The following is a 72,089-nucleotide window of genomic DNA, read 5'->3' as shown; positions in this document are numbered from 1 at the left end:
GGCTTGGTCTCTTACCCATCAGGGTGTCACCTGAGACTGCAGTCACCTCAAGACTCAAGAGGAAATGAATCTGCTTCCAATCTCACTCATGTGGCTATTGGCAGGATTCAGTTCCTATTGGGCTGTTGGACAGAGGGCCTCAGTTCCTTGGGGCTGCTGGCTGTAAGACCCTCTGTTCCTTGCCAAGTGGGCCTCTCCATAGGGCAACTCCCAAATTGGCAACTCGCTTCCATCAGAACAAGCAAGCAAGAAGAACCAGAGAGCGAGACTGAACAAGACAGAAGTCACAATCTTTTTAGCCTAATATCAAAAATAACCTATCATCATTTTTGCCACATGTGAATCATTAGAAGTCACTAGGTCCATCCCACACCCAAGGGGAAGGGATTACACAAAGGCATTGTTAAAGACTGAACTGAGTCACCATAAAATCCATATGCTGAAGTCCTAACCACCCAGTATCCTAGCATATGACTGCATTAGGAGACAGGGCCTTTAAAGAGGTAATAAGATTAAATGAGGTCATATGGGTGTGGCCCTAATCCAATATGGCTGGTATCATTATGAGAAGAGGAAAAGATACCAGGGATGCACAGGCAGAGGAAAGGCCCTGTGAAGACACAATAAGAAGACAGCCATCTGCAAGGAATGGAGAAGGCCCTACGAGAGATACCAAACCTGTCAAGACCTTGATCTTGGGCTCCCAGCCTCCAGAACTGTGAAAAAATACATTTCTGTGTTTAAGTTGCCCAGTCTGTGGTATTTTGTTATGGCAGCGCTAGCAAACTAACACAGGCATGAATACCAGAAGGCTGGAAAACACTGAAAGCCATTTTAGAAGCTGCCACAGAAGACCCTGGCCTAGCTTATTGTCAAGGCCCTTTTATGCAACAATCTTTTAAGAGGAACTTCTGTTTTTGGAGAAAAGAATACAGTTGGCACTCTCCACCATGGCAAAGTAGCCTGCCAGCCATTAAGCAATCTTAAATAAATCTGTATCCAGGAAATTTTAAACTCTGTGATTTACACTGTCACCTGCAAAGATGTCAATTGCTAGAATTAACATTTCTAAACCTTCAAAACTTAAGTAATCTCAGATTACAGAACATTAAAGACTTTCAGAATCACCCCGATGTGTCCTAGTTTGTTGTATTTCAAAACCTTGTTTTGAGATTAGACCTATTTCATTTGCCATCATTTTTATATCTATGCATACCCTAGGCATTTTCTGATCTAATCAGAAAAGAAAGCCAATAATATACTTTTTCCAACCAAGTTCTTTAAAAAGGATTGACATATGCCGAATTTCCTACAGCTGCAGCCTTTCAGAGAGGAATCTTGCTCTTTAAGAAAAAGAAAGTAAACTAATAGTTCTATGAAGACCTTTTCAATGTAAAATAACTCGTGGGAGTTTTCTTCAAAGCATTTGAAAATTCTAATAATCTAGCTACCCGCCCACATCAGTACTCTTAATTAGAGCCTCATTTTACTTAAAAGGAAGTATATAAAAAAAAAAAGCAAGAAAAAATAAGATTAAGCCAAGCATATATGCCAACTCCACCTCTCACTGACCACTGTGTCAATTAAAAAAAATAGTCTGGGGGCTTCCCTGGTGGCACAGTGGTTGAGAGTCTGCCTGCTGATGCAGGGGACACGGGTTTGTGCCCCGGTCCGGGAGGATCCCGCATGCCGCGGAGCGGCTGGGCCCATGAGCCATGGCCGCTGGGCCTGCGCGTCCGGAGCCTGTGCTCCGCAATGGGAGAGGCCACAGCAGTGAGAGGCCTGCGTACCGCAAAAAAAAAAAAAAAAAGTCTGGGACTTGCAGTTTCAGCCATGACAAAATAGCTGATATTAGACTTAGCCTTACTGACATATTCTGGGCAAAATACATAAAATAACAATTTGCAGAACTAGACACCAATCAAAACAGAACTATCATACTTGAAAGAAGGAAAACAAAATGAGCTTCACATTTCATCCAGCTTGGGAAGTTGAGTCCAAGAAGAGGTTGCATTTCAAAGGACAAAGGAAACAAACTGGAGTTGGAGGTTGCCATGGTGGCAGGGATTCAGAGGTCAGGGGCTGAAGAGGAGGGAATTGTACAGGTGAGAATTTCAGGAAAATGATCTCATGAAATTTTATAGAAATTCTTCCCATATCCTTGGCCCCAACCTCTTTGAGTACAGGGTGAGACTCCCAGAATCCTAGCAGAGAATAACTGCTGGGATACTGGAGAGCTGGGAAGAAATTTCAGAGGCAGCACAGTGCTGGGAGGATGGTGGAGTTCTAGCCTCTAAGTAGCCAGAATAGAGGGATATTGGATCCTAGACTTTCATATGAGTCACAAAAAAAAGATCATGCTCTAGGTATAAGGACTATACCCTGGGAGAAAGGTCAAAACTGAAATAAACCCACCGTAACAGTCGAAATCCAATCCTCATCAGAATTAAGGTGATTTGCCAGTAAATTAACTGGCAGCTAGAACAAAATTCAACACTTTTTAGAGAAAGATAATACTATCCGAGCTTCTAAAAGTATCATCCACAATATCTAGCTTGTGTTGACCTTAAAAAAAAAACAAGACAGCCAGTTATTTTACCAGGAAAATGAGTTTATTCAGAAATAGCAGAGGAATTGTTGTTCAGGACACGCAAACTACGGCGCGCCACAGGCAAGTCTGAGGACACAAGGGGAAGGTGGGCTTTTATTAGGTTTTTAAGACGTAAGTGGGGAGGGCTGTGGTGGATCTTCATTGGCTGCAGGCGGTGGGCAGCTTGTTGTTGATGGGTCAGAAGGAAATCTTTCCTCCTACTGCTGTAAGCTGTGGTGAGTGATATATGGGTGAGAGCGCCCCCTTCAGGGCTTCCTGATTCCTGAAGTTTCCTTTATTTTCTCACATGAAACAAAGATTTACCAGGTGAGAAGAATCAAGGTAAAGAGACTAATAGCCAAGAGTTAGAATACTGAAATGATCCACATATTGGAGTTAGCAGAAATGACTTCAAAATAACTATAATTAATATATTAAGTAAAACAAGTTGATTGACAGTGAAGATAACAAGAGGGAGTTCATCAACAGAGAATTAGGATGTTATTTTTTTAAAGAAATCAAGTAGATATACAATAATTGCAAAATTCAATATCAGAAATTAAGAATTTATCAGATGGGTTAACAGCACAACAGAAAACACAATTAATGAATTTGAAGACAGGCCAAGAAAATATATCCACACTGAAGCAAGGAAAGAGAAAAAATAATAATAGAAAAAATAAGTCACCTAAAATCCATTTTTGGAAAGATACTCTCTTATTTACCTTTCTTTTTCTTCTCCTTTTTCCCAAACAGGTTACTTTTGAGAGAAGTAGAGTAAGAGTGAGATTTAAAAGAATACGTACCAGGTGAGAAGTATCTACATGATAAAGACAGTCTCTGACTTAACAATGTTTCAACTAAACAATTTTTTGATTTTACAATGGTGTGAAAGCAAGATGCATTCAGTAGAAACCATGTTTAGAATTTAGAATTTTGATCTTTTCTTGGACTAGTGAAATGTGGTATGATAATCTCTCGTGATGCTGGACAGCAGCAGGGAGCTGCTGCTCCCTGTCAGCCACTCCATCATGAAGATAAACAGCTAATACACTTAAAACCATTCTATACCCAAACAACCATTCTATCACTTTCAATACCATATTCAACAAATTAAATGAAATATTCAACACTTTATTATAAAATAGGCTTTGTGTTAGATGATTTTTGCCCAACTGTAGGCTAGGCTAAGCTATGATGTTCGGTAGGTTAGGTGTATTAAATGCATTTTTTACTTATTTTCAACTTACGATGGGTTTATTAGGGTGTGGAAGACAGTCTATAATTAAGAATTAGGCTTGGCCACAAAAATTAAGCAGAAAGAATGCCTGGACAATTCAAATCTCCCCCTTTCAAAGCCCACACCCTCTCTACATCCAGAGTCCAGAAGCCAAACCATTGCACTCTTCTTCAACAAGTTCAGGACCTCTATTGGACTGCCCACTCTTCCAAAATTTGGTCTCAGACCCTACATTCTTTTTTATCTTAATGATTTTTTTAACATCTTTATTGGAGTATAATTGCTTTACAATGGTGTGTTAGTTTCTGCTTTATAATAAAGTGAATCAGCTATACATATTTCCTCCCTGTATTTCCTCCCTCTTGTGTCTCCCTCCCACCCTCCCTATCCCACTCCTCTAGGTGGTCACAAAGCACTGAGCTGATCTTCCTGTGCTATGCGGCTGCTTCCCACTAGCTATCTATTTTACATTTGGTAGTATATACATGTCCATGCCACTCTCTCACTTTGTTCCAGCTTATGCATCTCTCCCAAGTCCTCAAGTCCATTCTCTACATCTGCATCTTTATTCCTGACCTGCTCCTAGGTTCTTCAGAACCTTTTTTATTTTTAGATTCCATATATATGTGTTAGCATGTGGTATTTGTTTTTCTCTTTCTGACTTACTTCACTCTGTATGACAGCCTCTAGGTCCATCCACCTCACTAGAAATAACTCAATTTCGTTTCTTTTTATGGCTGAGTAATATTCCATTGTATATATGTGCCACATATTCTTTATCCATTCATCTGTCGATGGACACTTAGGTTGCTTCCATGTCCTGGCTATTGTAAATAGTGCTGCAATGAACATTGTGGTACATGACTCTTTTTGAGTTATGGTTTTCTCAGGGTATATGTCCAGTAGTGGGATTGCTGGGGCATATGGTAGTTGTATTTTTAGTTTTCTAAGGAACCTCCATACTGTTCTCCATAGTAGCTGTATCAATTTACATTCCCACCAACAGTGCAAGAGGGTTCCCTTTTCTCCACACCCTCCCCAGCATTTATTGTTTGTAGATTTTTTGATGATGGCCATTCTGACCGGTGTGAGGTGATACCTCATCATAGTTTTGATTTGCATTTCTCTAATGACTAGTGATGTTGAGCATGCTTTCATGTGTTTCTTGGCAATCTGTATATCTTCTTTGGAGAAATGTCTGTGTAGGTCTTCTGCCCATTTTTGGATTGGGTTGTTATTTTTGATATTGAGCTGCATGAGCTGCTTGTAAATTATGGAGATTAATCCTTTGTCAGTTGCTTCATTTGCAAATATTTTCTCCCATTCTGAGGGTTGTCTTTTCGCCTTGTTTACGGTTTCCTTTGCTGTGCAAAAGCATTTAAGTTTCATTAGGTCCCAATTGTTTATTTTTGTTTTTATTTCCATTTCTGTAGGAGGTGGGTCAAAAAGGATCTTGCTGTGATTTATGTCATAGAGGGTTCTGCCTATGTTTTCCACTAAGAGTTTTATAGTGTCTGACCTTACATTTAGGTCTTTAATCCATTTTGAGTTTATTTTTGTGTATGATGTTAGGCAGTGTTCTAATTTCATTCTTTCACATGTAGCTGTCCAGTTTTCCCAGCACCACTTATTGAAGAGGCTGTCTTTTCTCCATTGTATGTTCTTGCCTCCTTTGTCATAAATTAGGTGCCCATATGTGTGTGGGTTTATCTCTGGGCATTCTGTCCTGTACCATTGATCTACATTTCTGTTTTTGTACCAGTACCATACTGTCTTAATTACTGTAGCTTTGTAGTATAGTCTGAAGTCTGGGAGCCTGATTCCTCCAGCTCTGTTTTTCTTTCTCAAGATTGCTTTGGCTATTCGGGGTCTTTTGTGTTTCCATACAAATTGTGAAATTTTTTGTTCTAGTTCTGTGAAAAATGCCATTGGTAGTTTGAAAGGGATTGTACTGAACCTGTAGATTGCTTTGGGTAGCATAGTCATTTTCACAATGTTGATTCTTCCAATCCAAGAACATGGTATATCTCTCCATCTGTTTGTATCACCTTTACAGACCCTATATTGAAAAGGTGCTCACCCTGTGTCTCACTCCCTCAAGCTCTGGATAGTGAGCAAATTGATATGCTAATTAACATAATGCAATTCATTTGTTAGCCCTTATAAATTACCATTCAACATAATAATCCTGTAAATACAATACATAATGCAGAGAAGTAAATCACTGAGGTTGGAATTTGGTACTCTAAGACATGCAAGTTAAGTATGGCAGTACTTTAGAATAGAGACACTTTATTTTAAATAACAGTAATGAGGAGGAAGAGAAGGATGATAACAAAAATGACAATACCTCTACTATTTGCTCTAATTGCATATAAACTCTTGATCCACATGGCATTTAAATAACTCATCAATATCAGAAATAATGTAAATGCATAATCTTAGGTATTTTACTTACCTCCCTTCAATCTATTACTTAGAAGACCCAAAAAGTAAAAGAAAAAAATTAAATTGTGAAGAATGATCCTGTTAAAAGATATTCAGTATTAAATATATCACAGAGGAGGGAGTTCTTCAAGACAGTAAATACATAATGTTACAGAACTTATAATCATACACTTGTTGAACAAAGCATTTCATAAACTGTTTTATTTTAGTTCTTAAAATGCACTTGTAGCTCTTCTATAAAATTTAGTTTTCAACTAAATAATAATAGCTCTCCATTGTCTATCAGAAGACATCTGAGCTCTTTCTTCTAACATTCTAGACTCGCTATTATCTGCTTCTATCAAACTTATCCACCACATCTCTCTAACTACAGCCCCCATATACAGTTCTCCTCACATCAGAGCAGTGCCTGTTTCTTGCATATACCTCCCATTAAAAATGCATCCAGTGATGAACCTTTACAGAAACTCTTCCCAGATCTTTGGTCCTGAGCTGTATGAGCACAGGGTGAGTGAGACTCCAGGAAACCCAGCAGAGAACAGTTACTGGGAGACCGGAGAACTGAGCCGAGCAGAAAGTCAGAGGTTGCACAAAAATTTACTTTTGGTAGGCAACTAACATTCTATGCCATTTCTACTTCTTTGCTTACCAAATATTGAGACCCCACTATGTGCCATGTACTATTCTAGGTGTTAGGGATATAGCAGCAAACAAATCAACTAGGTCCTTGCCCTTATGGTAAGCCAGGAAAATGGGGAGGGTTGAGAGAGGGAGCAGGAATAGTGAGGGAGAATTAATTGGCATTTGTTGAGGTCCAAAGGCAAGAGAGGTTATGACTCTAAGAAACTAATGTGATCCTTTTGGAATTTATTTCTAAAACCTCTTCTCATTTCACGTCACCTTCTCTAGTTGATCCTATCTATTCTAGATAAGATCTATTTGATTTTATCTCCTCCCTGGAACCTGAAGTCAGGGTAGTAAATAAGATAATTAATAGAAGTTGTGGTGAAGTGAAATGAGAAACTGTATTAGTTATAAATTACAAATGGAACAAAATATAAAACTGTAAACCAAAATATACCAAAAGATAAAGAAGATGTGGTATATATACATATAAACATAGACACACACACATACACACATACACACACACACACACAATGGAATACTACTTGGCCATAAAAAAGAATGAAATTTTGCCATGTGCAGCAACATGAATAGACTTGGAGGGCATTATTCTAAGTCAAATAAGTCAGACAGAAAAAGACAAATACTATACGATATCACTTATAGGTGCAATCTAAAAAAATACAACAAAATAGTGAATATAACAAAAAAGCAGCAGACTCACAGATATAGAGAACAAACTAGGGGTTGCCAGTTGAGGGGAGGGGTAACATAGGGATGGGGGAGTGGGAAGTACAAATTATTGAGTATAAGATAGGCTACAAGGATGTATTGTACAACACAGGGAATATAGCCAATATTTTATAATAACTGTAAATGCAGTGTAACCTTAAAACTGTATAAAAATATTAATGTTTTTAAATTAAAAAATAAAAACTATGTTTTCTAACAAATAAATAAATAAGAATAAAAAAAACATATACCAAAGGAAACCTTAGGAAAATATTTTTTTCCAATCTCAAAACAGAAAAAGACTTTGTTAAGTATGAAATAAAACTCAAAAGGCATTTTTAAAAGTCAATGATTTGCTTAATAAAATTCAAAACTTCTGCATGGCAAGGATGCTCATAAGCAAAGTCAAAAGACAAATAAAAACTTAGGGGAAAATATCTACAACTAATATCACAGATAAAATTTCCCTAAAATATAAAGTGCCTATAAATCAATGTGGAAAAGATCAATACTCCAACAGAAAAATGGGCTAAGGGAAACACAAATGGTTATTTAAAATATGAGAAGATGCTTTACCACACTCATAAGAAAAATGCTAATTTAAAGAACAATACACCATATTTAAAGGACAATACACCATTATCTGTTTGGAAAGACGGAAAATTTGATAACACACAAGCCAGTGAAGCTGGGAGCAAACTGGGGCTTAGTCTTCAGAGACCTACTAGACTCCTAACAGCACACCACTCAACCATTCCTAGGGCATGGCCTTTATCTTCATGGTCCATAACAGCTGTGATCCAGTTATTTCAGATCCAAGAAACATATCGATACTTTCCTTTTAGGGAGACTTCCCAGAAGTACCACACAACACTTCTACTTACATCTCAAATATCAAATTATTAGTCATAGAGCCACACCTAACTGCCAAGGAGTCTGGGAGCCTTTTAGCTTGATTGTAATAGGAGCAGCTAAATATCACAATTTGAGAAACAGAAAATGGATTTTTGATAGGCAACTAACATTCTCTGACATGTCTACTTTTTGCTGACCAAATATTCATACACACTAATTCTCAAGTCTCATCTAGATATTGCATCCAGGTCATAGTTCGGGAATTCTGGGAAATGTGCACCTCCCATTTGGACTGGATAGCTCTCCAGGATCCAGCAATCTAAGAATTTAAAGACAAGTTAACCGCTCCCAATTTACCCAATATACAAAGGTAAAATAGGAGCAAGATAACCACATTAAAACTGCCATTCAGAAAAGGGGAGAGAGGAAAACCTGCAGTGGTCACTGGTCTATAGCAATACAGAATTATATGGGGCAGAAACAGAGACTTCCTTTCCTGGCAGTATCCGGGGCTTTCAGTTCTGCTTTCATGGAAATTCCTTCTGGGCCGTCTAATTTTGCTCTCTAGGAGTTTCTTTCCTGCCCATGGCCTCATCCTCAGTAGGCATTAGGGAACACCAGGGACCTATTGACACTTCTTAGCTCTCTTCCTGTTAGTGGCACAGTTTTCTTCAGAAAAAAATGTATTTCTCCCTCTCTGTCTCCATGCCCTTTTCCTTACTTCCTCTTCTGGACTGTCCTTGATGTAAGAGGAAAGAAAATGCTGCAGTACCTTTTTTTCATTATTCCGGTTATTATTATTTAACTTTTAATATCTTTGCTTCTTACAGGAAAGAGAACATCAACTCAAACTTCCCAATACAGTTTCTGTCAACCTCAAAAAAGTTTTTTACATTTAATTCAAAAGCATTTGTTGAACACCTACCATGTATGATGCACTAAGGATCCCAGGTTCGAGGAGATCCTGGTCCCTATCTTGACATGGTGGTTACAAGGTATAAACAATTGGCAGCACTCATCAAACTGTATGCTTAAGATTTGCTCATTTTACTGTATATAAAATATACCTCGATAGAAACATAGGCTATTCAAGGAAAGATTTTTAAAAATGTTTAGTTTACTATAGCTGGCATAATAATTTCAAGCAAGTTAAATTTATGATGTGAATTTGACTACTCTATGTGCTATTGTGTATAGAGCCCTGGATACTGGATAAAGTAAATGGGCCCTCTCTATGGAACTTGAAATGTTAATATTTTGTAGTGTTGCAAACATCTATTATACCATTTCATTCATTGGATAAATTACTTTTAAATGTGGCATGCATCAGTAATAACATCATATGCTTTTAGTTAGCAGACATGGGTTCAAATCCAAGTTTTCTCTGTGATCTGGAGAAAATGACCCAAGCCTCTGTTTCATCTGTAAAATGGAGATACTGTCCTACTTCACAGCATTGTTGTGGTAACTAAATGAAAAAAGTGCCAAGTCAGAGCAAACATTCCCTTTCTCACATCATCTCCCCCCAACATCTTTTGATGTCATCTTTCAGCCAGGATTCATTTCCCAATTATTACTCACACAGAAAAATACTGGCCCTTTATAATGACTCATGTTATAAAAGTTTACAGTTCTCAAAGCATTTTACACTTAACACATATAATTGTATAACTCACCCATTCATTCTTATTGAACATCTACTATGTCAGTACCTGTGCTAGCCTCTAAAAATACAGTCCTGTGTTTATGGAGCTTGCATTCTAAAGGTGAGATAAAATTATTTATATACATATAGAAAACCAGGTGGGTAAAAGTTTTTTGAAGAAAAGTAAGACAAGGTTAAAGGAGAGAATGGGCTGAAGAAGACATACAGATGGCCAACAGGCACATGAAAAGATACTCAACATCACTAATCATCAGGAAATGCAAATCAAAACTACAAAGAGGTATCACCTCACACCAGTCAGAATGGCTATCATCAAAAAGTCTATGAATAATAAATGCTGGAGAGGGTATGATGAAAAGGGAAGCCTCCTACGCTGTTGATGGGAATGTAAATTGGTGCAGCTACTATGGAGAACAGTATGGATATTCCTTAAAAAATAAAAATAGAGCTACCATATGATCCAGCACTCTCACTCCCGAGCATATATCTGGAAAAGACAAAAACTCTAATTCAAAAAGATATATGCACCCCAATGTTCACAGCAACACTATTTACATTAGCCAAGACATGGAAGCAACCTAAATGTCCATTGACAGATGAATGGATAAAGCAGATGCAGTATATATATACAATGGAATATTACTCAGCCATAAAAAAAAATGAAATTTTGCCATTTGCAGCAACATGGATAGACCTAGAGATTATCATACTTAGTGAAGTAAGTCAGACAGAGAAAGACAACTATCATATGATATCACTTACATGGGGAGTCTAAAAAGATGATACAAATGAACTTATTTACAAAACAGAAAAGGACTCACAGACTTTCAAAGCAAATTTACCGTTGCCAAAGGGGAAAGGTGGTGGGATGAGGGATAAATTAAGAGTTTGGGATTAACAGATACACACTGCTATATATAAAATAGATAAACAAGGACCTACTGTATAGCACAGAGAAACTATATTCAATATCTTGTTATAACCTATAATGGAAAAGAATTCAAAAAATATATATATGTATACTGAATCACTTTGCTGTATACCTGAAACTAACACAATATTGTAATCAACTATACTTCAATTTTTAAAAAATAAAATTAAAAAAGAATGGAGAGATAAGACTGGTGTAGGGTTTGCTGTTTTACATAAGGATCAGAGAAGCCATCTCTATCAAGATGGCATTTGGGCAGAGAATAGAATAAAGCCATGCATATGGATATCTGGGAAAAAGAGTTCCAGGAGAGAAAACAACTAACTCAGACTCCAAAGTGAGAACATGCCTGGCCTTTTTGAAGGACAAGAGATCAAAACAGCAAGAGTGCAAATGAACATGGATGAAGAATCCTAGGCGAGGAAGAGATCAAAGGCACATAAAACCAGATTACAGTTTTGTAGGTCATAGAAAGGATTTGGGCATTTACCTCAGTGAAATAGGAAACCACTGGAAAGTTTTGATTAGGGTGTGAGGAGATCTTGCTTTTAAAAGGATGTGGAAAAGACTTTAATGCATATGGGAAAGCAAGAGGGCTACTGCAAGTCTAGGACAGTATTCTCAAATCTGAGTTGTATCCGTCACCTACAGGACTTTCTAAAAGAGATTGATCACACAAAAAGAAGTTCACGAGTGTTCACAGCAGCTTTATTCATAACAGCTAAAAACTGGGAACAACTCACATGTCCTCTAAGTACATCCATACCATGGATTACTCAGCAATAAAAAGGAATAAACTGGATAAATAAACACAACCTCAATTGATCTACAGAGAATTATGGTGAGTTAAAAAAGCCAATCCCAAAAGGTTACTTCCTGTATGATTCCATTTATATAACTTTTTTGAAGTTAATTTATTTATTTTTGGCTGTGTTGGGTCTTCCCTGCTGCGCACCGGCCCTCTCTAGTTGCGGTGAGCGGGGTCCACTCCTTGTTGCGGCGCGCAGATCTCATTGCAGTGGCCTCTCCTGTTGCGGAGCATGGGCCCCAGGCACGCGGACTTCAGCAGTCGTGGCTCCTGGCCTCCAAGAGCGCAGGCTCAGCAGCTGTGGCACATGGGCCCAGCTTTTCCGCGGCACGCAGGATCCTCCCAGACCAGGGATCGAACCCGTGTCCCCTACATTGGCAGGCAGATTATCAACCGCTGCGCCACGAGGGAAGCCCTATATAACTTTCTTGAAATGAGAAAATCATAGGTGGAAAACAGATTACTAGTTGCCAGGGGTTAGGGACAGGGATGGGGTGTGAGGGAGGAAGGTTGGCTATTAAAAGGGCAACCTGAGGGATCCTTGAGGTGATGGAAAATTTCTGACTGTATCAAGGTCAATATCCTGATATTGTATAAAGACTTACAAGATGCTACCATTGGAGGAGACTAGGTAAAGTTTACAGGGATCTTTCTGTATGGGTTCTTACAGTGCATTCAACTCTACAACTAACTCAAAACAACAAGTTTAATTCAAAACAATGGCTGAAGTAATTAAATCACACACACAGACCATTGGGGCTCATCCCCAGTTTCTGATTCAAGAAGACCTCAACACATGCATTGCTAACAAGCTTCTAGGTGATGCTAGTCTGGGATCAGCTATGACAGCCACTGGTTTAGCGAGTAACACATTGGGGCAAATATTATTCCTATTTTGTGGAAGAAACTCAAGTCTATAGAGTAAGTGACTTCTCTACCAAGGGTAGTAGGAACTAAGCGGCAGGGCCAGGATTCAAATCAGGTCCTATCAGCTCAGAGTTTGCCTAAGCAAAATCAAGGTCAGAAATAATCTTATTTGTAAGGACTCTCTAGTACCTAGCACAGAAGAGAGACCAATGCTTGCTAAACTGGACTGTACTGCCCTGAAACCTAAAATTCAATACAGTGTAGGAGCTTAGTTATAAACATTTCACAAACCTTCAGAGATACAGACATTAAAATGGTACTAGTCTCAGCTCTTATCCTATGCCTTGAACAAATGCTTAAACTCTGCTCCTTAGCTTCCTCAGATGTGAGAACAAGGAACTGGTCCCTTTCTACTTAATTCTAGCTTGCTTTCTTTAAAATCTTCTGGGGTCTTATAAACAGCTACAAGTTAGCTCCCGAAAGAAAAAAAAAAGTTACATTTCCTATCCATGTTAGTATTTTATCAAAGTGGACACTTGCCATAGCTTTATTTCAACTTCTGGAAACTCTTAAGTGAAAAAGAAAAATGTGCACTAAAATACTAACTAAACAGAAATTCACTGACAACACGTTTAGTAGAAAGGATGAGGGCGTGGGGGGAAAAAGGCCACAACCTTAAGCAATTCTATGGGGATTTAAAAGCTGCTCAGAGCTTTTAGTAAAATCATACGTGCCCCGATTCACGGAAATGTTAAAGCAATTACATTAAGTGCATACCAAAAATGGTTTCCCTGCAGTTAGCTCTCCGGAATTCCACTTTAAAAGCCCCTTATGCAATAAGCCTCCACAATAGTCTTGTCTCCTTGTCTCCTAGGCAAAGGTAACAAAACTTGAGGAAAGTCTTAAATAGCTAGGACGGTTTTACATTAGAAATAAGATATTTCTGGTAATGACAGCTCCAGTTACCGGAGATTACATTCATGATCATTCTCTAACACTGGATGTTAGAAACACTCAATCCAATGGGCACCTCCCAAACCCTGTCATGCCTTGTTTCAGGCCTACTTTCCTATAATTAATTACAATTCCCAAAACTAAGTAAATATATCTATTTTGTTAGAATTACAAAAAAAGCTAAGTTTAAAGAGGGGTGGGGGCTTCAAATACAGATAAAGGTCCCAGGAAACCAGGATGCAGAACTGAAAACTAATTCCATTAAATGCCTTTTCTTCTATCAGAAAATAGGAAGTGTTACTATTCTGTGTAGCTCACTATGGGCTCTTGCCCAGCCACCTCTAGCTTTCTAACAGTACTGAGGGAAATCTTAGACTCATGTTTAACTCACAAATCATACACACAACTCGCCAATGCCACTCCCATTCCCTACCAACACAGCCAAAGAACCCTATTTCTTTTCATGAGAATGTTACTCCGATACAGTACAGGAAGTAAGGACTCAGTTTGTCACAGAGAGCTGTCTCTACTTTTACTACTTCAGAACATCTCAGAAGGAGTTATTAATTCACTGCAAAGGGAAACTGGAATCCATTTGTTAAGCGAATGGACAGGAATTAACTTGGAAATTTTCTTATTTTTTTAAAGTAGCATCTAGGCACATACATAGATTCCCTGTTTTCAAAAAGTACCAAAAGGCTAAATTTTTACCTAACAGTCCTATCATGTTCAATTCAAGAAGGACTCAAGACATAACATTGTTAAAAAACTTTTATTTTAATACAGTCTATCATAAATAAGTCAGTAGAGGTTCCACTCTGCCACAGACGCATCTGAGAAGTAAGAGCCCTGTGCCATCCAACTGGTGAACGTCTGAACGATGTCCCATCTCTTATCCCAGCCAGAGTGCACACCTTCCATGTTGTTCCTCTGCATTGATTGCTTCCAAAACCAGATGACCAAATAGTCCTTTATCCCCAAAGTAAGCTAAAATGTTTGTGAAGAGGAAAAATAAATTAAACCCCAAAGTAAAAACTTCTTAAACATAGCTTAAGAATTAGAAGATTTTATACATTTATGTTTGTGTTTACTCATCTATCAAATTCAGTTAACAGAGGGATCAATCTCATTGGGCAAAAAAACAAACAAACATAGAGACCTATTAAAAGAAATATAGTTTTATTACTTTTTATTGTAGTTACCTATTATAAGCAAAAAGGAAAACATAAATTGAGGTCAATCAAAATATTGATATGAAGGATTGATGAACCCAGAAAATAAAGTTGTATCATTATTAGATCCAGAAAAGAGACAAGAGGTGTTTTACTTCTAAGTCCTGTTGATTAAAAATGTAGTTTCTAATAGTATGCCAACTTAAATAAAATTGCATTACAAAATGACAATCTGAGCATTCTGTTGATTTTTAGAAATTATTTTCCCTCTACATATAAAGCAAACCAACATGCATCTATTCCCAGTTTTCAAAAGTGTATTAAAATCTCACAATGAACCCCAAGTATTTTTGCATACAGTTAAGATATGAAAACAAATTATTCATTTGTCGAAGTCTCTTCCTCATTGGTAATGAGCATCTAAGATAAAGAGAAAAGAAAATCTTCCTTGGCTTTATAAAGATAATGGGAACAATCATTCTCTCAGTTACTTAGTATTCATATATTTTGCCTAAATAATGTCTTACTAAGATATTGCCCCTTATTCATTAAATTCTGCATTTTAAATAAGGCATTCATATCAACCAACCATGTACAATGCACCATCCTGAGTGAAAGAGGAGGACACTAAGACAAATGGGGACCTAATCCCAAGGAATCTAACAACTTAACAAGGGAAACAGACCAGTAAATCATGAACCATATTATCGCCACAAGTGTTATATAAATAAGTTTATATATAAACAATAAACTTTATATTGCTAAATAAGTTTTATATTAATAAAACATTTACATTACTGAAAAGCCTGGCAGATACAAGTCTACTCCTTTCAGGGTACAGACCAGGTAACCCAGGAAGACCTCTCAGTCAAGTCTCCCCAGTGCAAGCAGCACAGTATATGAAATTCTGTAACAGGATAACTCTTATCAGCACTCCTCAATTCCTTCCTGAATCACAAATATCCCTGGAAAGAAATCAGAAAATGTCCCTAATGACAGAAAAGAATGATCATCAGCACCAGCAATGACAGGAGCACTGAGATGACAATAAGGTGAAGAAATAAAAAGCAGGGGGGTGGCTGCTTCATCCAGTCTGCAACTTTGAAGGGTCAACTCTTGGTGGGATAACTGAAGCCAGTACAACAAAAGGGTACATCTAGCACCACCCCTGGATCCTGGATCACCTGGGGCTCAAAAAACACTATTTCTCAGGATGCAGGTCTAGTCTAAAAACTGTACAGGAGGAAATGCTGTATCAGTTCCTGTTCCAAGATCACCAAGAGGTTAGGATCATTTAATTAAGTTAATTCAACATTTAAAAAGTGTTGCCAAAGTAGTTGGCAGCTACTTTAGGTACTTGCAGGACAACACATAGAATGCAAATAAGCAACAAGCATAATACAAAGCAAAGAATGACAGACACAAGAGAATACTACAGGAACACAAAAAATGGTGCAATTTCAGTTAGGAGAAGGGGGAAAAGATTTAGGGAAGAGGTGACATTTGAGATTGGGCTTTTCTAGACAAGTGAAAACTGAAAGGAAGAAGCATTCCAGGCTGCGGGAGAATAAGCATACAAAGGCATGAAAAAATACAGCTTATTCTGGGATTAGCATGCAGTGTCATTGTAGCTAGAGCTAGTTCTCACAGGAGAAAGAAGTGGGGTAAATGAGGTGACATCGAAAAGATTAAAAATTATTATTAATAGTTTACTGCTCAAACATTACTTGTCAAGCACTGTAATACTTTACACACAATATTCTTATTCAATCCCCATTGCAATCTTATAAAGTAGATAGTATGCCCAACTTATAAAAGAGAAAACTTATCTTAGAAAGGTTAATGGCCTCTTGGGAAGAAGTATTTGATGGTAACTTTCGGGGCTTGGAAAATGTTCACACAGCTTGACCAGGTAGTCTCATCTCTGATAATGTTTCCTAAGGTACTGTTTCCCTAAGGAAATAACTCGTCTGAGGTCAATCGGCTACTCAGTAGCAGATACATTGCCTGAAACCCCATTTCACAAAAAAGAAAACTGATAGTTCAAAGAGTAAAGGCTAAAAAAAAGGAGCTTGGTGGGGACCTTTGAAAGCAGTTTTAAGAAGCTGCACCATAAAAGCTTAAAGAAAGAGAAAAGTGAAGAAAGGAAGCAGTAAGTGAAGACCATTTACTGAAGAATTTTATCAGGGAAAAGAGAGTAACAGCACAAATGGACACAAAGAGGGCACACATGGCAATAACCCTTAAGAGGGAAAAACCCTTGCTTTGAGAAAGGAGAGACTGGCAAGTCAGAGAAGATGGAGGAAATTCATATCAGATGGCACTGTGCTAAGTAACAGGTCATATTACCTAGGGAGGCCACATGACCCAGCGGAAAGTGCGTAAGCCTTGGAGACAGACATACTCTACCACCTACCGACTGTGTGATCAGCTCTGAAGGACTGAAGTGACAATTAGAGATACTGCACATAAAGCACTTAAAACAGTGGCTGACACACTGTAAATGACTGTTAGTAACATGACTATTATTATTTCTGCTCATTCTAGAAAAGAGTGGTTTAGATTAGAAGTCTGAAGAAGCTGAAGACCTAGAATAGCCAGTGAAAAGTCTGTTAGGACAATCAAGAAATGTCTTAAGACAGAGGGTAAAGCTGAAATCCCACAGCACCTGTGAAGGGGTCCTAGTCATCATAGTGCCAGTCCTTTCTACAGAGCAATGCTGCCTGTTCCAGATTCTGCCTTCACACATACACATATACACACACACACGCATACATATGGTTTTCACAAGTATATACATACACACACACATATGTCTGAGTATATGAATATATATACTCTGTGTATCTGTGTGCGTTGTGTGTGTGGAAGTTTTCACAAGTGCTTATTCAACAACTACAAGGTTGTTTCAGAGAAAGGAATTTGACGATGCATTTTCAGAGTCACAAATGTTCATACACTTTGACAAGGAAATAAATCAAAACCTATGCACATAAAAATGTTTGTTATATTGTTATTTGAAATACTAAAAAACTGAAAAACCTAAGTGATCAACAACTAGAAAATATATGGGCTATCAACTCTAACATTGGGTGAAAAAAACAAAATTCTCTGTACTCTTGTTAGAATGACATAAAAGGCCGTATTTATATGAATAAGGATAAGACAGGAATACAGGTATTAAAAACAGTTCAGCTTTTAAAGTGGTAGGATAAGTTAGTTCTTTTCCTTTTAAAATATGCTTCATTATGGTTATAACGCCAAGGCAGTATATACTAAGCTGGCCAAAAAGTTCGTCTGGCTTTATCCATTCTTACGAAAAACCCGAACGAACTTTTTGGCCAACCCAATAAAAATTAGAAGGGGGAGAGAAAGTAGCTATCTGATAACGTAAGTTAGACTGGTCTGCAAACTGCTGCAGTTTTCCAACAGCCCACAACTACACTTGACTGATAAAGCTGTTACAATACCTACCACTATTTCTCTTTTGCTTGCCATGACTTAGTACTAATGTATGAATGTTTGCCCTGCAATGCTTATTTGTAAGAGCGGTACCTCAAAACAGTTGGTTCAGGCATTCCAGGATCTGCACCCCTCTTAAATCCTGAGGGAGATGGGGAGGGAAGAAAGAGAAAGAGAATAAAAACTAATTAAAACCCTAGCAGACAAAAAATTTACATCAAGACTTTTTCTTTTTAAATCAATCTAGGGTAGCTAGAATGATATCCAGATCTACCAGAATTACCTAGATTTACCTGCGCAACAGAACAGTCTTGAATCTTCACTAGAGTATGTGATTATGTGCAGAACTGATCAGTAGGGAAGACAAACTACCTTATTCCTATAATACACACAATTAGCATAGCAGCCCTTAGCACACACTCTTTCATTATTAGTCATTACCCACAAAAAAGATATCACAACAACCAAATCACACTGGATGAACTACAGAGAGCACAAAGATTTTTTTTTAAACTATACTTTTTTAAAGAAACAATTGAAGGGCTTCCCTGGTGGCGCAGTGGTTGGGAGTCCGCCTGCCGATGCAGGGGACATGGGTTCGTGCCCCGGTCCGGGAGGATCCTGCATGCCGCGGAGCGGCTGGGCCCGTGAGCCATGGCCGCTGAGCCTGCGCGTCCGGAGCCTGTGCTCCGCAGCGGGAGAGGCCACAACAGTGAGAGGCCCGCGTACCGCAAAAAAAAAAAAAAAAAGAAAAAGAAACAATTGAAGATATCTTATTTTTTCCCCTATGAACCACTCTTTTTATAAAGCAGCCAAAGACTGGTGATAGAAAGAGGGAAAAAAAATTCAAGTTATTTTTAATAAAATCAACACTCATTACAAATACGATTAAATAAAACTTTTACCTTTTAAAATATATCAATTAACTAGACAACATATATACTAATTTGCTGAAATAACTGATTAAAATTAGACTTGGCATTAAGAACTGTGGAGTATGAAATTTTACCCCATTTTCAAGACAACAAACTGGCCCACCAGTTTCACAGATGCTGGTAGAAGATACAAGATTCCAAGTCAGAAACAAGGACAGGATTTCCCTGGTGGCGCAGTGGTTAGGAATCTGCCTGCCAATGCAGGGGACACGGTTTCGATCCCTGGTCCGCGAAGATGCCACATGCCGCGACATGCCGGGGAGCAACTAAGCCCATGCACCACAACAAGAGAAGCCACGGCAATGAGAAGCCTGCGCACCGCAACAAAGAGTGTAGCCCCCGCTTGCCGCAACTAGAGAAAGCCCGCACGCAACAACGAAGACTCAACACAGCCAAAAGTAACTAAATAAATAAAGTTTTTTTTAAAAAATGTTAAGGGAGAAAGTTTAGTTATTAAGAAAAAAAAGAGAGAAAAGAAACAAGGACATTTTATTACTCCCAGCAACAGCTATAGTCAGAGTATTACCATTTAGGAGACGAACCCTGAGATTGGGGAACCAGAATCTTTCATAATGGGCAGTGAGCATGTCTCCCCTTTGCCCTGGAACTATTTTCCAAGGCTGTTCACCCTACAAACATCATTAAAGATATGGAACAAAGGGTGGTCACTGCCTCTGCTCACCAGATTTGTAGAAATTCAAGATACTATGGAAAATTGTCTTCCAACAGGTAACTCACGAAAATCCTTTTGTTGGTAACTGTCCAAACACATGCTTTATCATCATGTCACTATCTGTCCGATTTTATAGCACTATATTCCCACTATACTCCCTGAAGCCCTAAAAGGTATGTTTGAACCTAAATTACACAAGAAATTCAATCTGCAGTTGCAGCTTTTAGTGAGAGCTAAGGTGGAGAAGTAAAGCATGGGAACTAGGTTAGACATGAAATTAAGTTTAGATACAGTGTAAGGAAAAAGACAATGATTAACAAGGAAGAAGCGCAAAAAGATAGCCTTAACATCAATCTCCACCTGAGCTGGACACTAGGGTACCAAAAATCACCATAATGGTAGTCCTAGTAAAGAGAATATAGCTGGTGTGCACAAAAAAGAAAATGAGGTGGAAAAGGAAAGCATTATCTACTCTTCCGACCAAAACCTCTGATACACAGAGTATAACAACCAGCTACAGCTTTCTGGCAGTAGAAAAGGAATTTCAAAAAGGGGAGGAGGGAAAGGTATATGAAGACTTACAGAGCAACAAAGAAACCACAGGGTCTAAGGAAGCAAGAGCAGACTAAAACAGAACCCATATACACAACAATGGAAAAAGGAGATGGCACAAAGAGGGGGAAGCATCAAAGCCCCCATACCTTCCTTAGCTAAAAGAAGAGCTCCTCCCAGTGCTTGACTAGCCAAACTGGGCCGTTCTACCATTAAGTGAAAGCTGAAGTGGGGATGAGTCTGGAAGAAAGAGGGGAATAACAGCCTGTAAGAGCAGGGTGTCCCAATTACTTGCCCTAACCGTTGATACCTATACAAAGTCACTAAAATCTGGCAAAGTAATGCTTCTTTTAAAAATGCGTTCAAAATCAGGGAGGAGGGACTCCCCCGGCAGTCCACCCTACAATGCAGGGGACGCAGGTTCAATCCCTGGTCAGGGAACTAAGATCCCACATGCCGCAGGGCAACTAAGCCCGCGTGCCACAACTACTGAGCTCGCTGGCCTCAAATTACAGAGCCCACACGCTCTGGAACCCACGCGCCACAACTACAGAGCCCACGTCCCCTGGGAGCCTGCGCACCACAACTAGAGAAGAGAAAACCTGCACACCACAACTAGAGAGAAGCCCGCGCACTGCAACAAAAGATCCCACATGCCGCAACTATGACCCAACGCAGCCAAAAATAAATAAAATTAATAAAATAAATAATAAATCTTTTTTATAAAAGATTTATTAAAATTCTCCAATTGGAGAATATTAGGGAAAAAATAAGGGCGGACAAGGATCTGTTTAAGTCCTGCATACTGAAGTATTTCCAAGTTATCAGTTGGCTTGCAACTCATGGGGAAATGGGAGCCAAAGCTACCTAGAGAATGTCCAGCACAGTCAAACACTCTGTCAAGACTGAGTGAATGTACTTTATCTTACACCAAAAAAAAAAAAAAAAAAAAAAAAGGCAAAAAAACAAGCAGCAGCACCTAGTTAAAATCATAGGATTCTGAAATATGAACCTGAGTTTTAGAAAATGTCAAACTGACAGAGCTGAGACTCTTTCCTTTCCACAATACTGCCTGAATAGGGCAGATTAAAATTAAAAGACTATCCAAGGCTAGAAACAGGATAATAAAGTCCCAATGTGCAGCCCTAGGTGAAAATATTTGCCTGAGCACTTACAAATCTTTGCACTACAGCATAGTGGTGAAGAGTATGGGCCTTGATGCCCCAATGCTCGACTTCATAACTCCCCCACGTGACAGCTGTGTGGCCTTCAGCAAGGAACAGAACTTTTCTATGCCTCGGTTTCCTCACCAGTAAACCCGCTACTCCTGGTGAGAACGCAGAGGCAACCAACAACTATTGTCTTAATCATGCCTCAAAGCAATGGCATACCCACGAGGTTCACCGGTCTCTTTCCACTTAGGCCCACCTGGAAATGTGAGGATAAACGCCCTGAAAACCTACGTAGTGCCAAAGAGTGAATTAGTTGTTTTCACATACGTCAGGTTGTCCTAACTCTCTCAGAAAAGTAGGTCACCTCTAGTTTACAGATGTAAAAACAGGACGGGAGACATTACGTGACTCGTTAAAGACCCCCCCACCAACCCGAAAAAAAAAAAGTAAAGGGCAGAACAAGAACTCGAACTCAGCTTAGACCGACCCCACTCGACAAGACAGCCTCAAAGGGCATGCGCGGCGTGCTCGCGTTTCTCTCTCCCGCCCCAAACCAAAAATGGAGTCTCAGCCTCCGCACCCCCTTCCCTCCCGACTCCTCCCAGGTTCTTCTCTCACTGACCCAGGTAAATCACGAGAGGAATAAAGCCCCAACGGATGGCAAACTGGCCTCCCTTGAAAAGCTGCTGCAGCCTCTGCTTGGCCTCTTTGCTCAGCTTCACCATGGCGACGGCCCGGGCACCACAGGGAAACTGCGGCAACCGCGTCGGGAATCCGAAAAAAAGGAAGGAGATGCGCATGCGCCACACAGCCTTTACGGCAGGAGACGTGAGCGTCGCCAGCGGAGGTCGTAATTCGTCACCCTTCCACCTGCCTCTCCGCGGCCCCGCCTGTGGAAGGCGCATGCGTGGTTGAGCCTCCTCGTTCAAAGGCCCAAGTTCACTTTCGTCTATTTAGGAATCGCCCAGTTTCGCTGATTGCGGGATATCTGGGGGCACTGGTCTTGGGATTCCTTCTGCCCGGAACGCCATCTCTCTGCCCACAGCCTTACCCATTTTTTAAAGTGTATCTCCAAGTGTTCTTTACCTAACATAGAAGGGACATTAACTAAATTCAAAAGGACCAGGTTTTAGTCCCAACTCAGTTATTCTGACTTGCCGTTTAATCTTGGCCAAGTTATTTAACTTATCTCTGTATCCGTTTGCTTCTTCAAGCTGAAGGTTGAACTGCAAGGAAGGTTACAAACTGACGCCCAACAGAGCCCCTATCCATGTTTTCTTTGACTCCCAGGGTGTTTGGTTGTTTTATTTATTTATTTATTTTTTACGTTTTAAATTACTTGCCAACATTTTAAAGTTTGGGAAAGTTCCCATGAAAGTCTGGACTTTTTCAGAGAAGTTGGCGAATCTCATTGCAATCAACACCCATCTTGCCCTCGTTGGTTTAGAATTGCAGTGGTTCTCACCCCTGGCTGCACAACAGAATCAGTGAGGCATTGTAAAGGCTTACTCCTTGCTGGACCTACTGCTGCTGGGTACCAACTCCTACAAATTATCATTAGTTTGGGGGTGGGGCCTGGGCTTTGGTTTACCTTTGAAGTTCCCAACTTCTGATTCAGTAACTGCCTGGCCGCAGTTGGTGTTTGAGTTTTTGACCCCAGGTCGAGGACTTCTTTATTTCTAAGGCTGTAAGAGATTTCTAAGGCTTTGACCTTGATGCCTTTCCTGGCTCACTCTCAAGATACATCATATTTTCTTTTAAATTCTTTTTTTTTTTTTTTAGTTTATTTGAGCAAAAATTTGTTTAAATCGAGCAGTTCCAAACCAGAAATGCTCCGTCTTTTAAATTCTGAAGGTGCCCAATGGTACATAAAAATTTTCCCTAGCTTTCTGGATATTCCTGTGCTTAGCTCATCATCATGATAATAACAACCTGTCTACTCTGCCTCTGTTAAGTGTTTCAATACAAAAGTTAGTTTTAATCTTTAAAAGAATTTAAGCTTACATTGCATTAAAGCTTATTTTACTAATTCTTGTAAGGGGTAAACTATATATACTATAGGCCTCATTTTACAGATAAGGAAACTCTTTCTCAACTTTTTATCCAAACAGTAAGGATGCATTTCTGTCAGTGGAGCTGAACAATGCCAATGTTATTTGCCTTTATCTAACATTCATGGAGCTACATGCTAGGCATTAGAGATATAAGATTTTTTTTTAAGGCACTACCTTTAAGAATTTCATGTTTGGGAGGAAAAGACATGCATAAACAAATGATTCCAATATATTGTGACTGTGCTAAGTCCCACGATAAAGTTATACACAAAATACAATGGGAAAGCAAATGGAGGACACCTTACAATGCCTGGAGGTGTCAAGGAACTTCTGAAGAAGCCAATGGTAGTCAAATTGGAAAAGAGGAAATAAATTTGAATCATTAAGGAGGTTAAATCAACAGGACTTGTTGGCCAAATGAATGTGGAGGGCAAATTCGAAAAAGGTGATCAAAGATGACTGCCCAGTTTTGAACTTGGGCAACTAAGTTAGTAGTTTCACTCCTCTGTCTCCGCAAAGTCTAAATTATATAGATTCACCTTCACAGTGATTCCTACACATAGGGTTGGGGATAGGCAACCTTATAATGGCTGGAAGTGCTACAAAACTTCAGTACTAAATTATTTTTTAAGGGTCTTTATTGAATTTGTTACAATATTGCTTCTGTTTTATGTTTTGGTTTTTTGGCCCCAAAGCATGTGGGATCTTAGCTCCCCGACCAGGGATCAAACCCACACCCTCTGTGTTGGAAGGTGAAGTCTTAACCACTGGACCACCAGGGAAGTCCCTATTTTTAAATATATAAAATGCACACGCAAGAGTCTTCTCCTATTATAATAATAATTACCATATATTTGTTATTATGTGCCTAGAAAGAAATGTAGAGAAATATACTTCAAACTCTTTGTAGTAGTAATTATCTCAGGGGATGAGGGAGGAAATTATTGGAAATCTTCACTTTCCATGTATCTCTGTAATATGTTGATTTTTGTTCATATTACTTTTATTTTTTTTAAAAAAAAGGTAGATTTTAAAACAAAATAAAACTCTCTAAGGACTCCCTATTGCCTTTAGGATAAAAGATTAAAGATAAAGATATATTGCACAACCTACACGGTCCTTGAAGTCACCAGATTTTCTCTCATCTCTTCTCTTACCTCTGCCAGAAATGCCTTCCCACACCCCTTTCTTTTTTAAGGTCCATTCAAATATCTACTCCAGGATGTAATCTCCCCGACCTGTCCAGGGCAAGTTGAACACTTCCTCTGTGGTGCCCCGACTCTCAAGTTGATTTATCACTATTTATTAACATGACCATTTCCCCAAGTAGACTACAGGCACAAATCTCATATCCTCAACTACTGTATATTTAACACTTGTGGAATTGTTGAATGAATGTCGTCAGGAACTAACAGTCTTGGTTAATTATGCTACTTAATCAGCCACAGAACAGGTATCTAAAATGCTTATTTGTAAATTTATGATTAGAGATATTCTTGGCAAAAGAACTGACATTCTCCTTCCTAGTGGGCAACTACACTCAGACAACCAATTAGAAATAAGTAATACTTAGTGGGTGCTTACTATATGCATGCACTGTGCTTGCTCACATACCTTAACTCGTTGAATCCTCTCAACTCTGTGAGATGGGGACTGTATTAACAATCTCATTTTGAGAAAACTGAGGCACAGGGAAGTGAAGTAAATTTGCCCAAGTTCATAGAGCTGGTAAATGGTGGAAGTAGTGTCTAAACCCAGACGCTCTTACTCCAGAACTTGAATGTTAACCATGACACTAGACTGCGTTATAGAAGAGAAGTAAACACAGGACCAGAAGAAAAGAAATAGTATATTCTCAAAAAATATTTTCCTCATGCTGTGATAGATAAAAGAATTATTTCCATTGTACTGAAGCAACACATACGACTAGACCAAATGCTGGCCAGTGACCCAAAGGGATGCTGACTGGCTGAACCAACCAGACTCTCCCTAAATGAGATTTGAACTCAAGATAGAAATAACAATTTGACGAAAGCTGGTAAGATAGAGAGAATAGAAGACATGAAGCAGCAGAAGGCACAAGTAGGCAGAAACCGTGAAGTAGAGAATATTGAGTTATAACGATATAAAAGCCCTCAGGTAAAGAATAACATGCTTTCTGAGGTTTTTTGTTTTGTTTGTTTTTGTTTGTTTGTTGGCCTTGCCGTGGGGCTTATGGGATCTTAGTTCCCCGGTCAGGTATCAAACCCATGCCCCCTGCAGTGGAAGCGAGAAGTCCTAACCACTGAACCACCAGGGAAGTCACACATGCTTTCTGGTGATAGCGCAATAAGATAGTCCCACCTGGAGTTTCCTGTAGGCTGAACAACCTTCCATTCCTCAGCTTTATTCCGAAGTTGGTAAGCCTGGCCTTGCCATGGTTCCTGTTCTGTAACGTAGAACAAAGTGGAACTAATCAATTACATTATAACCCCCATGGTGTCAGCTAATTATAAAATAACAGAAGAGAGGTGAAGGCATGAAGGTGAGAAACTCAGGGGAAAAAATCAACTGTCAGGATTTCACCAGCAACATCCAGAGAAAAGATAATACTAACTCTGTCTTCTTAGGAAAAAAATACCTCTAGAGAGGGTTAGATGGTTGAACCCTTTAAGTTGTTAAGAGGAAAGAAACCTACAGAAATATGGGTGGTAGACATTTCTGACAGCACAGCCAGGCTTCACAGAAAAACAGGAACCACTCCTTTAAACGTCTATTTCCACATCTGTAAAATGGAAAGGGAATAACTACTTGTTATGGACTGAATTCTGTCCCCCTCCCCTCAATTCATATGTTGAAGCCTCAACCCCCTGTGGAGGGATTTGGAGAAAGGGCCTTTAAGGAGGTAATTAAGATCAAATGAAGTCTTAAGAGTGGACCCTAATCTGATAGGGCCTGTTCTTATAAGAAAAGAAAGAGACGCTAGAGCTCTCTGTCCTCGTGCACACAGAGGAAAGGCCATGTGAGGACACAGTGAGAAGAGAGCACCTTGATCCAGGACTTTGAGCCTCTAGAAGTGTGAGAAAACAAACTTCAGTTGTTTAAGCCACCCAGTCTGTGTTGTTGTGTTATGGCAGTCTGAGCAGACTAATACACCACCTAACAGGGTTGTGTGTAAGGAAAATTAAATCAGATCATGTTAATGTATTAATAAAAGTACCATGTATTGGGCACCTCCCTGTGCCAGGCCCTTCATGGACATCATCTCCAGTCCTCCAAAACTTCATGCTCTTTGCACCCCTCACACTGCTTGGTGTGTAGTTAGTTTGTTGAATTTTGAATCTGAACATCATGGTCTTATTAACACAACATTTATAAGCCATAATTGTTTTTATGCATTCACTCATTCTGGAGTATTGAGTACTGACAATGTCCAGCTCCTTGTGCTATGGATAATTATGTGTGGAGACCCATAAGAAAATGAGGTGCAATCTTCCACTTAGAGACTCTGTGATCCAGTTAGAGAGAGTAAGACAAGTATATTAATAAGTTACTTGTCCATGTGACTAATCTTGGGAAAAACAATAACATCACATCAAGGTTAAACACAGGGACCCAAGGGCAGAAGCTCTGCATTTGAATCCTGGCTCTGTCACTTAGCTATGTGATCATGGTCAAGTTATTTAACCTCTCTGAGTCTCTTTTCTCATCTGCAAAAGAAGATAACAATAATATCCACCTCAATCAGTTACTGTAAAGATGAAGAGATAATATGCTTGAAATATGGGGCCTAACTAAAAGACGTAGGCAAAGGTAAGCTATTTCTATTATTGTTTGTTGTTTGCGTCTTCATTCTTACTGGTTTCTGTTTCAAAGATCAACCTTTTTCAGAAGTTTTTTCTCTAGTTCTAAGGCTACCTATCAACAGCCTTCCAGGAACTGGCTGCACCTACTACATACAGAGCTACAGAGTGCACAAAGGACAGACTACTACAACCTGCGACAGAGTGTAAGCTCCTCAAGGAATAGAGTTTATACTTTGTGTCCATTAAATCTGAATACAATGCTGTGCCATGGAGGGAGACTAACATAAATCCATTGCTATAAAAAAAAGAACATAGAGTTAGAAGTCACGTGGATCTGAGAGCAGACTTGTCAACCTTTGAATCCAACTCTGCCATTTCCCCAAAACAAGAACTGCAAGAACTAGTTGATAATATATCAGAAAAACTAGTTAATTCACCATGGTTACCAGGAAAACAGGGCCTATTTTCCAAAATGCAGCCAAATATATGCACCAAAATGAAAAAGAGGAGAAAAATTTAGCATACTTCTGGTTTTCCAGAAATGGTATATTAAAAATATATCAATACTCAAACACCATGTGCTTTCTTGAGTTTTTAACTCTTACTTTGTCCTCTTTTTTTTCTGCTAGGGTGTTTTGGGTGGATAGATAATTTCTTACTGCCATGATACAGCTTGGGATTCTTAAGCATATCCAGCGAGCATATGCATGGAATACAATTTCTGCAAAGAAGAGTTAGCCAAAAAGTATCACTGGGACATCTACCAAGTGTAGGGTTCTGCCAGGAAAAGGGAGTTTCAGAAAACTGTCCTCAGCTCCTGCGTACAAGGATTTGGGAATCTTATTTGGGGACAGAGTGCCCATACCCTTGAAAGACAAGAGAGTATGGGATAAGAGCCAAATGTATAGGGCAGACAATATACTGTTATAGAAATCTGGATGAGAGACAAGTCACAGAGGGCTGGATTGTTCAGGGGGAACATCACAGAACTGAGCCTGAGCTAGTTTCTGATGGCTGAGGAAGAGGGAGACAAGAATAAAGAAATGCCAGAAGGTGCAGGATTTGAAAAGAGAGAGTAAAACGATTTAGGTGGAACAGAAGCTCCAGGCAGGAAATAATGAGACCAAGTTATAAAAAGAACATAAATGTCATGTTAAGAAATTTGGATTTTAGCCAAAGAGTAGCTAGAAAGCTACTGAATATTTTAGAGGAAAAAAAAATTATAAGGTAAAAGCACTTTATTTTTAGGGTTTAATTTTTTCAGTTTTCTTAATTTTGTTGAAAAGGAAATAAATTCACATCGTGTAAATTTAAAAGGTACAAAAGGTACTCAGTGAAAGGTCTCCCTCTGCTTCTGTCCCCTGCTGCCCATTTTTATCCCTGGAAGCAAATCAATGTTACCAATTTCCTATATATTCTTCCAAAGATATCTATGCATATGTTTTGCAAATGGAATACAGTCAGATTTACTTACCTTAAAAATGTAATTTAAAGATTATTTTATATGAATACATAAAAAGATTTCTCATTACCTTTTTAAAAAATAGATGGATTTGGTACAAAAGAGCATAATTCTATTTCTTTTACACTTTGCTGCTCAGATCTTCTCCTTGGAGGCAACCCAATGTCTCTAGTTTCATATACATCCTTCCAGAGATATTCTACGCATATGGAAACAAATAAACACAAACTCACACATCCTCCTCACCCCTTTAAAAATATACAAATAGGATGCATAATATACACTATCTCACCTTCTTTCTTTATTTTAAAATATTTCTTAGAAACCCAAATAAAGTCTTTACTTAAATTAATGGTATTGTACCAATCTCAACTTTCTGGTTTTAACAATGGATTATGGTTATGTATATCTTATCACTGGGGGAAGCTGGGTGAAGAGAGAGTTCCTGACCCACAGGAACTGCCTGTACAATTTTTGGAACTTCTTGGAAGTCTTAAAATATGTCAAAATAAAAAGTATTAAGAATATTTCTTAGCAATTATTTCAGATCAGTACATAAATAGCTTCCCTTTTTATAGATGCATAGTCATACTTTTCATGAAAAAAATATTTAACTTGTCCCCTATGAAGCCAAGTATCTCACATTTCCTTTAAATTCCTGAAAATGAATAACAGTGTCGAACCGTGTGTACTCAAACTTTGACTCGATGGTTAAGAGTGGGCTAGGTACCAAACTATGTAACCACAATGAAGACTGTAGTGGGAAATCAGGAGCACCCAGTTCTCATCCTGGTCTTCTGCTCACTAATGTTTGACTTGGTGTAGGTCACTTAACCCTCCTGTTTTGGCTCTCTCATCTGCAACATTGGGATTACCTGCCTTGGTTACCTTTCAATTATCTTGAGGGTTAGACAAGATGATAGATGGAACATAACTTACTTAAGTTGAATCCACTATAAAAATAAAAGTTAGGCATGTATGACTATCACCTATATCAGAATCCTCTACCTACAATCAGAAATAGGAGTTATCTCCACAGACATAAAGAACAGATTTGTGGTTGTCAAGGGGAAGTGGGGGTGGGGAAGGGATGGAGTGGGAGTTTGGGGTTAGCAGATGCAAAGTATTATATATAGAACGGATAAACAACAATGTTGTTGTTTATCTATTGAGAACTATACTCAATATTTTGTAATAACCTATATGGGAAAAGAATCTGAAAAAGAATAAATAAATAAATAAATAGATAGATAGATATACACACACACATATATATTATATATATAATACATAATATATATATAAAGCTGAATCTCTTTACTGTACACCTGAAACTAACACATTTTAAATCAACTATACTTCAATAAAAAATAATTTTTTAAAAAGACAAAAGAAAAGAATATAAAAAATGCATATATGTAAAATGAAATCACTTTGCTATAGAGCAGAAATTAACACACATTGTAAATCGACTATACTTCAGTAGAAAAAAAAAAAGAAATAGGAGTTATCTCATGGCAGATTTAGTCTCCCTTTGAGTGCCAAAGAAAGCTGCATCTTACCCCATGTTATTTTTGATTTAAAATAAAATTATTTCCTGAGCGCTTCTGTTTTCTAATCCAGTCACTAATGACTGTCAGAAGGGGTGCCACACAGTAATAATGATAAATAAAACATTTGCATTTAATAGCCATTCTGCCTCACTTCAAAGCACAGTTTAATAACCCATCTAACAGGTTGACTCCTTCGTATTAGTACATTTTGCAGGTAAATCATCCTGCTGGACACATCAAGAAGCAATTTTAGTTAACACCCAGACATTCTAAAGGGGTCTCACTCAAGGGAGATATTCAAAATATTGGCTTCCACCAATCAGAATAGCACCAAAAGACACACCCACACTGGTTCACCTGGGCTGGAAAGCAGAGTGCAGGTTTTATTTTTGTTTCTTGTTTTCCCTGAAAGGGAACTTCATGTTGAATTTCACCAAGAACTAGACAATGTAGCCAACACCTATGTTTAAATTTTTCAAGCTAAACATTTTCTCCTCAGTATTCTATGGAGCAGAACTGGGAAAGATTCAACGCCTTTTCTCTAAGGAGATGTGTGGCTCCTCGTGCAGAGTTGCTTGCTGCCTGCAGCCTGCTCACAGTGGGTGCCTGTTATCCCAGTGGCAACACCAGCTTATTTAAATTTTCATAGGCTGCTGTTCACTGGACCTGAACTGATGATACTAACCAGGTAAATGGTTATGCCCTGGGATCCAGGAGTTCTACTTCTCAGAATTTACCCTAAGGAAAGGATGGACGCTTTAAGGGAGGTATCAGCTCACTACGGATCATCCTAGCTGCACTCCTCACCTATAGGGAGGAGTCCTCAGTAGCCGGCAGCTCTATCCCGTTTGACTCACCACTGGTCCAGCTGATTGGACAAAGCATAGATTCCCAACACAAAAAGAGCCAGTCGGAGTCTTTCTCCCAGAATTTGGAATTGGGACAAAGAGATTCCACTTCAGTCAAAAATAGACTCCTGTGGGGCTTCCCTGGTGGCCCAGTGGTTGAGAGCCCGCCTGCTGATGCAGGGGACACAGGTTCGTGCCCCGATCCGGGAAGATCCCACATGCCGTGGAGCGGCTGGGCCCGTGAGCCATGGCCGCTGGGCCTGCGCATCTGGAGCCTGTGCTCCGCAATGGGAGAGGCCACAACAGTGAGAGGCCCGCATTAAAAAAAAAAAAAAAAAAAAAAAAAGACACTTGTAAGATAGAGATATAATGTTGAAAGAGCGAAGGGACCCATCTTCTCCCACCATGGGGCCTGAGTAACAGAAAAAGCTGGGCAATGGGAGAAAAATGAAGCCCACCCAGAGGGAAGCAGCCAGAAGAGGCCCACCTGGCTACAGGGTCCATTCCTTTCCCTGGGCCCCTCGCCTTTCCTCCCTCTCTGTGACACTCCCTCTATCATCATCAAAAGTCCATCAACTGACTGACAATAGGGAATTCCCTGGCAGTCCAGTGGTTAAGATTCCATGCTTTCACTACTGAGGGCCCGGGTTCAATCCCTGGTCGGGGAACTGCACAAGACACACCGTGCAGTGCGGCCAAGGGGGGAAAAAATGGCTGACGATAACTTGAACTGGTCTCTTGCAACTAAAGAATTTAACTAGAAAATAGCTCACCAAAATACTCATTGCAGCATGATTTGAGACTTGGAAGCAACCTCAATGTTCAGCAGCAGGAGAATCGTTGTCAGTGCTGCCATACACAGGTGTGCAGCCTTTTAAAACACAGATTACACAGACCGTGTAGCAACAGGATTAAAGAGTTGTTAACTGATACAAGGATAAAGCAAAATTTTATGAGCACTTGGGTTACAGCTATATACAAAATATGTCTAAAGATGGACAAAGGCTGGAAGAGAAGAGAAAACAGACCAGAAAAAGTAGATGTGGAAATATGAGGTGATAAATACATAAACTTGAACATGGCACTGGGAATGGAAATGAAAGTAAGGATGTGAATGGCCTATTGAACGAAACATTGACTGGAAAGGTAATCAGCTATGAGATTTCAAGTTTGGATGATGGTATTTGGTGATACTAACACAAATAGCAAAGAAAGGGGAAGGAAGGGAAGGGAGGGAGAAACAAAAGAAAGAGGGAAAAGAGGAATACAACAGTCCTGGAACATGGGCTCTGCTATTGTGGGAGAGTTAACATGCTTTGTTAGACACAGAATCATATCTGAACACAAACCTGAAGATCTTCTGGTTTTCATTCTACAAATGGAAAACCTGAGGTCCCCAGAGGTGAAGGCCATCTAGCTAAGACTTAACAGATCCAGGCTCTTAAAATTCAAGGGCAGTGGACTTCATATATACACCATACTGTCCATTGTTTCATAAAAATATACAAAAACTGGATGAAAGCCAAGATAAAATGGGTTTGATTTGCAGACCTTTCCTCATTGACCTATTGATAAATTAAGTTCTCATTTCATTGTCAGATTCTTCCCTGAGAAACACTGCTATTTAAAAATATTGATTTCAGGCTTCCCTGGTGGCACAGTGGTTGAGAGTCCACCTGCCGGTGCAGGGAACACGGGTTCGTGCCCCGGTCCAGGAGGATCCCCACGTGCCATGGAGCGGCTGGGCCTGTGAGCCATGGCTGCTGGGCCTGCGCGTCCGGAGCCTGTGCTCCGCAGCGGGAGAGGCCACAACAGTGAGAGGCCCGCATATGGCAAAAAAAAAAAAAAAAAGAGTTAGAAATGAGGGCAAGACATATGAATGAAGGTTCCTCCCAGCAGGAGGCACTATAGCACATGGAATCAGACTGCAGGGGCAAACCTTAGCTTTGCAGCTCTCACTAGATACAAACTCTTGGATGAGTCTTAGGTGGTACGTAGTAGATGCTCTATAAATGTCAGCTCTTATTATTAGCCAACTGAAAGGCAGGACTACTTGCCGTGACTGCTGGTTCCAGGTTAAAGCATTAGGGGTGACTTAGTGACCTTTGGGCAAGCATGGAAGAGTCCAGTTAGGCAGACTAAGCCACACCAGGGCCTGGACATACAGGCAGGCAAGTAAACAGATCAGATGAAATCTGAGCAACAGCTCACACTGGGTTTCCTAGAGAATGTTCAAAGTTGGGTTTAAGGGGCAGGATGCCAGGACAGGAAATAATTGGAGAATACTCAACCCTAGAAGAGAACTGAAGCAGGCCAACAATGGTGGTAGTTGGGGAGGGTGGGAAAGGATATAATAGAAAAAAAAAGTGCTCAGCACCATTCAGGACATAGGAAGAAACCTGGTTACCTGGCAACATCAAATGGTAGGTTGGAGTTAGTGGCTTAGAGGTAACACTTGTTAAAAACTGTGCAGGGTCTAAAGTTTTACCCCATTTCCAAGCTTGCAAGTTACTCTTTCATGGACACTGGTAAAAGGCATGAGCCTCTTGGCCAGAGACTGAGGATTTTATTACATGTGGCAAAAGAAGTAGCCAGAGCTTTGTGTTGGTTTGCAGTGGTTCCCCATGTCCCCCGAATCCCACAGTGATGACACAAAGGACCCATCCAGGATGCCTGCACATGCAGAGGGTGGCCATGGGAGAGGAACACTGACCTGGAGGGATTCATTGTTTTTATAGTGAGCAGTAGCAAACCTTTGTCTGGGAGGAGGCATTGCCTCTTCCCTGAAGGTCGCTTGCTGCACACATAACCCTGAATAATGGCCTGGACAAAGAGCCATCGGGGCCTTGCATTCTTGGCATACTCAGAAAGAACAGATGGGGAGGCCCAGCGCCCATGGCAGATTCTCTCTTCCAACAACCCTTTTAAACCAGGATGGAGGGCTTCCCTGGTGGCGCAGTGGTTGAGAATCCGCCTGCCAATGCAGGGGACACGGGTTCGTGCCCCGGTCTGGGAAGATCCCACATGCCGCGGAGCAGCTGGGCCCGTGAGCCATGGCCGCTGAGCCTGCGCGTCCGGAGCCTGTGCTCCGCAACGGGAGAGGCCACAACAGTGAGAGGCCCGCGTACCACACACACACACACACAAAAAGCCAGGATGGAAACTTTAGTCAGGGTGAATTCAAAAATGAGGTGGAATTAAGTCAAAAGAAAAGAGACTGTAGAAGCGCAAAAGTGAGGTGCTGGAGAGAGCAGGTGAGTCGGAGGCTGGCTCTGGAGATAAGGAGAGACCCCAGACAGGGACGTGGGCCTCATCCAGCATAGAAGTCATAAGAAAAGGTAAGATCTGCAAGGGAGAGAAGGCAGAGAGAGAAGGACTCACGTAAAATGCCCAACTGAATTAGCAGATGCAAACTATTATATATAGGAGGGATAAACAACAAGGTCCTACTGTATAGCACAGGGAACTATATTCAATATCCTGTGACAAACCATAATGGAAAAGACTATGAAAAAGAATGTGTATGTATATGTATAAGTGAATCACTTTGCCATAGACCAGAAACTAACACAACATTGTACATCAACTATACTTGAATAAAATAATTCTTTTCAATGCCCAGTTGAGAGGCTAGGACAATGAGACAGAGGCAGCCAGGTGGAGTAGGAAGTTCAGGCAGGGGGAGAACCGGGGCTGTGTGAAATCAGTCAGAGCACGCCTGCGCTCAGAGGTCTAGGGAGACCCTCCCAGCCCAGTCCCCCAGCCGGGCGAGGGGCCCCTTCCATGCACTCCCTCAGCGCCTCCTGTCGGCTCCACTGCCCCATGGCTGGCTGTGACCGCCCTGGGATTATAAATCCTCCTGGAACGGGGGCCCTGTGATTCACCTCCATTCCCAGGGTCTGCAGCAGCGCCTCTCGTGGCTGGCGTTCAATGTACACACTGTGAATTAACAAGTCAACCAGTTAGTCGGTGAGGCAGTTTCTGGAAGCCTTACAGTGTCAGATTCTGCCCGTGAATCATATAAGATGAGGAGTGAGAACAAAGCGGCTGCTCGTGGAAACTGGGAAGTCACAGGTCCCAATTCCAGAAGACGGTTTTGTCAGTGTAAAGGTACACACACCAGCCCTTCAGGCACTAAGGGTGGAGAGTGGGGTGAAAAGCCAAGGTGGCAACTCTTATTTTTTATGTCCACCTCCCACCCCTTGCCTTGTGGGTGTAGAGAGTCACACCGCTTCAAAGAGAAGCATGATTGTTACAGCTGAAACGAAAAGAAATGGCAACAGTCGACTTTAGGTATTTAGAAAAAATTTCCACGAGTGCTTTAGTGAAATCAGGTGTGGGGGGAAGAGGGGGAACAGGGTACAGAGTTAACACCAAAGCAGTGGAGTCTGGGAGAGAGAAGAAGAGGAAGAGGCCCTGCTTCCAGGAGACCCTGGTGAGGTCTGGCGGGTGGGGAAGGAAGTCAGAGATGGGGGCCAGGAACCCTGACTTAGTGGAAAGAGGGCCTGCTCCGGGGCACCGGGTTGCAGGGATCCTATCAGGAGATCACCGTGCTCCTACCTTCCCAGCTCGGGGCCTTCGCACTTCTGTGCCCTCTGCCTGGAATGCTCTTCCCACGGCTCAGCCCCTCATTGCCTTCAGGTCTCTTCAGAAATACTGTCTCTCAGAAGGGCATGCCCTGACCATCTGTCTAACATAGAACCCCCCTCCTCTATCTCTCTTGAGTCCATTTCCCTGATTTTATTTACTTTCCTAACATACACAATACACGTCAGGGGATACATGGCCACCAGAGTTCCTAAAATCCTGTTTTCTGTTTCTAATAAAACTAAGGGAGATGAACAAAAATATAAAAGGTTCTTCAACATCACTAACACATTTCTCTCTCTTCTAATGCATGTCTGCTACAGAGTAACATTTCTACTGGAAGTTCCCTTTTCAGGACCCCAAATGAAGAAAGCAACGTTGAAATTAGATGGCAACACAGTCAGCAGTTTTGGTCTTTAAAAGAGAAGGTTGGGTCACCTCATCCGATGGGAAGCAGTGGCCATGTCACATCCACAGAGCTCCACCACAGAAGACCCTCTGTTTGCCTCTCCTAAGACAGGGAGATGGAGGGGCAGGGATTCTCCACCACTCAGACTTTTGAAACATAAGTGAACTCAGCAGAGAGCTAAGAAGCTGGCATGAGTAACGTCTTATTAAATAACCATTACTCCATCTTCTAATGGAAATCTCTCCCAGTAGCAAGTATGCGCAATCCCCCAGAAGAGAAAAATGTTCTTTTAATGGCAGAAAATTTTATATATCTTTCTCCCAGAGAGAAGCCCTCTCTCAATGCCTTAAAAAGAACCAATTAATTAACAATATAAAACCCTGGCAACGAGAAGAGGGGGGCCTCTCCAGCTCAGGCCACAAGAACCTAAACAGCAGGCCAACATCTGCAAACCAGCCTATGCCCTTGGGAGCACGTGGATGGAAAAGTCGATTTAATCATTCCCTTTTTGCTGTAGGGTGAGGACCTCTGTCAGCAAGGGCTTGCATCATGCCCATGGTTTTTCCAGCAGAAGAAAACCCACTCACGCACCAAGACTTTGCTGAGCCTTTCCAAACTGTCATGTGTGAGCTCACCTTTGGTGCCCCAGGACACCCCTTAACAGAATCGGCACCCTTAATGCCCAAGAAGGTAGAGCCCTAACACTTCGCTAGGGTGGGACCAGATGGTGGTCAAACCCTCCCCTACTATACGTGGGGCTCACTTCCATGCCCTGTGGGCTGATTACAAACTCCTAGTTTAAAAATTAAATAGCCAAGTCATCTTGAACCCAGTCCTGCAAAGGAGTGTGTCTTGCCAAGGCAGAGAGAGGAAAGCCAGCAGAAGAAAGAGTGGTGAGAGTAGAATTCATCACAATTCACATTCAGTTGGATTCTGAGCCTCTTAACCAAAAAGGAAGCTCATTTCCATCAGTGGCAGCTCCCACCGCTAATGGAGTGACCTGGGGCTTACTTGAAATGAAAGCCTCCAGCTACTAATGCAGGACCTAGGGCATCAGGAGAGCTAAGCGGTTAATGCCACAGGACTCTGGGGAGAACCGGCTCCAATTCTCTCTCAAGCCAGACAAGGTAAGGCCAGAAACTAGAAAGGTACCATCGCAGGAGGAAGAAGGAAGGCAGGGTGGGAAAATGGCTGCTTTTAAGCTGTGAGAGCTGCTCATTATCCTCTGCCTTCCCTCACTAACACACACACACACACACACGCACACGCACACGCACACACACACAAGATGTGATAACTCTAAGTACCCCCTACTCCACCTGGAGCAGGAAAGAATAGTGTTAGTATCAATGTGAGGAAGTAGCCAAAACTTTGTGAAGAAAGAGGAGGAACCTCTGAGGATCAAGAGGGGAGACTTTCCCCAGGACCAGGTTACCCAACAAGATCAGAGGCCCTGGGATAAGGTAGTTTGGTGATAGAAAGTTCCATTAAAGACCAAAACCAAGGGAATTCCCTTGTGGCCCAGTGGTTAGGACTCTGCACTCTCACTGCTAAGGGCCTGGGTTTGATCCCTGGTCGGGAGACTAAAATCCCATAATCCACGTGGTACAGCCAAAAAAAAAGCTAAAACCTAGTTCTCAGCTTCCCAGAGGATAGGAGAACCCTAAAGAGGAGGAAGTCACCTTTAGAGGGACATCAACTTTTGCTAGAGGGAGTGTGAAGGGATGGTAACAGTTTTTGAAATAGATTGTGTTGTTCTTTTTTGTTTCTCCATTCATTCATTTATTCATTCTTCCAACAAATAGTTACTAAGTGCCTGCTGTGGGTCAGACATTGCCGAAGGACAAAGAGACATAACAGTAAAAAAGACAGACAAAGTTTCTGCCTTCATGGACTTTATATTCTGCTGGGGAGGCAGAATCAGTAATTTTTAGAAAGCATCAAATACTTAGGTGGTGCTTTCCACGTGTCAGATCCATTTCTAAACCCTTTCCATATAGTAACTCATTTTATTTTTATCACAACCTATATGGTAGGTGCTATTATTATCCCCATTTTACAAATAAGGAAACCAAGGCATAGGCAGGCTAAGTAACTTGTCCAAGTACACACAGCTAATAAGTAACAGAACAAGGATTTGAACCCAGGAAGTTGAATTTTAGAGTCCATATTTTTAATCGACATAGATTGGTACAGGTATGGGTATGGGTTTAGGTTTGGGTGTGGATGGAGAGGGAGATACAGACAGAGATAGAGAAGAGGACAGGAGACCTCTACATAAATCATCTTGAAAGGGACTTAGAAGCCAGCTGAGAGAGAGATAGATGGATAAATAGATACATGCTATCTATTTCTATTATAGATATATCTATTTCTATTTTATAGAAAGCAGTGTTTAAAAAAAAAAATAGGGCTTCTCTGGTGGCGCAGTGGTTGAGAGTCCACCTGCCGATGCAGGGGACACAGGTTCGTGCCCCGGTCCGGGAAGATCCCACGTGCCACGGAGCGGCTGGGCCCGTGAGCCATGGCTGCTGAGCCTGTGCATCTGGAGCCTGTGCTCCGCAACGGGAGAGGCCACAACAGTGAGAGGCCCACGTACAGCAAAAAAAAAAAAAAAAAAAGAAAAGAAAGCAGTGGTGGGAGGGGGCTGGGCTTGGAACAGGGTGGTCAGGTCAGGTGCCATTGGAATTGACCAGGGCAGATTCTCAAGGCCTGCACAAGCCACAAGCAAGTGTGATCATGAGTGACCAGGTCCCAGGTCTTCAACAGCAAACCCCAGAGAAGACCAGGGCTAGAAACAGTCCCATTACAGTGGTCACTGTCCAAGCAAAGGCCAGCTTCAATGCAGAAGATCCATCTGTGTCATCTGCCTCCCTTCCTGGGCCATAAGCACCTCCCCACATGCATTCGCTGGGTGTCATGGAGAGAAGGGAAGGGGAGCAGAAACCAGAAAGACGGGGCCTTTCTACAAAAATAGACTCAACATTCCCTCTAAAAGCCTGTTTAAATGATTCAATCTGAGTAAATTTACTTGATTCTACTAAAATGTAAAGCCTTTCCAAAGGCTTGGCACCTCGAGCCCTACCTAGCAGAACATGGGCTCATAAGGGAATGCAGATCAGCAATGGAAAAAATCTAGACTAACTCTGCTCTCGACTGAGCATTTGTGATGCTGCTGTCCCCCACTTGAAGGCTACTTTTGGAAGGAGAGGAGAGAGGACACAGGATGAACAGCAAGAGAAGGTAAAAGGATCTGTTGCTTTCCTTTAAGGTGGTATGGTCATGATTGCACAGATGTTTAGTCACGGCAAAGGGTAGGAAGGAAACACATGTTTAAGTACATCGCTGGACAGACCAAAAGGATTATGCACTGTTCCATTACAATTTTTCTAAAGCTTAAAGCATGATTTAGGAGAAGCTGTTTGTGGCACTGCTGCATTCAGTTACCCGGCACAGATTTGAATGGGCCTGGCAGCAATTTCCAGGCTTCCAAATGTGGGTCATAAATATGTGTCAATCAGAAAGGACATTGCAATCAAGTGGCTTCACATATTTATCATCATTCCTATGAAAGGCATTTATTAGCAACCTCCTACATGAGGTTCAGGCAGCCTGGAATTTATATGCAGAAATTAAGCAGTCATAATTCCTACCTCTTGAAACTTAAACTTGGCAATGTTGATTTGAACAATCCCATAAATATACAACTAAACAAAGCTCATCTGCAATTATTCTCTGTCCCAAAGTGGCTGTACCATGTTGCATTCCCACCAGCAACGACTGAGAGTTCCTATTGTTCTACATCCTCACTACCATTTGGTGTTGTCAGTATTTTGGAATTTAGCTATTCTAATAGATATATAATGGTACCTCATTGCTGTTTTAATTTGCAATTCCCTAGTGATATAAAACAGGAAGCATCTTTTCACATGCCGTCCCATCGTTTTTGCTGTATTCTATTCATTAGAAGAAATTCAACAGGTCCAGTCCACACTCAAGGGGAGGGAATTATACAAGGGCATGAAGAGCAGGAGATGGGGCCATTGGGGATGATCTCAGAGGCTGCCCAACACAATTAGATTCAGAAAAGAATGGAGGACGGCGCGCCTCGGGCTGGTGCAACGTCACGCTGGCCTCTGCCTCTGCAGGCTCCACCCGCACTCCGTGCCCCTCCCTGCCCCCCCCCCCACGGCCTGAGTGAGCCAGAGTCCCCGAAGCGGCTGCTCCTTTAACCCTGTCCTGTCTGAGCGAAGAACAGACGCCCTCCGGCGACCTACACGGAGAGGTGAGGCCAAATCCAAAGCTGAGACCCGGGAGCTGTGAGAACAAAGAAGAGAAAGGGAAATCTCTCCCAGCAGCCTCAGAAGCAGCGATTAAAGCTCCACAATCAACTTGATGTACCCTGCATCTGTGGAATACATGAATAGACAACGAATCATCCCAAATTGAGGAGCCAGGAGTCAGTGCTGTGCCTCTGAGGTGGGAGAGCCAACTTCAGGACACTGGTCCACAAGAGACCTCCCAGTTCCACATAATATCAAATGGCAAAAATCTTCCAGAGATCTCCATCTCAACACCAGCACCCAGCTTCACTCAACGACCAGCAAGCTACAGTGCTGGACACCCTATGCCAAACAACTAGCAAGACAGGAACACAACGCCACCCATTAGCAGAGAGGCTGCCTAAAATCATAAAAAGTCCACAGACACCCCAAAATACACCACCAGACGTGGACCTGTCCACCAGAAAGACAAGATCCAACCTCATCCACCAGAACACAGGCACTAGTCCCCTCCACCAGGAAACCTACACAACCCACTGAACCAACCTTAGCCACTGGGGACAGACACCAAAAACAACAGGAACTACAAACCTGCAGCCTGCAAAAAAGGAGACCCCAAACACAGTAAGATAAGCAAAATGAGAAGACAGAAAAACACACAGCAGGAGAAGGAGCAAGATAAAAAACCACCAGACCTAACAAATGAAGAGGAAATAGGCAGTCTACCTGAAAAAGAATTCAGAATAATGATAGTAAAGATGATCCAAGATTCTATTTCCAGGATCCAAAATCTTGGAAATAGAATAGACAAAATGCAAGAAACAGTTAACAAGGACCTAGAAGAACTAAAGATGAATCAAGCATCGATTAAAAACACAATAGATGAAATGAAAAATACTCTAGATGGGATCAATAGCAGAATAACAGAGGCAGAAGAACGGATAAGTGAGGTGGAAGATAAAATAGTGGAAATAACTGATGCAGAGCAAAATAAAGAAAAAAGAATGAAAAGAACAGAGGACAGTCTCAGAGACCTCTGGGACAACATTAAACGCAACAACATTCGAATTATAGGGGTTCCAGAAGAAGAGAAAAAGAAAGGGACTGAGAAAATATTTGAAGAGATTATAGTTGAAAACTTCCCTAATATAGGAAAGGAAATAGTTAATCAAGTCCAGGAGGCACAGAGAGTCCCATACAGAATAAATCCAAGGAGAAATACGCCAAGACACATATTAATCAAACTGTCAAAAATTAAACACAAAGAAATCATATTAAAAGCAGCAAGGGAAAAACAACAAATAACACACAAGGGAATCCCCATCAGGTTAACAGCTGATCTCTCAGCAGAAACTCTACAAGCCAGAAGGGAGTGGCAGGACATAATTAAAGTGATGAAGGAGAAAAACCTGCAACCAAGACTACTCTACCCAGCAAGGATCTCATTCAGATTTGATGGAGAAATTAAAACCTTTACAGACAAGCAAAAGCTGAGAGAGTTCAGCACCACCAAACCAGCTTTACAACAAATGCTAAAGGAACTTCTCTAGGCAAGAAACACAACAGAAGGAATATACCTACAATAACAAACCCAAAGCAATTAAGGAAATGGGAATAGGAACATACATATCAATAATTACCTTAAATGTAAATGGACTAAATGCTCCCACCAAAAGACACAGATTGGCTGAATGGATACAAAAACAAGACCCATATATGCTGTCTACAAGAGACCCACTTCAGACCTAGAGACACATACACATTGAAAGTAAGGGGATGGAAAAAGATATTCCATGCAAATGGAAATCAAAAGAAACCTGGAGTAGCAATTCTTATATCAGACAAAATAACTTTAAAATAAAGACTATTAGAAGAGACAAAGAAGGACACTACATAATGATAAAGGGATCGATCCAAGAAGAAGATATAACAATTGTAAATATTTATGCCCCCAACATAGGAGCACCTCAATACATAAGGCAAATACTAACAGCCATAAAAGGGGAAATCGACAGTAACACACTCATAGTAGGGGACTTTAACACCCCACTTTCACCAATGGACAGATCATCCAAAATGAAAATAAATAAGGAAACACAAGCTTGAAATGATACATTAAACAACATGGACTTAATTGATATTTATAGGACATTCCATCCAAAACCAACAGAATACACATTTTTCTCAAGTGCTCATGGAACATTCTCCAGGATAGATCATATCTTGGGTCACAAATCAAGCCTTGGTAAATTTAAGAAAATTGAAATTGTATCAAGTATCTTTTCCTACCACAATGCTATGAGACTAGACATCAATTACAGGAAAACACCTGTAAAAAATACAAACACATGGGGCTTCCCTGGTGGCGCAGTGGTTGAGAGTTCGCCTGCCGATGCAGGGGACACAGGTTCGTGCCCCGGTCCGGGAAGATCCCACATGCCGCGGAGCGGCTGGGCCCGTGAGCCATGGCCGCTGAGCCTGCGCGTCCGGAGCCTGTGCTCCGCAATGAGAAAGGCCACAACAGGGAGAGGCCTGCGTACCACAAAAAAAAAAAAAAAAAAAAAATACAAACACATGGAGGCTAAACAATACATTACTCAATAACGAAGTGATCACTGAAGAAATCAAAGAGGAAATAAAGAAATACCTAGAAACAAATGACAATGGAGACACGACAACCCAAAACCTATGGGACGCAGCAAAAGCAGTTCTAAAGGGGAAGTTTATAGCAATACAATCCCACCTTAAGAAACAGGAAACATCTCGAGTAAACAACCTGACCCTGCACCTAAAGCAATTAGAGAAAGAAGAACAAAAAACCCCCAAAGTTAGCAGAAGGAAAGAAATCATAAAGATCAGATCAGAAATAAATGAAAAAGAAATGAAGGAAACGATAGCAAAGATCAATAAAACTAAAAGCTGGTTCTTTGAGAAGATAAACAAAATTGATAAACCATTAGCCAGACTCATCAAGAAAAAAAGGGAGAACTCAAATCAATAGAATTAGAAATGAAAAAGGAGAAGTAACAACTGACACTGCAGAAATACAAAAGATCATGAGAGATTACTACAAGCAACTCTATGCCAATAAAATGGACAACCTGGAAGAAATGGACAAATTCTTAGAAATGCACAACCTGCCAAGACTGAATCAGGAAGAAATAGAAAACATGAATAGACCAATCACAAGCACTGAAATTGAAACTGTGATTAAAAATCTTCCAACAAACAAAAGCCCAGGACCAGATGGCTTCACAGGCGAATTCTATCAAGCATTTAGAGAAGAGCTAACACCTATCCTTCTCAAACTCTTCCAAAATATAGCAGAGGGAGGAACACTCCCAAACTCATTCTACGAGGCCACCATCACCTTGATACCAAAACCAGACAAAGATGTCACAAGGAAAGAAAACTACAGGCCAATATCACTGATGAACATAGATGCAAAAATCCTCAACAAAATACTAGCAAACAAAATCCAACAGCACATTAAAAGGATCATACACCATGATCAAGTGGGGTTTATTCCAGGAATGCAAGGATTCTTCAATATACGCAAATCAATCAATGTGATACACCATATTAACAAATTGAAGGAGAAAAACCATATGATCATCTCAATAGATGCAGAGAAAGCTTTCGACAAAATTCAACACCCATTTATGATAAAAACTCTGCAGAAAGTAGGCATAGAGGGAACTTTCCTCAACATAATAAAGGCCATATATGACAAACCCACAGCCAACATCGTCCTCAAGGGTGAAAAACTGAAACCATTTCCACTAAGATCACGAACAAGACAAGGCTGCCCACTCTCACCACTCTTATTCAACTTAGTTTTGGAAGTTTTAGCCACAGCAATCAGAGAAGAAAAGGAAATAAAAGGAATCCAAATTGGAAAAGAAGAAGTAAAGCTGTCACTGTTTGCAGATGACATGATACTATACATAGAGAATCCTAAAGATGCTACCAGAAAACTACTAGAGCTAATCAATGAATTTGGTAAAGTAGCAGGATACAAAATTAATGCACAGAAATCTCTGGCATTCCTGTACACTAATGATGAAAAATCTGAAAGTGAAATCAAGAAAACACTCCCATTTACCACTGCAACAAAAAGAATAAAATATCTAGGAATAAACCTACCTAAGGAGACAAAAGACCTGTATGCAGAAAATTATAAGACACTGATGAAAGAAATTAAAGATGATACAAATAGATGGAGAGATATACCATGCTCCTGGACTGGAAGAATCAATATTGTGAAAATGACTCTACTACTGAAAGCAATCTACAGATTCAATGCAATCCCTATCAAACTACCACTGGCATTTTTCACAGAACTAGAACAAAAAATTTCACAATTTGTTTGGAAAAACAAAAGACCCCGAATAGCCAAAGCAATCTTGAGAACGAAAAACGGAGCTGGAGGAACCAGGCTCCCTGACTTCAGACTATACTACAAAGCTACAGTAATCAAGACAGTGTGGTACTGGCACAAAAACAGAAATATAGATCAATGGAACAGGATAGAAAGCCCAGAGATACACCCACGCACATATGGTCAACTTATCTTTGATAAAGGAGGCAGAAATGTACAGTGGAGAAAGGACAGCCTCTTCAATAAGTGGTGCTGGGAAAACTGGACAGGGACATGTAAAAGTATGAGATTAGATCATTCCCTAACACCATACACAAAAATAAGCTCAAAATGGATTAAAGACCTAAACGTAAGGCCAGAAACTATCAAACTCTTAGAGGAAAACATAGGCAGAACACTCTATGACATAAATCACAGCAAGATCCTTTTGGACCCACCTCCTAGAGAAATGGAAATAAAAACAAAAATAAACAAATGGGACCTAATGAAACTTCAAAGCTTTTGCACAGCAAAGGAAACCATAAACAAGACCAAAAGACAACCGTCAGAATGGGAGAAAATATTTGCAAATGAAGCAACTGACAAAGGATTAATCTCCAAAATTTATAAGCAGCTCATGCAGCTCAATAGCAAAAAAACAAACAACCCAATCCAAAAATGGGCAGAAGACTTAAATAGGCATTTCTCCAAAGAAGATATACAGACTGCCAACAAACACATGAAAGAATGCTCAACATCATTAATCATTAGAGAAATGCAAATCAAAACTACAATGAGATATCATCTCACACCAGTCAGAATGGTCATCATCAAGAAATCTAGAAACAATAAATGCTGGAGAGGGTGTGGAGAAAAGGGAACACTCTTGCACTGCTGGTAGAATGTGAATTGGTACAGCCACTATGGAGAACAGTATGGAGGTTCCTTAAAAAACTAAAAATAGAACTACCATATGACCCAGCAATCCCACTACTAGGCATATACCCTGAGAAAACCATAATTCAAAAAGAGACATGTACCAAAATGTTCATTGCAGCTCTATTCACAATAGCCCGGAGATGGAAACAACCTAAGTGTCCATCATCGGATGAATGGATAAAGAAGATGTGGCACATATATACAGTGGAATATTACTCAGCCATAAAAAGAAACGAAATTGAGCTATTTGTAATGAGGTGGATAGACCTAGAGTCTGTCATACAGAGTGAAGTAACTCAGAAAGAGAAAGACAAATACCGTATGCTAACACATATATATGGAATTTAAGAAAAAAAAAATGTCATGAAGAACCTAGGGGTAAGACAGGAATAAAGACACAGACCTACTTGAGAATGGACTTGAGGATATGGGGAGAGGGAAGGGTAAGCTGTGACAAAGCGAAAGAGAGGCATGGACATATATACAGTACCAAACGTAAGGTAGATAGCTAGTGGGAAGCAGCCGCATAGCACAGGGAGATCAGCTCGGTGCTTTGTGACTGCCTGGAGGGGTGGGATGGGGAGGGTGGGAGGGAGGGAGACGCAAGAGGGAAGGGATGGGGGAACAGATGTATATGTATGACTGATTCACTTTGTTATAAAGCAGAAACTAATTTAAAAAGAAAATTAAAAAAATAAAAGTAAGAAAGAAAAAAAAAGAAAAGAATGGAGGAGAGGAATTTGAGACAAATAAAGACAGTGCTTTTGAGGAGTCTTGATATCAAGAGAAAAAGAAATGAAGGGTTAGTTGCAGAAGAATATGGAGTTAAAGGATGTTTTTATTTATTTGTTTTACAACTAGATCATGATTATCAATAAAGGTGATATATTTGATATATTGAATATAAATATGAAATAGAAATGTATTTTATACCTCTATTCCTATATTTCCTAGAAGTCTTGTGAACAAGAAGGCTCAGGTTTGTAGGCAACAAACCTGAGAGGGCATTTTTTTTTTAACTTTTTATTCTATATTGGAGTACAATTGATAAACAATGTTGTGTTGGTTTCAGGTGTACAGCAAAGTGACTCAGTTATACATATACATGTATCTATTCTTTTTCAAATTCTTTTCCCATTTAGGTTGTTATGTAATATTGAACAGAGTTCCCTGTGCTGTACAGTAGATCCTTGTTGGTTATTCATTTTAAATATGGCAGTGAGTACATGGCAATCGAGAGGGCATTGTTTTAATAGTCTGATTTGTACCGATGTAAGGGGTCAGAAACAAGCACACCTGAATCCCAGTGCTTCCAGGATGCTTACCTGTACACCCTCTGATTGCTAAAATCAGCCACATTTCAGCCATCATCCACTTCTATTTAGGCAAATGAAACCAATAGGCCTCCGTGAGAGCAGACATTCTCTCTTGGCTTGAAAACAAGCCTACAGCTGCTTGGAAAAGGCAGGATGCTGGGCAGAGACCTGCATGTGGCAAATGGCCCAACGATGCCAATTAAAATGTTACCCAACTGGAATTGCCGTTTAAATCATAAATGATGTCTGCAGTTGCTTTATCTCCTGCCTCTACAACGACACAATAAAATGCACACTAAACACAGAGACAAAAGAAAATGGATGGGCCAATTAATCTGTGAGAGCAAATGTCCCAGCTCTGTGTGTGATGTTAGTCCATTGAGAACAAATGAGTCTTAGGATCTCCTGGGAATAAGGGTTGGGGGAGGGTGACAAGTAATGTGCTTTCTTCCCTTTCCACCTTCAGAACCAACTCAAGATAAGATACAGAAGGAAAATGAAGGTGTTAGCTTTACTACTGACAAGATAGTGACTTCAGAGCTGAGTCTGTTCTACTCCCTTTCCCCGTCTGAACCTTGGGTCACCATTACCTTATACTGATCCTGGGCAGCGAGGGAAGAAAAAGAACATGAATCTTCACAGCTCACAGCCTTCTGATGGACTTGCTCTTCTTTGAGAAAGATGAGCCGTTGGACATCACCTGCTGTAACATACGTGCGGGCCAAAAATTTAAAATGAGTAAAATGCATGACCATGTTATTGCAGGGTTAGTAAGAAATACTATCTTTTATTCAGTTTGGACTATTGAAAAAGCACAAAGTTTAAGGGAGTGACACTTAATGTTCCCAAGTGACTATACACTGAACCAAGAAAACCCTCAATGGATTCCAAACGGTCACTTCTTACCCCCGTCTCCCCCTCCCACCAGAGAACATTAGAATCTTGAAAACAGGAAACAGGTGGAGGACGGCTGCCAACAAGCCTACCCCGGTTTGCATGCTCTCAAAATTCATGTTAGAACAGGCTTTTATTGAAATGCCTTCCTCTTCTGGAAGGGAATGAGGAAAGGGTGGACAGAAGCTCAGGGCATTATCCCACAGAAGTTCCTCCACAAAGAGACATGGCATGGGGAGCTGGGGTCGGGGGTGAGGGCTCCCCCCTAGCAGCAGCAAAACTAGCCAGAGAAGTGCCCAACACCTCCCGGGGGCTCGGGATGCCTGTTCTACAAGTAGTTCATCGCGTGTGTGAAAGGCAGGCCAAATACACACCAAGAAAGGAAATACAGCAGGTTTTATCAATTACTGACAGTGCACCAAGCTCTAGGCCATGTACATGGAATGCAGGGATAAATTCATACTCAAGGTGACCCAAAAAAGCTACATTCTGGGCTAAGACCCCACCACTATCATCACTATGAGCCTTGAAGAGTTTTATAGTATGAATATTCAACTACTGCAGGGGCTCAATGGAGAATCTCTTTCCCTGGAGTCATTTCCCACTTACCTGAATATGTTCCAGGCACTGTGCTGCATTCAGAGGATCCAGGAGAGTGGGAAAGCAAGTCCGCATGGAGCTCACGTTCCATGATCAAGACAAGTCTGCTTTTGGAGAGCACCCTAAGGTGGGCTCCACTCCACCAGAAGCTCTGTAGGATCTAAAAGTCCCTCTACTCTATGAGTCTTCTTTAACTCTCTTGGCTTCTCCTATATTGTGAAGCCAACTTCCTGCTAGTAATGCTAGACTCAGCCTAGGTATACCCCTCCTCCAGGAAGCCTTGCCTGATCCCCTTAGCAGGCTGGGCTTGGTGGCTTTGTGCTAGGCCCTTGGCACACTGCATAGGCTTGTATCACTTTATGTTTCTTGAGGGCAGGGGCAGTTTCTCATTCAACTTCACAGCACGGATCACGGGGCCTATCGCTGAGTGGGCACTCAGTAAATATGTGTTGCCCTATACAGTCCCTCCAACCAAAATGATCTCAAATGCTCCAGGACCTAGGAAGCCTCAAATCTCAAAATTACAGGGACAGATTAAGGATAAAACCAAATATGAAAGCAAGGCTTGGGGTTTCCCTGGTAGCACAGGGGTTAGGAATCCGCCTGCTAATGCAGGGGTCACGGGTTCGAGCCCTGCTCTGGAAAGATCCCACATGCTGTGGAGCAACTAAGCCCGTGCGCCACAACTACTGAGCCTGCCCTCTAGAGCCCACGAATCACTATTACTGAAGCCCACGCGCCTAGAGCCTGAGCTTTGCAACAAGAGAAGCCACCGCAATGAGAATCCCGCGCAAGGCAACAAAGAGTAGTCCCCGCGCCCCGCAACTAGAGAAAGCCCACCCCCCCATGTAACAACGAAGACCCAACGCAGCCAAAAGTAAATAAATTCATTAAAAATGAAGTTTTTTTAAAAAAAAAGCAAGGCTGGGGACTTCTGGTGGCTTGCAGACCCCCATGGGGGAGAGCATGGGATACTTGAGGTGGGGAAAGGGGAGATGGGCATAAATATCTAACATTATTAGGGTGCCAGGAGCTCCGTCGAACCTGCCGCGAGGTAAATGGACCCCACGCTTCAGAAGGGCTCTGAGGCGGAAGTTCGGTCGGTCGGCCCGAGGCCCGAGCTGGTGGAGACCCGGGCGGCCGCCGCCTGCCCCGCTTGCCCCAGGCCGCCGGCAGGGGGCGCGCGAGGGCCTCCGGGAGCCGCTGGCGGGGCGGGCGCTGGGCCTGGTGCTGGGCCGGGTCACGAGCCGGGCGGGGCGCTGGGGCAAGTTTTTGGTTGGCTGTCGCTGGGTGCTGACCGCCCAGGCCCCTCTTAAACTGGGTCTCTCCCTTCCCCTCCCTTTTCGGCCTCGGCGCACGACTAGGTAAGTGGCTTCCAACCAGCTGGACGTCAGAGCCCGCCACGTGGCCTGGGGGTCTCTCCAGTGGCACTTACCGGGCGCACGCGCCCCTCCTGTCCCCGGGCCCGCTCCGTCTGGGCGGAGCTCGGCACCCCCTCGGGAGAGGCCTCCCAGCCCCCAGGGGAGCTGCTGTGAGGGCCCCTCTGGGGCGGGGACGTCCTCAGTGTGCCGTGGACCCTTCCTCCCCGGGAATGACTCTCCTGGCGCCTAAGGACCCCCTTTTCCTCCCAGGGGCCGAGGCGCCCGGCACTTTCTGTACCTGTGACCCCGACGCCCAAGGGATCCGGGCCACAGGGAGCTTCAAGCTCCTTTTGCCATGAAAAAAGAAAACAACAAACAAACAAAACTTCGAGAATGAAACTGACCCAGGACGGAGGCGCAGAGCCCGGGACGGTGTCCGTGTTCTAGGCGCACGCGGGGCCCCCGCCCGCCCGGTGGCTCTGACGACCCCGGAACGGCCAGTTTAGGAAGCGGGTTAAGATCACGCGCCTGAAACACTTTTAAGCTTCAGAGCGAAGCAGTGTTAATTCCGGTGTTGGCAAGAAACTGAGGGAATTTCGCCCACACAGACACTCCCCCGCCACAAGTGCCTTCCAGTTGCCACTTCGCCCGGCGGTTGGGCTCTTTAAAAGGTCTGGCGTTGCGTCTTGGGGGAGCGGTTAACTACTGTGAGCCTTAATGAGGGAGCAATTTTCTCCCCCAACTTTTCAGGACCGACAGTGCGTTATGCAGCATGGGACCCTCTTCCAACATTTTCAGGCTGTGAGGCTCGTCATGGTTGTCTGTCCTGGGAAGAAGTCGGCACCGTTGGGGTTCTGACTTGTGTCCGCCAAGATAAAGAGGAAAGGTTGCCCTAGAGAAAGTTTGTCTGAAGGAAGAGTTTCTAAGTTTCGGTGTGGCTCTCTTCGGCATCAGTGGGCATTTTTACTGTGTTTTACTGCTATACATTCCTAGAGAAAGGGTTACTCTCCAAATTCCATAAAATCTGTAAAGATCTAAATTTAGAGTTGAGTGAATGGAATGAAGGAATCGTTATAGCTATCATTGGTACCGGTTAGTAATCTTCTCTTGAAATGTGAGGCTTGTGGGGTGTTTTACATATTTGCCTCAGTGGTGAAAGACCCTTTTACTGATCAGAAAATAACCAATTTTACTAATTAGGAAACCAAATGGGACATCAATTTTATCATGCTTTTAAAGAGGAAACAAGGAGCAGCATTGCAAACTGTCCTAGGCACCCCCTTTTCAGCCATATATATGGGGTGGGAGCACACAGTTTTCCCTGCCCCGACTACCTGGATCTCTGAATGGCACTACCACAGAGAGAAATGCAGTGGTCAGGCTTTATTTTACAATTGGTTTAGATGTTGGGGATTCCTGTTGAGCCAGATGGTTCCCTCTGAGAGAGGGACATGGGCTGAGAGAGACTCCCTGGGCTCTGCCTGCGCCTCTGGGTAAGCAAGTCTCAGGCTTCCTTTGGTTTTTTTAAATGGTGAAGTTTATCTCCCTCTTTCCTAGGTAAATACTGTTGCCAGTAATGTTTATGTTTATTTTTTTCCAAATTGATAATGTTCCATGCAACTGTAATGGGGAGATTGGAAAGTTGGTGACTGCTGACTTTCTGTAAAATGGGTTCCCAGAGTATTGGCACTTAGTTCACTACTTATTTTACTCCTGGCTGGAAATTACAGGAGATTCCCAGTGTCAGCAAGTTTGGAGAATGTAGCTGTTTTACAGGAACTCTACCTATTCATCAAAGGTAGCTGGTGGGTAGCCCAATAAAAGCCTCTTTACCACACACACACACACAAAACCATAAAAAGTTAGCATATGATATTCTTAACATTGTTTTTCTCAATTTCCTACCAGGCTCAGTCCAGTTCAAGATGCTGGCAAACAGGTATGGACCAAATGGAAAGAATTTAGCTTGAGTTAATAAATACGAATAGAATTCTTGGCCAAGGATGAGAACTCTAATCTGATTGGATATCCTGCTCTGATGGGTTAAAGGATTTACCTGAGGCCAACTTGATAGGTAGGAATTTATTAAGTGCAATCACATCCCTCCCCACCTTTAAAACGTGTGTTTTAAATAAAGCGGTGGTGGTGGGAGGCTCTAGTGAATAGGCAATGCTTTATTATGCCCAGAAAAAGGTGGTTGGGGCGGGGGAAGGATTTTTAAGGGATTGGCATCTAATCTTTCTTTGGCACCCTCTTTGGCAATGGTGGCCATTTTGAGTTAGAATCTTCCAGAGGCTGAGGGTGAATTGCTAGCATTAGTAAAATAGTATTTTGAGTTGAAAAAAATTTTTTTTCATTTTCATGTCAGAACATTACTGTGCCTGTGTTGACAATGTGTAGTACATTGGGGAATTCATTTTTCTTACCTGCACTGCTTTTGTGAACATGATCTAGACACTGTATTTTCTTAATAGCATCTTATTTAGTAATTGCTGCTCTAATTACCTACTGTGATACTTCTCTTACAGGGCTGGTGCTTGAAAGCTTTTCGAGGAGATAAGGTGTATTTGAACATGTGACGATTGATATATACAGAGGACAGGTTTTTGCTTACTGTCCCTTTCATGGTGGTGGCAGGGGAGGACTTTTGAAAAGGTGCCAAATATCTGCAAGCACATATATCTGCCCCACAGAGAATTTCTGTAGAATTCAATTCCATTTAAACTATTTAAAATCATTTTTCTGCCAACCAGCCCCAGCCTGGTAGTATTAGTAACTAGACTAGCTATTCTATCAATACAGCTATTTTAAGAAAACTGTCAGCTGCTTGAATTACAAAGGTTAGTTCTAAATCCCATACTTTTGACTATTCTAAATATTGTATGTTTCAAAGTATCCTTATAAAAATTTGGGTTTTTTGTGCTTACAGTTTTTCCTATAATAGATTATTTTGATGATTAAGTTTGACCCCTTTGACAGATCAGTGGATTCCTAAGGATCAGGGAGGAGTTTGTTGCACAGGGTTGGGGGGGGTGTTGAAGAACTGCTCTACACTTTGATTATGGTGCTGATTGCCTTTGTCAAATTTTGGAGTGAGTTTTACTGAATGTAAATTCAACTTCAATAAACATGGCTTTAAAAACTTACCCTTTCTGGCATCTTAATGACATTTCCAATGAAATCTGTGGGAAGACAGTCTTAGGTCAGTAATTGAATGATTTACTGAGATTAGAGTGGCAAAAACATCAAAATTACCTTGGGGTCATGTAAGTGACTCGTGCACAAATAAATACTCAAGAAACAATCAGTGTATATCCTCACCTATCAAGGGTGTTCAGGTTCTCTTTATGGATGGTTCAGGCAACAGCACATACTCATTGACTTAACAGCTGCATTTTCAATCCCATTTGGCAGGGTGTGAGCAGCCTGGCACTTTTCTCTGCATCTGTTGACAATGTATACTAGTGGCAACATGGTAGCAGAAAATGAAGTGTGAAAATTGTTACCCAACAAAATTTAGAATGGCTTTGGCCGATACTGGCTAAAACAGGGAATTAAGTGAGAGAATTAGGGAGTAAGTGAGGTTCTGGGTGCTGAGTAATTGGGTTTGGGTTAATCTCAAAGCTTGATACAGAAGTCACATGGATTACTTTTTCTCTGGGGATATTCAAGGGTGTTTTTGAAAAGAGGGATGGGGACTTCCCTGGTGGTCTATTGGTTGAGGCTCTGAGCTTCCACTGCAGGGGGCACTGGTTCAATCCCTGGTTGGGGAAGTTCCACATAGCGCGCAGTGTGGCCAAAAAAAAAATTCAAGCAATAAACAGTTAAATAAGATGTTATTTCCTTAAAAAAAAAAAAAAAAAAAAAAAGAAGGATGGGCCACCCTTGGGCCATCTTGCCTGTAGGATGAAGCAGTGCCTTCAGATGCCTCCTTGTGCTTCCAGATGTGGTACATAACCTGCTCCATCTCCCCCCAACTCCCTTCCCTGTACCGTGGCAATACAGAGTTATCTAGCACCTTGATTAAGTACAGCCTAGGATCACCAAAGTGAGTTGCAGCCAGTCCCAGGGCTGCAGTCAACTTGACCTCCTTGGCATAGCACACGCCTGCATGTTGAGAAGAGCTAAAGCAAGAGTGAGAAGATGGCCAGTATGACTATTAAAATTACCAGGCCATTCTTTTGTGCTCAAGTGCCCTGAGGAGAAGTGAAACAAATCTGGAGCTGAATGAAATGTTTTCAGAGGATTTATTAGTTCCAAGGGAGGAGTTATGGTCATGAAGAGAATCTTTATAAAAGAAAATGTGATTGGAATACAATTCTATTCAATGGTTATGGTTTCAGTGAAAATGTCAAATCTTATGTAAGAACTCCAGTCACTAACCTCCCCAGATGTGACTTGCCTGGTATTGGCAGTAGTGCCATCACTATGTCAGTTCAGGTAGATTGAGTCACATAATTAGATTCAAGAATGTGCATATTCCATTTTTAAAGACAAGTAGTATTTGTTTCTTAAAAGCAAGCAGGTCTTGGTACTTCCCTGCTGGTGCAGTGGATAAGACTACACTCCCAATGCAGGGGACCTGGGTTCGATCCCTGGTCAGGGAATTAGATCCCACATGCATGCTGCAACTAAGAGTTCACATGCCACAACTAAGACCCTGTGCAATTAAATAAATATATGTTTTTTAAAAAGGCAGGTCTTTGTAGTTCAAGTGAATATTCCAAACTAAGGTATGTTTTTGAGGTTCCACAAACAAATATTTATATATAATTTGGTAAGTATTTACTGTGTTTCCCTTGTGTGATAAGTCCTGTGATGGATGATTCCTGCCTTTATGGAACTTACACGGTGTGGTTTATCTGTGACACTTTGTAAGATGAAGCTGGATAGAATGTGCCTCCCTCAACCTCTCTTTTAAGGAATAACTTCACTCAGTATCTGAGTCAATATCTGAAAGACTCAATTGTTAGGACAAACTATAAAGAGACTATTATATCTATTTATACCCCCACCACATTCCCAGAATGATTTGGGGTGGCTTATAAACAAATGGCAAACAATACAATAATTAAAGGAGGGAATAAAAGCTCAGCAAGAAGAGAGCAGGGTATAAAACCAAACCATTAGACCTCATGCTTTAGGCTCCCGCCAATTTGGCTCTGAGCTTCCTAGGAGCTAGAGGAAATCCGGTTGGCAAATTTGTCATTTGGCGCTTGAATATAAATTTTAAATGGACAAGGTGGAGGGGGCAGGGTCATTTACATTCTAGGCTCCCAAGTGAGAAGATGCTTTTTCTCCCTTATGACCTGAAGTACCTTGAAGGAAGAAGTAGAACAGAGGCGTCCAGATAACGAAACAGGGGGATCTAGAGATAGTAAAGACTGAGGCATTTGACCAGGGTAGTAAGGTCAGTCAACCAGTGACCCCTGTGAGCCAAGGTCAGGGATAACACCTCAAGAGGAAAGCCATGTTGAGAACAAATAAACAGCCAGAGATGTGTATGAAAGGCTTATTTTAATTTTGTACTGATAAGGATTGCCTTTCTAAAATTTACCTTGTGTTCATAAACTGAAAAGTTCTGATTCTCATATTTTGTTATAAAATTGTGATTTCAGATTCTGATATTTTGTTATAAAATTGTGACTTATCTGGGACTATGCAACCACGGCCAGAAAGCCCCCTGCTTGGGTTTGTCTGTATGGCAAGGGCCAATTATCTTGAGGTACCCTCCCCAGTTGCCATCTGCATTTCCAGAACAGCTGCACATCAATCTGTTCCAGAGGTAAACAGACAAAATCCAGTCAGTTCAGGTTGATGTATGTCACCATGATTTGTTTCTGGAAAACAGATCAGAATGTTGTAGTTGATGGAATGATTTTCCAGTTGGACAAATGCTCTGGCATGTTACCCCCGCTATCCAGCAGAATAGAGCCCATTGTATCATTTATAGGCTTCCTATAGTGGAGAAATATGTGGAACTTTGGGAATCATCACAGAGTCCAAACTGTACTCCAGTACAGTAGCCACTAGCCACATGTGGCTATTGAGCACTTGAAATGTGTCTAGTGCAAACGGACATGCTGAGGTGTAAGAAACATCAGCTTTGGAAGAACTAATATTTTTTTAAAATGCATCTACAATCATTTGTATTATTTTTTAGATTCCACAGATACAGAAAACAAAACTTGTGGTTACCAAAGGGGAGAAGGAAGTGGGAAGGGACAAATTAGGGGTATGGGATTAACAGATACAAGTTGCTATATGTAAAATAGATAAGCAACAAAGATATACTGTATAGCACAGGAACTCGTACCCATTATCTTATAGTAACCTAGAGTGGAATAAAATCTGCAAAAATACTGAGTCACTATGCTATATACCTGGACCTAACACAATACTATAAATCAACTATACTTCAATAAAAAAGAATGTAATGTCTCAAGTTTTATATTGATTACAAGTTAAATGATAATATTTTAGAAATATATTATTAAAATTATATAAATGTGATTTGCATTATATTTCTGTTGGGCAGTACTGGTCTAAAACATGAGATATTCATGGAAACATGGAGATAGTCGTTCCACGATCCAATAGAAAGATGTTGCTGTCCTACTATACAAGGCCTGGAGGAAAAGCAAGAGTAAAATTAGCACTTAAAATGCAGAATTTACAGGTAAGCAGCTGCTTTTTCAAGGGCAGGAGGTGCAGGTGTAGGGAGCCCGTGGTACTTAGGAGACGACGTAAGTTCTACACTCACGCTGCTAGCACTTCTGGAGGTTTTAAAGAAAAGCCTTCAGGACGGATTTATTAAACACTTGTCCCGAGACTCGCCTGTGCAAGTACTTGTGTGTTCACTGGGATAATCAAGGGCCAGGAGACGTGATGGGCTACCTCCTCAAAATACAGCCTCCTTAGTGAAGAATCCATGTGAGGAACAGTTCTGGTTTCCTGTCCTAGTTGGGTGTGTGTGTGTGTGTGTGTGTGTGTGTGTGTGTGTGTGTGTAGTAACGTAGTCTTTCAGATTTTTCCTTGGAAAAGGAAAGATTGGGGGAGGTGGCACCATAAGTAGTACCAGAACTTATATACAGCACAATTTTTTTCAAAGTACCTTATGTTAAGCAAAATGTTCACAAAATTCTCTCCTTCCTTTGTTTTCACTCAACTCAGCTCTAAGAAGCAGGTCTGTGTAAAATTCCCTTTTGTAATTTCCTTACTATGAATGACTTTTGGTCATTTTTGTCTTTTAACAATAGGTGGATTTTTCCTTTAGGTTTCACATTTCCTTTAAGCAGTTGTTCTTAAGAGGGGGTATGGGGGGAGGAGTATTTGACCCTCCCTGGGGACATTGGGTAACGTCTGAAGACACCTTTGATCCTCACAAGTGTGTGGTTGGGGGCTGCTCTCTCCATCTAGTGGGTAGAGACCGGAGATGCTGCAGAGTGTCCTACAATGCACAGGACAGCCTCCACACCAAAGGAGTATCTAACCCAAAATGTCAACAGTGCAGAGGTTGAGAAACCCTGTCTTAGAAAATGTCATTCCCAACAGCACCAACCTGCTAAGGTGGTACTGAGTGTGCTACAGGCTATTCCCCAAATGTGACTCCCCCACGACCCCCAGAAAGGTTCTCTGTACTTTGAGGCCTGAGGAGCCTTCATTGCTAGCCTCATTTTTCTCACTGCTCAGTGAATTTCTATTCCACAGCATTTACAAAGAAGCAATTCATTATTTAAAGCAAAGAGCTATATGGGTTTTCTAGGCTCCCCAGAAGATAGTTTTAGTGTTGATTGATTGCTTCCAAGCAGACAGAAACTCAAATTTTGCTCATCACAAACTAGTGGTTTTCTTAATCAGAGATGGTCAAACTGGATGTCTTAGCTTGATTGCTGAGACGAAGCCTGCCCAAGTCAGCCGAGGGATCCTCAGATCCCTGGCCTGACCCTAGACCCCAGAAACCACCCAAAGGTTGTTACCATGATCGAATTCAACAGATAGCTTCAGTCCTTGTGAGGGGCACATAGCCCATCAAAAGGACGTTCACAAACCAGCTGTAGAACAAAAACCCAAGGAACTGAGACCAAACATCACTGACCGTGATCTAACTCTAATTTTAATACCAGAAGATCCTGCCTAATTTTATTGTTCTTTACAATAAAAACCTGAAAACGTTGAATTGTGTTGGCAGAATTAAAACAAGCCCCTTCAAGTTGTCTGGAGTGGAATCTGAGTTGCTAATGGGCATGCCACGAGTCAGACCCCTTTCAAACTCTGGCTAGTAGCCATCGCCCCAAAGATGCGTTTAAAGCAGTTGATGCTATTGCCAAAGGTGATGGTGACATAACTGCTCTCAAATGTAGCAGTGGAACAAGGTAAGCACCCAGGAGCAACTCGGGAAATCACCGGAAACAGTGAGATGGGGCCAGTGTTAGTAGGGCTCTGAGTGGTCAGAGGTGCTGCCTACCTCTCAGGTTGAAGTGCTCTTCTTCGCTGTCTTCTGAGCATGGGCATTTGTACTCTTACACTTCCTTGCATTAAGAAAATACAGCACTTGGCCCGTGGTTACAAACAGGATGGAGGTGAAGACCAGCATGCTGAACACGCTACGGGGCCAGCATGACCAGGATGAAGTGTATGAGGTCCATGAGGTAGTTCAGGGAACACTGCACACCGTTCACAGCCCCTCGCTCTGTTTCCAGAATGTTCTCCTGAAGAAGCTGGGTCACAGTGAGGTCAAAGGACCAAAGACCTACAGGGCAGCAGTGTGGGGGGAGAAGAAATGAAAAGAGATGTCAGAGACCCCGGTGAGAATTCTGGCTCTGGCACTGACTGGCACGCTCACACTGGGTAAATGAGGCTTCCGGTGGCTCAGTTTCTCTCCCCTTCCCCAGGCAGCTAGGGAAAGCTCTGGCCCCACCAAGCTGTCTTCTTTCCCCTCGCCCCATCCCACTTCCACAGGGAAAGGACCCAGGTCAAAATATTCCTTCAATGTGGATGCCATTTGTAGCATTTACATGCTTGACTCCTGGAAATAACTATTTTCACTTCCCCAAATCTCCACATCTCCACATTTCAGCTTTTGCACAACTTCCCACCCTCTCTTCATGTCACCTGCCGACCTTGCCCTTCAGGGATTTCTTAATTGTGCCTCCCACTGGAAAGGCTTCCCCAGCTCTCAAGACCAGATTTGGTGTCCCTCCTATGTGTCTCCAATCCTCTGTCCTCTAATATAGCTCCTGTCACTTTGTGTTGTTGGCCATTGCTATTTACTCACTCTTTGGTCTCCCATCCAAACTGTACACTCAGTGGGGCTAAGACCTTGTCTGATTAAACCACTCATGTATCCCCAGTGTCTAGGACAGTTCTTGTCACATAATGGGTTCTTAGTGAATGAATGATGAAGACTGACAACGACACAGTGATGAGACCATGAAATGCTTCTACGATAACTTAGCAACATCACAGGCTGCAGAATCCTATGCCACACACGACCCACCGCTCACAATTCCTGCCAGGATCACACCCGAGAAGAGCAAGGTGATGGAGATGTAAGGCAAGTTCCAGAATTGCTCTTGAAAGAACCCAGACTAAGACAAACAGTAAATTCATGAAGGTGGACGTTGACAGGAGAGGGAAGACACATGAGAGAGTAAAAGACAAAACTGCACATGCTTGAGATGTGGTAATGAACTCTTGGGAAGAGTGGTGGATATTTCCTCTGGTTATTTTTCTGAAGAAGCAGATATTCATGAAAAGGAAATGACAAATACCTTTCCATCTTCCAGGACAGAACAGGCAATGATTGCAAACAGATTTTTAAAGTACATAACAATTTGTAAGAAGTATTTAGCACAAATTAAGACAAACTCCAAAAAGGACTAGAAGAGCCAAATAAGGCTATGAAGGAAGGAGAGAGGGTCAGGTGGGCTAAATCCACTCTAGCCCAAGAACTGTGGGAAGGGTGAATTTGGTTATAGAAAAGAATTTATTGCCATAGCAGGGTTTTTTTGTAAAGATAGCAATAACAATGAAAAAAACAGCCAACATTGACTTAAATTCTACTCTATACAGAAGGAAATAGGGCTTTATGTAGACTATCTTATCTAATCGCTTCCCTAGGGCTTTATGTAGACTATATTATCTAATCGCTTCCCTGCCATCAGTTCTGTTATTTTTATCCTTACTTTACAGATAGTGAGACACAGTGAGTTTGAATAAATTAGCCACACAGGGTCACAAAACTAAAAGTGGTAGATGGGAAGATATAGCTCGCCCTATCTATCTATCTATCTATCTATTTACCTGTCTATCCATCCATCCATCATTTAAATATGTATTATCTATCTATTTACCTATCTCTATAGATACTTACATTTTATCCATACAATGAGATCTGGTGAGCTTTAATTGCAAAACAACTTGAGAGAAAATATAATTATAAGAAGTCCAGGGCCTGCACAGCAGGGGGTAAGGCAGCACAGCCTGAGGGGGGCCTCAGAGTGTGGAGTTCCGGAGTGTGGACAGTCAGTAAAAGAAGCCTACCCATCTTTCCTCAAGAAACTATACCAAACTGAATTAGAATTTCCTCATCTGAATTCCAACTATCCAAAGTGATAATCTCACTTGTCCAGTTTAAGTCAGGTGTCAATACCAGACTTACTCAATCACGCCTGACAGGAGACCATCAAGAAGGAGGATTTTTCTTGTCACTTAAGAGCACAATTTGAGGACCATGGATCAAGAATGTGGGAATAATGGGAAGCTATCTAAACTGGCCAAATTGGGAAAATCAACCCTAGCTTTCAGTTCAGTATTAGACATCACAACTGCAAGACCCTCATCTCTATCTGTTTTTAAAATCCTTGAGTTTATTGATTGAGATAAAAATATGATTTCATTTTCATTTGTCTTAAACTTAGCTTTTGTTTGAAACTGACTTTACCAACTCAACTTCTGTGCTTACCTGAAATGTCTGTGATTTGCAACTTAGTTTCACGTAATCAACAATAAAGCAAAATTGCTTAGATTAAGATACAATTTTTGAAAAATTATTAGTCGACTGGCTGTATTTTTTCCATGATTGTTCTCCCATTTGGTACTGTATTACATTTCTCTTTAAAATTCTCATGTCAAAATTCTCATGCTTAAAATAAAGTAATAGGTCAAAATAACCATAAATAAAGTGATCATCCATTTTCAGAGATATACCAGTCCAAAAAAAAAAAAAGAACTCCAGAAAGAAACTGAGGTCAGAAGCAATGCCTGGGCTGTGTTGCCCAGGCAGATGGGCAACATTGTCAATAGGCAGGTATAGCACTTACCTTGAGAGAATGGGGTCATATTTACTGGCAGGTTTACTTTCCTGTCATCCTCATCCTGATGATAAGCAATTTCTGATTTAAAAAACACTGCTGATAGCATGGATGGCCAATTTATCTATTGTCTTGACCAAAAAACAGCCCATATTCCCTGACATAGTTGTCTCTCTAGCTTAGCGTCTTTAGGAAAGAGGCTTATGATAAAATAGGAAGGAGTTTGCCCTAAGGACCATGGAATAGGTTTTGCAGGCTGTAAACTGCACGGTCCCCAGGGAGTGCTACTCACAGTGGAAACTGTCTTAATGGAACCCCTGGAGTTGTGTAGTGTACAACCTGTGTAACTGTACATGGCAGACCCCCCTGCTTCCCCCAATGACACCAACCATATGAACTGAATGACAAATGGCACTATTGGAGCCTTCTCACTTCTCACTGTTTGAGGCACATTTGCAGACAGAATATTAAGATTATAGTTAGACACAAGCTCTGAAAAGAAGAAATGAAGCATTGACATAAAGGAGGGGAAAAAAAAAAGAAGCAAGAGCTGTCTCTGAGTTTGCATTGCCTTGAATGTTCACAGACTCCTGTCGCCTTTCTAGGAAGTGCCCCCATTTGTCGCTGGGGTTTTACAGCCAATTGGGAACTAGTTGAAAAACCCTGGATAGAAATAGAAACTCAACAAGAAGTGAAACCAAGCTCCATCCAAGAATGAAACAACAACCGATCACATGAGATGCCCATGTCATCACCTGGTCCATGAACAGGGGAGCAGATATACTGATGATCTGGTCCAGCCGCCAGACAGCTGCATTCATCCCTGTAAGTGAGAGGACGGAAACACTGCAACTCAGTGCATGAGTCTGTCCTCCTGGTGAATTTAATGTCGTGTATTTGTTAGATTTGCGAGTCCACACTGGGTGAATGGCAGTGAAAACAGGAAAGATCCCTTTTAGTGTGACTATAGATTAATCATAGGATTTTCAACCTGGAAAAGACCTTTGAGATCAGTTCTGCTGGAACTTGAACAATTAACCAATGAGTAAACTGAGGGCTAGAGAGATTAGGTAACTTGGAGTTATTCCAACTCCTGTCTCAGCACTCTTTCTATCACATCCCACTGTCCAAACAACAACAGTATTAATAGCCATTATTATGACTAACACGTTGACAGGGAAGAGAGGGAAAAAACAGAGGACGAAGGATAGAAACAGTTGAATACTCTTTGCCACACGCATAGTTCTAAGCCTTCTACACATATTCATCTCACTCAATCCTCGCAACAACTCTAAGGGGTCTGTAGTATCTCCTTTTTACAAATTAAGAAACGGAGACATAAAGAAGTGAAATTAATTAAGGTCACAGGGAAGGTAAATGGTGGAGCTGAGATTCAAACCTAGGCAGTCTGACCCTAAAGCTTATTCTCTTAACTATTCCACCATCATTAAAGAACATATTTACAAGATGATTTTTTTTTTTTTTTTTTTTTGCAGTACGCGGGCCTCTCACTGTTGTGGCCTCTCCCATTGCAGAGCACAGGCTCCGGACGTGCAGGCTCAGCAGCCATGGCTCACGGGCCTAGCCGCTCTGCGGCATGTGGGATCTTCCCAGACCGGGGCACGAACCCGTGTCCCCTGCATCGGCAGGCGGACTCTCAACCACTGCGCCACCAGGGAAGCCCACAAGATGATTTTTAAAATTAGAATAAACCTCAAATCTGAATCTGTGCTTTATTTTAGATTTCTTTAAAATTAATTAACAGCAAGCAGGAAGATTTTCTTTTACCCAGAGACAGGACACTTTCAACACCATGTCACCCGGCTTGTACCCACATAGCTGTTTTATTTTGGGTGTTGTTATTTAAGCCACAGTACATCCAAGTAAGTGTAGTTTAGAAGAAAACATGATTATAAGGGGCTTCTACACTTTGTAAGGAGTATATTCTAATAGAATCCTCTGTAATAGCTTCCTTTATCTTGGCTATCAACTCTCATGAACGTTTTCTAGCCAAGAGTACCAACTGCACAAATATAGGGTAAGACAAGATCTCCTGCTTTAGGTTGGCAATTTGAATATCTCACAATGAAAATGATCCAAGTTTTATAAATGGAAGAAAAAATAAAAAGATGCCAGATTCTTCCATTTAGCTCCATTATTGAAAAAGAAGATTCTACCTCTCACTACTAGTGATTAGGTGATAATCAAGTCACACTTGGGGATGAATTTTCTGGGGAACGTAGAAGCTTATCACAGACAAAAATTAAGAAATCTTTTAATTCACTTATTTTTCAAATCTAAAATGACCAAAGAACCTCTGTAATATATTCAGAGGGATTTCTCTCCTGAAAGTATGGTCTATATATCCTTTTGATAATAACGGTCTCATCCATTTCTTACATGCTTCCCATGGGCAGATATAGTGGTAAGTGCTTTACAAATCCTGTATCTCACAGAATCCTTCCCAAAAGTGAGCGGGTGGCAACGTGGGGGGCTGTCATAATTTCTCTCATTCTACAGATGAGGAAAGTAAAGTCTAGAGAAGTTAAGTAACTTGCAGCTGGTAAGAGCCATAGCTGGTTTTAGCTGCATTCAAATGCAGGTCTCTTTGACTCCAAATACCTTCTATTAAAGGCTACTTTCCTGCCTTTCTCGGAGCGCCAATTGTCTCATCAACTCTGTTCACTAAACCAGGCCTACTTCTCAGCAGATTAGAGAACCTGTGATGCCCTGTTATATCCACAGCTCACCAGCCAGCTGGCCTCTGTTGTCACCTGTGAGGCTTATAATCCAGTCCTTCTGAATGGTGTTGGTCAGTGCTGTGCTGGCCAGGTTCGCCAAGGCTGCCAGGGTGATCACAGCTGTGAAGCAGACCACCGAAGTAAGGAGGGTAAATGGAGTTTGGAACCCAGGGATAGACTTTCTCAGCCCATTGTAATGCATACAGTTACTTATCTGACAGTTTGAAGAGCATCTAAATGAACCCAAAGACTTTTGAGAGAAAGAGGTTCAATGCAGGTTTGAAGCCAAATGTTGTATTTATTCTCAGCGTTTTCTTCTTCCTACCCCAGTAGCACCAGATCCAGTGCTAATTTGTACCTTGCAGACAGAGACTCTGCTGTTCTATTGCCTTCATGACTGTGAGATATAGACTCTGATTAACAAATTAGGGGTAAGGAGAACACTGGTTAAAGATTAGCCAGATCCCAAATTAGTGAGCAGGGCCATCCAGAGATGACTCACTGAAGGGCATTCTGGTCTTGCCTGTGACATTCACTCTCACAGCACTGGGGGGAGATGGCAGACACTCACAGTGAACCAGCCTTGCCATACTTGCCCCAGCTCCCTTCTGTATGAGAACACAAGCATCAGGACTGCAGAGCAGGTGGTGATAGAGGCATTCTGAGTGAAGAGCAAGACATGACCAACTGCAAAGGGAAACAATATTTACTCTTGGTTTTAAGAGACAGGTTACAATTACATAACTGTTTAATGCAGAGTAACTGCAGTTGACCAAACCCCTGTGCCAACCAGGGGTATCATTCCCATCAGCAATCACAGGCTGAGTAGGAAGCAAAGAGCAGGCTTGTGTGCTCACTAAAGGCAAAGCCTTTACAACCAGAAGAAGAAGAAGAAAAAAAAGCTGGGTTTTGCAAGCAAATGAAAACATGCTTTGAGAGTAAGATGATATGAAAAGCAGGATATTAGATAAATCAAAGCACTTACACTTTTCTACTGATATATCACACTCTTCTTTAATCTGTGACTGAAGTTATCAATATGGCCTAAGGACCAACAGTCCAGATTTTAAATAAGTTAGCCTTTTCAGTGCTGTGCTTTCAGAGAATGCCTTGCCAAACCTCCTAGGTGAAATGAAAACAATCAGGCTGACTGGTAATCAAAAGACTTGGAAAAACTTAGGAAATCCTATATTCTTCTTGGGTAAAGGAAGGTTAAAGAAATATTAGAGGGAAAAGCTAAAAATAGATTGACATTTGAACAAATATGTCTCCAGATAGTAATTCCCAGTTTAGACAGATTACTTGGTATAAAAGTTATCTTTTACACATAGAAATTGTCTTTAATAGTAATAGAAATTACATGAGTATATTATACATAGGTAATACCTAGGTATACATAGGTAATACCAGAGTATTAAAATGAAACATGTTTTTAGGAATTTAATATTAAAAATCTGTGATGGATAAATATCTAAAAACTACAATAAAATATTTTAAATATAGTACCAGAGAATGACAGAAAGCTGGATACTACTTTTTCTAGTTTTTAAAACTTATGTCCTGTCATTATTAAGTTCATATCTGTATTTTATTTCACTAAGTAAACCAAAAAAGCTAGTGAGGTCATAATTTACCATATCATTATATATGTATTACCTTTTTTTCTTGGTTTCCTGTTGATCCAATCACCAATTAATACCCTGAATATTAATACAGATCCAGCTACCACTAAGCCAAACACTGCTGCTAGTAGAAGATTGTATCCATATAATTTTATGGGATTACATACATAATGTTGAGCAAAAGAAGCAAGATAAAATAGAATATATATAGTAGAACTTCATTTATGGAAAGTCCAAACTAAACTTGAAATCAACTCAACTATATCATTTAGGGACGCCTACACCAGTGGTGAAACTATAAAGAAAAGCAAGGAAGTGAATGCCAGAAAAGTGGGGCTCCTGGCTACTTCCATTTGTGAGGAAGGGGTATAATTGAGAAGGACCCTACGAGGGACTTCTTGGGTGCTGGCTACATCTTAGCTTTTGACTTGAGTGGTGGTTTCGTGTATTCACTTTATAAGTATTTGTTATAATTATTCCACATATATATGGATATATATTCATGATGCACTTTCCCCTATTTGTGCTAGAGTTTGAAATTCAAAACATTTTTTAACAAAAATATACACACATTTTGCATCAGTTATTTCAAGACATTCTAATTGCCTATTACAGTTCTCTTAACCATTCAAAATATATTAATTTCATTTTGATTCATCTTACCCATATCGATAAAGCACAGCTTATATAAATCAAAAATCTTGGACTGATGAGGTAGGTCAAAGTTGCTCCTAAAACACATATTTCCAAATGATAAACATTATGAAATAGTAAAAAAAAATTATATATATATATATATATATTTCTTTAAAGCAAATTTTACCTGTTAACTAAGAGAAAGTGAAATTCTGTTTGGCATGAGTTTGCTTTCGGACACTAGCCTGGTGTGAAATAAAAACACAGGCAACAGAAAAGCACATGGTTTTGTTCAACAAGTGAGAGGATTATCAGGGCTTCTGCTTTGTTTTCCTTTGCCATTTATTTGCCATTGAGTGACCACTAGGGAAATATTTAACCATACCCCTTTTTTCACGTCTAGAGATGGAGTCAGAGAAGTAAGCAAGCCATTGCACTGCGATATGTGTTTTAAAGGAAGTAGCCCAGAGTGTGATGAAGAACATAGAAATGGCAGCCACTCAACCTGGGAAGGCAGAACAGGGACTTCAAGGGGACGTTACCCCTCAGCAAAATCTGAGGGCCAAGAAGGAGTCACTAGGAAGGAGGTTTGAGGGTGGAGCTAGCTTTCTAGGTCATGAGAACCATGGGTTCGAAGGTCTGGAGAAAAGAGAAAGCAAACTGCAAACAAGAAAATCCAGAGGCTGGGGTGTAAAGTACCAAGTTAGAGGGAGGATGAAGCAAGTCCAGGGGAGATCCCTTCTTTCCAGAAAGAATAGGAAAGAGAGGCGGATCATTAAAGCCACTGGGCTCCTCTGTGGATGCCCAGCTGCAGGGGCCTCATCTCTGCAGGGGCCTTTCAAACACACCCACTACACCTGCTGAGCTGTGGGTCTGTCTCAGCTCTTCACCCAGGAACCCTCTCCTGCTTCCCTCCTGCCCATCTTGACCATCATTCTTTATTCTCACCTTTCTGACACCTTCACCAAAATAGCACCTGATCCCCATCTGTGCCAGCCACTGACGTCCCAGTCTTCCTGGTCTCTCGCTGCAACCTCCAGTGTGTCTTCCTCATTTTAGAGAGCCCTGCTAAAGCCCTTTTCATCAGCTCCCACCACCCTCCACCTACCTGCATTGCTATATCTTCTATACAGGCTACCACCAATTTAAACAACCCTCCTCCAGAATAGCCCTGATATAGTAACAAGAATTCCTTCCTTCCTTCCTTCCTTCCTTCCTTCCTTCCTTCCTTCCTCCCTTCCTCCCTCCCTCCGTTACACCCTTCCTTCCTGCCAGCCCTCTTTTATGTATTCACGCATATTCAAAACTTAACAAGCATCTACTATCTTTCAGGTATTCTGCCAGGCACTAGAGATAAAGTGGTGAAAAAAAGTTAGGGTTCTCACTCTTCTATTATCCAGGGATAACAAACAACAGACAATGACCTGTAACTAGTGTGATGAGTTTCCTATTAGATGGGTGTGGGTATCACCCAGTCACTCCACAAGCCAGTCATGGAGGAACTATGGCAGGTCATTTAGGAGGCTTTCTGGAACCCAAAGGGCAACAGAAGTCACTGAGGAAGGCTGTCAAAGTTGGACATACCATCTCCTGACACAGGAGCACCACCCAGCCACGCAGCTCAGTGCTGGAAGACTAGTGCCTTGGGTCCTTCACATGTGTAGATATCACCAACCCTGTGGCCTTTCCCCAGGTGTACCTCCACTATTCACCACCTCAGCAATGCCTGAGGCATCAGCACTTTGCTATCCACATCACAGCCCAGCAATGGACAAATCTTCCAGTGACGGTTACTGCACTGAAGAGCAGGGTCTTTGGCTGGTAGCCCAGTCTGCTCTAGGCCGGCCCTACTGGCCCCCAGCTACTAGCAAGAACTTGTTGGGAGCTGGCCCCTCACATCAGGAATTCTCTGTATTGTTATTCGATCTTCCATCTGGCCCAGCGAGAGGAGAGGTTCTGGCCAGGGGTACATTACTCGCCATTGGCTAATCTCACTTCAAAGGCGTATCACTAACCATAAGCGGGGCCTTAGGCTGCCCACCCTCACACTGTGTTTTTCTCGTCCATTTACTTTCCTACTTTCCTGATTTCTCTTCTCTCTTGGAGCATTTCCCACCCTCACTCTGAGCTGAGAGCCTGTTTGCTAAGCCACTAAAGATATAAAAGCAGTAGAAGAGGACTTCCTTCGCTTCCCACCATTACACCTTCCCACCATTACACCTTCCCACCTGCCCACACCTGTGGCTCCACCTTTACCTCCTGTTTCTATGGGCGCCCAGCAAAGCCACTCCTCACCACACATCTCTCTCCCATCCTCCAGGACATTGATCCTTTTTTTGTTTTTTAAAGTGATGTGTCCTTACTATATTTAAGTTAAATCAAAAAGAAATGTTTCAGACTTCCCTGGTGGCATGGTGGTTAAGAATCCGCCTGCCAATTTAGGGGACCCGGGTTCAATCCCTGGTCCAGGAAGATCCCACATGCCGCGGAGCAGCTAAGCCCATGAGCCACAACTACTAAGCCTGCACTCTGCAGCCCGCGAGCCACAATTACTAAGCCTGCATGCTGCAACTACTAAAGCCTGTGCACTTAGAGCTCCACAACAAGAGAAGCCACCTCAGTGAGAAGCCTGCGCACCACAACCAAGAGTAGCCCCCGCTCGCCACAACTAGAGAAAGCCTGCGCACAGCAACGAAGACCCAGTGCAGCCAAAAATAAATAAGAATGCAAAAAGAGAGAGAAATGTTTCATATAAAACACTGGGGAGAATCACTCAAAATATTTATCCTAAGCGTTAAATCTAAGTTTAGAGGTAGAATAGTCATGTGGCTTCTATCAGCAATGAAACGTCTCCCAGGGGTCACCACAGGGAGACAGGCAAGCCATAGGCTACAGTGCAGCCCCAATAAGATACCTGAGTCAGGGACCCTGGGTGGGGGGATGGGGTTGGTGCTGGTTGACATAGTAGAGAAAAGGGGGCTCTTGGGCCTGCTCCAAGCCAGCCCTGCCGCAGAGCCCTGGTGTAGCAGTCAGTGTCACAGTCAGCCACATCCAGAAGGTACCCAGAAACAGGGGACAGCCAGCCATGATGTACCTGAGCACAATGCCAGCCATTAACACCAAATGCTAAATCATCAGACAAATGTGCCATTGTGGTCTTGAGGGACATCCGGACACACAAAGACCTTCTGGCCCAGGCCAGGCAAGGCTATGTCTGCCTCCCAAGGACACATGACTACGGCTCCCAGTGATGGTTAGGTGGCTATTATTGGTCTGGGAATTCATTTTAATCCATCTAGAATGAGTGTGCAGCATTCTTTCTAAAAGAAAGTCTACTTTTGGGCCAAGGGCTAGGGAAGGGGACAGGAGGGAACTCTAGTTAGGACTACTACTTGCTATGATCAGGACTTCCATTTAAACAGCCCAGATGTCGAGATTATCTTATATTGGCCTCACACAGGTTGGGGAGAAAGTAGAAGTTAGAACAATTGCTGAAAGCTTCTGGTTTTCTCTTTATTAAGTCTGATGACTCAGACTGAATTGGGGCTTTTTGTAATAGGCAAGCACATCCTTCTTACACAAATGAGAGAACATGTAACTCACCTATCACAAAGCCTTGCAAAGAGAGGACACTAGATCAACTGTGGCTAAAAATAGGATGAGCGGTAGTATATATTCTATCCTGCTGCCTAATGTCCATCACAATGAGAACAATCTTTAAAAGTAAACTGTATATTGAAATGTATTATAAAACTTGAAAGTGAAACAAAAGATAGATTTCAAGGATGGTCAGAGTTTCTATTTCACTGGACTAAAGAGACCCTGTCCAGGAAGACAAGAAAGCTAAAGTCTCTTTTGGACACCATTCACTTTCCTGTTAAACAGCAACAGGATACAGTGAAGAATGAATTTTAGTTCTACTTTCATTTAAAATCATTTCTGTTACCTAGTAAAGCAGAACCATATCCTCTCTAGAGAAAAAGAGCATATGTTTAACAAATGGGAAATAGCTGCCATTTTCCCTACGTCAATCTTGCTCTGGGAGACAGTGCATCCCTAGCCCCAGGTGATGAATTACAACTGATGTAAGTCACTTATTGTGATGGCATTTCCCAGACCTCCTGTAGCTAGGATTGGCCTCTGACTGTTCTAGCCACTGAGGTGGAAGGAGAAGTCTCCTAGGGGCTTCTGGGAAAGATTTTGCTTTCTTTTTCTTTTTTTGCCAACATCTATTATTATTTTTTAAAATTATACACATACTAACAGGTGTGAGATGATATCTCATTGTATAGTTGATTTACAATATTTCAGGTATATAGCAAAGTGATTCAGCTACTTCAGCTACATATATATATATATGTATGTATATGTATATATATATATGTATTCTTTTTCAGATTCTTTTCCATTATAGATTATTATAAAATACTGAATATAGTTCCCTGTGCTATTCAGTAGGTCCTTGCTGTTTATCTACCTTCTATTTGGTAGTGTGTATCTGTTTATCTCAAATTCCAAATTTATCCCTCTCCCCAACCCCAAGATTTTGCTTTCTGATAAAAGAAGCAAATGCAAGAGGAGAGCTTGCTTTTGCTCTTCCCCACCCACCGCTTTGCCTTTGACTGTGGCTGTGATGCCTAGAGCTGTAGCAGCGGCCTCTCAGTCATAAACTGACACTGTCAGAAGCCAGTGGGTTGAGGGCGACAAGGCAAATGGGAAGAACAGCCAGGGCCTTGAAGGCATCACTGAATTGCTGAAACAACCCTGACTGGATAACTTGTGCACTTCTTGTTTAGTAAGTAATGAAGGTTCTTTGAGATTCAGACCTTGCCAGTTGAGTTTTCTTTTGCTTGCAACCGGAAACATTTCCAACTGATACACAGACCTTTAATGACGGGTTCAATGACTGCCCATATACCCAGTATCGAAATTTCACTATTGCTAATATTTACCATATTTGCTTTATCTCTGTGTGTATGTGTATTTTCAATATATGTTGAAATTAAGTTGTCGATATCGTAACTTACCCCTTCAGCACCTATCTCCTAAAAGTAAGCACATTTCCCTTCATGACAAGGCCATTCTCTCTCCTAAAAATATTACTAATTCTCTGATAGTATCTGAAAGCTAGTCCATATTCAGTTTCCTTTATTATCCCCCAAATATCTTTTTCTAGTTGGTGAAAACTTCCATTTAAATGGTACAAATGGGACTTGGAGTTTTGTTTTACTTTTCCTTCTTCTTTGAATCAAAAAGAAAGATTCAGGACTCCCCTGGTGGTGCAGTGGTTAAGAATCTGCCTGCCAATGAAGGGGACACACATTCAAGCCCTGGTCCAGGAAGATACCACATGCCACAGAGCAACTAAGCCCGTGTGCCACAACTACTGAAGCCTGTGCACCTAGAGTCTGTGCTCCGCAACAAGAAACAATGAGAAGCCCGCGCACCGCAACGAAGCATAGCCCCCACTCGTCTCAACTAGAGAAAGCCCACGTGCAGCAACGAAGACCCAACGCAGCCAAAAATAAATAAATAAAAATTTTAAAAAGATTAATTTAAAATATATATATATAAAATAAGTGAAATTAAAAAAAAAAAAAAAAGATTTGTCACCATCTCCTCCTGCCACGGCAGAATTTC

At 41.4% G+C, this 72,089-nt stretch overlaps 1 protein-coding gene, 1 long non-coding RNA gene and 1 pseudogene across 4 annotated transcripts; 1 reads left to right on the top strand and 2 right to left on the bottom strand.

Annotated features, from left to right (window-relative positions):
* Nucleotides 1–14,471: 14,471 nt before the first annotated feature.
* Nucleotides 14,472–22,479, bottom strand: TOMM7 (translocase of outer mitochondrial membrane 7). Of its 2 annotated transcripts, none has more exons than XM_081243853.1 (3): nt 22,307–22,475; nt 18,446–18,494; nt 14,472–14,705 (listed from the first exon to the last, which is right to left on the bottom strand). In XM_081243853.1, the coding sequence occupies exons 1-3, from the start codon at nt 22,407–22,409 to the stop codon at nt 14,690–14,692; spliced, it is 168 nt and encodes a 55-aa protein (XP_081099979.1). In that variant the 5' UTR covers nt 22,410–22,475; the 3' UTR covers nt 14,472–14,689. The 2 variants fall into 2 exon arrangements, with proteins under 2 accessions (XP_081099979.1, XP_081099980.1); XM_081243854.1 differs by lacking the exon at nt 14,472–14,705 and adding an exon at nt 14,715–16,843 and having other exon boundaries at nt 22,307–22,479.
* A 27,665-nt stretch (nt 22,480–50,144) lies between these two features.
* LOC308623046 lies at nt 50,145–54,280 on the top strand. Its single transcript, XR_014016724.1, has 3 exons — nt 50,145–50,806; nt 50,886–52,074; nt 52,664–54,280. It is a non-coding gene; the product is annotated as an uncharacterized lncRNA (long non-coding RNA).
* Nucleotides 54,281–58,476: 4,196 nt separating this feature from the next.
* LOC308622293 (ferroportin-like) lies at nt 58,477–66,802 on the bottom strand (annotated as a pseudogene). The gene is made up of 7 exons: nt 66,789–66,802; nt 65,848–66,029; nt 64,694–64,852; nt 64,201–64,311; nt 62,039–62,273; nt 59,635–59,725; nt 58,477–58,887 (listed from the first exon to the last, which is right to left on the bottom strand). The product of its transcript is annotated as a ferroportin-like (transcript).
* Between the last annotated feature and the right edge of the window lie 5,287 nt (nt 66,803–72,089).

The sequence above is a fragment of the Mesoplodon bidens genome (genome assembly GCF_964165515.1).
Source record: "Mesoplodon bidens genome assembly, chromosome: 9".
NCBI lineage: Eukaryota > Metazoa > Chordata > Mammalia > Artiodactyla > Ziphiidae > Mesoplodon > Mesoplodon bidens.
The sequence above is the reverse complement of the archived record's forward strand: the minus strand, read 5'-3'. Positions and strand labels throughout refer to the sequence as shown.

What these genes read in the sequence shown, in the direction of transcription:
- TOMM7 (XM_081243854.1), bottom strand. Translation starts at nt 22,409, where the DNA reads ATGGTGAAGCTGAGCAAAGAGGCCAAGCAGAGGCTGCAGCAGCTTTTC. An exon ending in TCCTCTCGTGATTTACCTGG is followed by an intron (nt 18,495 to 22,306) that starts GTCAGTGAGAGA and finishes CATCTCCCTCAG; the next exon opens with GATTTAAGAGGGGTGCAGAT.